This window comes from Amphiura filiformis, chromosome 7 (assembly GCF_039555335.1).
Source record: "Amphiura filiformis chromosome 7, Afil_fr2py, whole genome shotgun sequence".
NCBI lineage: Eukaryota > Metazoa > Echinodermata > Ophiuroidea > Amphilepidida > Amphiuridae > Amphiura > Amphiura filiformis.
In genome coordinates this window covers 6,967,550-7,039,638 of record NC_092634.1, presented here as the reverse complement: position 1 = coordinate 7,039,638, position 72,089 = coordinate 6,967,550, and the positions used below count along the sequence as shown (strand labels likewise).

The 72,089-nt window shown below is 35.8% G+C and overlaps 1 protein-coding gene, 1 long non-coding RNA gene and 2 other non-coding genes across 4 annotated transcripts; all 4 read right to left on the bottom strand.

The window, feature by feature from the left end:
- Positions 1-31,229: 31,229 nt before the first annotated feature.
- On the bottom strand, positions 31,230-37,632 carry LOC140156688 (uncharacterized). The gene is made up of 5 exons (XR_011859579.1): positions 37,537-37,632; positions 35,930-36,028; positions 32,153-32,251; positions 31,896-31,998; positions 31,230-31,339 (listed from the first exon to the last, which is right to left on the bottom strand). It is a non-coding gene; the product is annotated as an uncharacterized lncRNA (long non-coding RNA).
- Positions 37,633-37,750: 118 nt separating this feature from the next.
- On the bottom strand, positions 37,751-58,791 carry LOC140157593 (uncharacterized). Its single transcript, XM_072180832.1, has 19 exons — positions 58,636-58,791; positions 53,868-54,742; positions 53,359-53,430; positions 51,309-51,557; positions 43,769-43,866; positions 43,471-43,569; positions 41,220-41,318; positions 40,971-41,069; positions 40,722-40,820; positions 40,466-40,564; positions 40,232-40,312; positions 39,962-40,060; positions 39,713-39,811; positions 39,464-39,562; positions 39,215-39,313; positions 38,959-39,057; positions 38,707-38,805; positions 38,452-38,550; positions 37,751-37,888 (listed from the first exon to the last, which is right to left on the bottom strand). Exons 2-19 carry the CDS (start codon positions 54,700-54,702, stop codon positions 37,751-37,753), a joined length of 2,661 nt encoding a protein of 886 aa, XP_072036933.1. The 5' UTR covers positions 54,703-54,742; positions 58,636-58,791.
- An 11,965-nt stretch (positions 58,792-70,756) lies between these two features.
- Positions 70,757-70,830, bottom strand: Trnat-cgu (transfer RNA threonine (anticodon CGU)). Its single transcript has one exon. It is a non-coding gene; the product is annotated as a tRNA-Thr (tRNA).
- A 233-nt stretch (positions 70,831-71,063) lies between these two features.
- Positions 71,064-71,137, bottom strand: Trnat-cgu (transfer RNA threonine (anticodon CGU)). The gene has a single exon. It is a non-coding gene; the product is annotated as a tRNA-Thr (tRNA).
- Between the last annotated feature and the right edge of the window lie 952 nt (positions 71,138-72,089).

Genomic DNA, 72,089 nt, shown 5'->3' with positions numbered 1-72,089 from the left:
TGCACAATTCATGAAGCGACCACTTTCTCAAATTTGACCATTTGACACTTTTGTGCCCAGTACATTCAAAGGCCATTGTGTGAATGCGCTTTAGATATTGTGGTTAACACAATACTTTTGTTGTTTTAAAATAGGAAATCTTTCTTTCAAAAAAGCAGACTTCATACATCTTTTCCTTTGCCAAAGAGGAGTAGGATCTGTAATATATAATAATTATAATTCATGGCTCTGTACGGGGGATTTATGTTTGAATAGATGGTACATTTTTGCACTAGGCGATGAAGGCATAATTTCATCATTTGTAAGATTTACAAACATATATCAACGGAGGATATCTTCCTTAAAACCACACTTGAATCGAAGCAATTTTTCTGCATAACCGCTTTCTCCTTCATAAATAAATTCGGAAATTTAATAATAGTTTGGAAAGTCGAGAGTAATGTTTGCGGATAAGGATCAGAACGTCCTAAAAGTGTAATGATAGCTTGCACTTTCTTTGCATTTTACCTATATACCCTATCGAAGTAATGGCGAAATGGTTCAAATCACTTGTTGGTGGAATTTAAGCTGCAAATCTGAATCCCGAAAGTGTTATCTAGTTTATTTAGTCATTAAAACCAAACTGCGTAAGCCTATTTTGTTACAGACATGTAAAAAGAAGAGAGTGGTGTTTGTTCGTATTGAATAGGATATTGACTGCTTATAGTTTGCGAAAGAAATAATTCTTCGAAAATATGATATTAAAACGCCTTGCATAAATCCGGTGCTTTTGTCTGGTATACTTGTCGTTGCACTCGTGAAAAGTAGGTTTGATATACAGAGATATTAATACAGAGAGATAGGTTTGCACATCAAAGTGCTGAGAGAGGACATACTCCTTCAATATGAATGAGTTATTTAGAGTCATGCGTTTTCATGTCGTTTTGTCTTTACTTTAATTTTTATAGCAGTAAATAGCCCCTTCAGTTGCACTACTTTGCTGCAAAAATAAGTAATTGTGAAACATTATGAAGTTTATAAATTAAATATGCTAAATATATGATTCGTATGTTCGTTTGAAGATATAGATACTTGTATTGCTTCGTCGAAGAATACTAATGTAAATACAATACGAAACAGTAAGCTCTAATTCTCAATACAGATCCAATAAAGACGGTTTAGTTAGCACTTAAGTCAGGAATTCATTTCATTTGCAATAATAAACAAAAAGGTATGCACAATATTAAGTATGTAAATCTGTAGATGTAGTGTGTTTCGTCTGATGTTGAGAAAAACGCCATGTTCGATTTTGCAGTAGCAGATTCGAATCACCCCATTTATGTGGTTGCGCGTGTGTATAAGTAATGTGTGTCACTTTCGCAATTATCTACATCGTATCATAACATTCTTTGCTCCACAATCCAAAACCTAAGCGATCAAATTCAACACCATTATCATGATTATGCATAAGACGTTTGGCAAGATTACGCGTTTGCACAGCAACCACAGCGACGATCTACTCGAGAGTTTCTAACTTTACAAAGTTGCCCACTATCCAATATTGTAAACTTACTGGCTGTGTATTATTTTGTCAGTCAATGTCTGGCTATTGCCTTTCAGTTGCAATCAAAATACTTAGCTTCATTGACACTGTGTGTGGTTTGCTCTTCACAACTGAATGGGTAGATAAGAGTTTAGATGGCATAAAGGTATTGTCAACACTCGCCTGAAGGAAAATGACGTACATCGTAGAATGGATGCAGGGTGAGACCCCAAGCAACGACGCTGTTTCGTGTTGGATGCATGCTAACTAGCATGTACTTTTGCATATTTTAAGGTGATAATGGGTGGAACCGCAATCAAATACGATTATTGCACTACTAAAATAGAATTTTCCATCGGGTATTAATAAAGATGAGCTTTTCCTAATATCAGCGTGGTGAAATATGACAGCGTGGAATTAGAGTCCCTGACTGTGGTGTAGAATATCCTGGCCTTGTCTCAATTCCCGATTGGGAATTACTGCTTTCACCACACTGCATTCGAATCCAAAGCAGTTTCAGCGTACGACAAGGTCTTCGTAACCAGTTCTGATCAGGTATTACAAGTATGTACCAAATGTATATACTGTAAATATACTGTAAAAACTAGCATATATAATCAGCGATTATTTCAAATGTTCTTGGTGGTTTGGAAAAAGTTATAGAGCTTATTTATCCAGATATAAATAGAAATACAGATTGTCAAAACATTTTAAATAATGGATACTATAGCCAAAATATTAAATTCTCGATCATGAGAGCCAACTTGGGTACGCACAGTTATTTGCGTCGAGCGTACTACGCAAAGACCGTCGCTTACGGCGCAAGCACAGCTTTTGAGAATTGACCAATCACACGGTCGTTGCTAGGCAAGGTCAAGGTTCGGTCATGCAGGTCGTGCGATCGTGTTATTCTATGAAAAGTACGCTGACGCAGAAGGTACATCCTCTCATGATCGAGAATTTGTTATTTTGGCTATAACATGCATTTTCTAAATTCAGATACCCTACTGTCGATATCTTACATGTGTGCGACTTACTTGCTTTGTGTCAGGTCCTTGTCCAAAACAGAAGTGAGATATCAAGGTGTTTTTAAACGTTCTGCACGTCCGAAATGATATTAAATTCAGCAAGCTTTGGAAATAACCATTATCAAATAACAATATCCAGGGACCAGTTCAATACAAGTTGATTTTCATTTTTGTAATTCTTTTCAAGCTTTGTTTGGCCCATTAAGCGGGAAGATAAGAGCCATTCCCCACAGGGATAGGATCAAAATTGATAGTAAAGTGTTGGACTCGGGAATGGTAATTACCTGTGCAGTTGGTTTTATGAATGTTTCAATGGTTACGATTTTTTGTCATGAGTATTTTTGTTCGTGTTTAGAGACGCTGTATAAGATATTTAATCGTCCAAAATCAATCAATTTTGGCCCAAACACGGCTGATTTAAAATGATATTTTAGCAAAAGGTAAACAATAATTCTCCCACAATGCAAAATCTGGGTTAGTCGGACCTGTGTAAAATAGTGATTTTATCGTGGTCGTATCCTTCTTTGTGCACACATAAGAAATAGCTCTTGCGACTGTCAATCAGAATCCTTGCGTAAATACAATCGTAATTGGATATGTACATCTGAAATATCTGTTCTTCATGTGGAAAAGAGAATATAAACTGACCAGTAAATACCAATTGCAGTCCTACTAATTCATGGCATATTTGATGGCCGAAGAGAAAGCTAGCCCATATCCACTATCCATGCATGTCTTCAAGTTGAAATAAACCGACTCATGTTACCGTCTGGCCATGGTATGGTCTGCTGTCTGATCTCTCCCAGGGAAATGTGGTTTTCTAATTTGGGCCTTTAATATATTAACATGCCAAACCAGTGTCACCTTAAGTATGCTAAGGGTAGCATCCCCTTGTGTTCGGTCATCGTAGTTTCATCACACAGTGTTTACTATAACATTTTTGAGGCGGTTTAAAGACAACTTCACAGAAGTGTGCGGTTAATATGAAATTCTAAAATATGAAGTGCAACAATTTCTCTCTCAATGAACGTAAAGGTCATAGATGCCCTAAACTTACATAACTGTACACATTCGTTCATTTCATTTTATCGCAGTTATCTCTTTTCCGCTTTCTCGCTGAATTTTGATAGCCCTGAAGATTGTCCTGAAGAAGTCAGAGCTATATACTCCTGACGAAAGCTTGACAGTTATAATCTTGTTCAGTTTTGATTGTGTTCTAATCTTGACATCTTAACATTAAATAACTGCTTGTGAATCATAATGGATTGGGTCATTAATTCTTTAAACATTATTGTTTAGTTTTGTAAAATTTTAAAAGTATAAATAGATACATGTGTCTATATATTTTGATACTCACTGTAACGATTGCACATTATTATCAATCATTTTAAAGAAGGAATACTCAGTGTCAGTTGAAATCCTTGTTCTTGTTCTTCATTCCTGTTATTTTGATTTTTTTCTTCTTCTTACCTTTCTTCTCCTTTATTTTATTCAGTGTCAGTTGAAATTATTGTTTATGTTCTTCATTCCTGTTGTTTTGATTTGTTCTTTTTACTTTTGTTCTTTTCTATCTTCATCAAAATGATTATTGATACATGTTTCAAATACAATTATTCCTTTTTCATCCTCAGGTACATGCTACTTATGTGTACTTACCCTCATAGCAATAATCACAATGTAAATCTATCCCGGGGGGGTCACTCCCATTGTGGCCTGTACACCATCCGCGATAATCAACTTTTGAAAACCACCCTAAACAAGGATTTAACCCTTGGCTAAAACAATACCCTAAACGGGGATTTTATTCCTTGCATCAAATTTCATACCCTAAATTTCATTTCCGCGTATTAGCAATTGCAATTTTGCTACCCTTTTTCCAATATTTCATGTTTTGACACCCTAAACGCGTTACGCGCGTATCGTGCTTACCCACGAAAAACTACCCTTTTACGCGTTTTCATTATCGCGGATGGTGTACAGGCCACAATGCGAGTGACCCCCCCCGGGAAATCTATATGGCAATCAACAGAATATTTCTTTTAAAAAATAACGACAAATGAAATGAGCTTATTAAGCAAAAGCACGTTCAAAACATCCGGTGGCGGAAAGTGGAAAAAAGGTCATATTGTGTGCAAATGTCCGCTAGGTTGAGTACATGTAAATAACTAAGAACATGTACGTGCTTCTCTACTAATACTATGTGATTAAATAGATCGACCTTGCTGTCCAAAACACACACGAAGCGTATTCGTACACAATTGTTCAATCTCGACACTTTCTATTATATCTTTTGTTTCCTTAACGCTATTAGAGTAAAATAGAAGAACCGCATTCTACAGACCGCAGAGGTCCTGGGCTCAAATTCCAGCTAAGGCCCACGTAGCTTAGTAAATGGAAAGCGTTAGTTGCGATGTGTCGATATGTCTAGTGGCGTAGCGACGGGAGGCAAGGGGTGGGGAACTTGCCCTAAGCGCCACCTTAGGGGGATGCCGAATTGACCAATTCAGCATCGATTCTGCGCCCCCTACAAGCAATGAAACTCAAAATTTGTGCGCGCTTCGAGCGCATTCCAGCACAAATAGTCATTTGAAAGATCAATTTAAGGGAGAGAGGGGCACAATTTTGTATCCTTAGCCCTGGACATCACAATCCCTAGGTACGCCACGGGATATGTCGAGAGTCTAAAAGGCACCTTTGTTCTTGCTGTTTATCATGAATTGACGAGGGTGCGAGGTCAGGTGTTTTTGTCTTTCATGATGAGAAATAGAATGCCAATAATATGGTAACTGAAAGCTGCCAAGTATACGTGCATGTTTAAAGTTGACTAAATGTAATATTTAAAAATATGATTAGAATCATGCGCCTATAGAAAAAATTGACTATCATGAGAAGGTTATGGAACAGGATTGTGTTATTCAGTACTTGACAAAATTTATATTATATCTTTATGTTAAATGTTACAAAAATGCATGGGCAATATTTCACTTTTTCCTTCCAAACAAGACTGTTCGTTTTGATTCCCCAGATTCAAGAATCATGGCGTTAGTATCTATTTTGTATCCTAAGAGTGAATTACTTTACTAAATGCAACAGTATCTCTTTTATACAAACGTTTGCACCAGCCATAGATATTACAGCTTTGAGGCTGGTGCCTAAGGCATGAGATTGTACGCAAGTCCATTGTCGTATTCACCAGCTTTCTACATCAATCAAGCGATCACAGTGTTGACCGTTGTAGTTGACTTTTAAGAATGTTTCTTTTTTAGGTAAAATGAAGTTTGATGACCATGATGATAACATAATAAGGCGCAAAAATTAATGCAATTAAACGAATGTTTTTTGTACAAATCTGAATATTGTTATACGTTTGACATCTCTTTCAAATGTAAAAGGTTCTTTTTCAGATCCAATAAATTGATACTCACTCAGAAATATTTCAATTCCTGTGAGGAATCTCGTTCACTCTGGTAAACAATATATGAACAACAAATATTTCTGAGTGAGTATTAGTTTATTGGACCTGAAAAAGAGACTTTTACATTTGAATGAACTATGAAAGATCCCGATGAATCTGTTTCAAGAGTTTGACATCTCTGCTCAAACACACGAGTATGTTTCAAAGATATATTCCTATTTTCAGTTGGAATTGGCTGGTGCATTATCGTGAATTAAACTTAACGTTGTGTTAGTAAATTAACTACATGATAGATATCCATTGCGATTGTTCTTGCTTTTTTCCCCACGATTTGTTTTAAATGTCGCCGTAACATCGTTACTAAGTCAGTGCAATTTTCGATAAAAACTTGCACAAACAATATTTGTTCTCCTCGCCTTTTCTCTTTCATCTTTTAATTGTTTGGCCACAAGTGTAATAGCTGTATGGCTAATGGTGATATTGTGGGAGGCGTTAAAGGTCTCAACGGGTCGCTAAGGCTAAGCAAAGACGTATTTCATAAGAGTAGATAAATTCAGCCTCAATGTCCTCGAGTTTCTGAACTATTTTAATCGCATATATTTGGTCTTGTAATGACCATCCCAAGTCGTGGGCAACTCAGCGGTTACACATGGAGACAGTTTTTAATAAATTCGTGATTTTGTACTTCCTAAAAGTGCAAGTGTCTTCACTTTTTACTGATTTTGTCTTCTTTTTGTAAACATCAGTTGCATCAGTTTAAAAACAACATAATTATCAGTAATTACAAAAAATAACCCGTGAATTCAGTGTTATCAAAAGCTGATACACAATTATTTGTTATTAAATTGAAATAAATAAAAATAAATGGAATTAACTAATTTCCTTCAGGCAAGACACTAATGTTTAAAAAAATTCGATTTATTTCCTATCTGGTAAAGAATTTTGAAAATCAATTTCCGACGGAAACCGTTTATCTTAAATGGCAGCAGCTTAGTGAATCATTATACCTTAAGCCTTAAACATCCAGAATGGTTATCGGCGTGATCTTTCCATATCTCTTACATCGACCAAGGTTATGAGAACATGAAATGATATGACTGCCGGATATAAACATGATTAATGATGAGATTTCATGCCTTTTACATAAGCGCACTGATGAAAAGCAATTTTGGAAGCAAAAAGAAACTTGCGTGGGGTTGAAATGAATACTATTGGTCAATGAACCTTGTCAAACATGTTACTGATGATTTATAGAAGAAATCTGGAGGCAAAAACTGGAAACTTAATGCTACGTATTCAACTCAGAATATTTGTTATTTAAAAAATCTCTGCTTGAAAATGTTACGAATAATACTCGATTGACGTTGAATATTAAAGTTAGGCCAACACACTAAACCGAGATGCATGAAATCACTTTCTTCCGCATATCTTTGACCAGCTCATTAAACCCAAAACAGCGCCACCAACGTCAAGCTCTAACAGGAAGCAGACGAGAAGAATTGAGAGAATTGGTCAGAAAATTTCAGAAAGTGCTACATGTACGATGTATAACGTAACGTCATTGTAGGCATGTTTCACATCATTTTACCCAATAATCACTTGAATTTGTTTACAAGAAATGAAGCTTACTCGTGTATAGCGACCAAGCTATACAAGACGAACAAGAAGAAATTTATTATTCATACGTAAACTGCATAATTATTTTATCTTCATCCTCAAAAGTTCTCACTTTGACCATTGGACATAATTCCAGTCCGTTCTATTTTATACGCACATACCTACATCCTATGGATGGCGGAAACCTTCAAAATACGCCTAAGAATACGCCTAACCTTAGACGTCTAAGATGCAATTTTAGACGTCTAAGATGCATTCTTAGGCGTCTAAGATGCAATCTTAGGCGTCTAAGAAATTCGCGGTAGACTTAAATCAACGAATCACAGGACCAGAAATCCCAAACAACCAATCATCTTAGGCGCATTCAATTATTGACCAATGAAATCTTAGACGCCTAAGATTTTACACGCCTAAGAATTCTTACACGTCTAAGATTGATATTTTAGTGATGGACGGTATCACCAATGTGATTTTCTCTAAGGACTAGCAGCAAAATTGATTAATTGGTTTGATTTTATTTTCGTTGGTTTGGTGTGCTGTTTTGGTGTGGCTAGTAGTAGTCAGGTATTAATGTTGATGAGCATGATAACGGCGACGACGACGACGATGATATGATGATGATGATGATGATGTATTATGATGATGATGATGAAAATTAATAGGGCCTACACAAACAACAAAGAGGAACAAACATGCCTAGCATATATTTATATACCTCCATGATTCTATTTTTAACATAGAAAATTTGACCTCTTGTCTTCTTGCACTTTGCAGACTGAAATTATGCATATCTGATCTCTTCAATTATAAAAGACGATTTGGCCTTGGCCCGGGGGCCTTGGTGAAAATATTTCACACGCTGTTCGAATTATAAAGACATAGTTGGTTGACCTTATAATGTGTGTGCAGTTATAACTTGACCTCTGAACGTATTGGATATAAACGCATCATACCCTACACCGTCAGGTTAACTTTCTTGTTGAATGGAGGTATCGAGGTCTCTTAACTGTGTATTTTGGCTCAGTCATAGCATACGTGTTAAGAAAAAACATACATGAAAAGTGAGCAGGGTGACACCATAGACACGTGCTCTTTGTTTAAACATTACAAGTAACATGAGTGGCAAACATTAATGTTTCATATTGCTTGCAACACCCTCCCCCAATCAATGTTGGAGCCAATAATAGTCCATTCCTATCTCAGTATCAAAACAACATTGACTGGGTGGGTGCGGGGGGGTGAAAATTTCATACTAAATTTAATCCCTCATCACTGCCATCATCATCACTACCACGACTCTAATAATCATCTGACATCATTTGTATTATCCATCATCATCATCATCATCATCATCATCAGCCACACAAATAGAAATCTTGCATTAACTGCAAGTCATCAGAAAAACAAAATATTTAAAACAAATTAAAGTTTTATCAGTTTGCAACAACAACATCAACTGCTAGATTATGTTCAAATGAAAAAAAGCCTATTATGTAAAAATACATTGTTCCGCCTGCGTTGTCAAAAAGTGGCTGAAAAGAACAAAACAATGGGCCATTGTGCCGAAAGGTGGGAGAACATGTACCCTATCCCCCTCCCACCCCATCACCCCTTTCTCTTTGGGATTGACGCGGGTGGCTATGGAGAGAAAAGGAGTTTATTAAAAACACACCACCCAGCCATTGTTCGAAATATTCTCTAACGCACAGCGTCCGTTGTACGTTTTGATACCGTCCATCACTAGGCACGGTCAAATGGTCAATCTTAGACGTGTAAGAATTCTTAGGCGTGTAAAATCTTAGGCGTCTAAGATTTCATTGGTCAATAATTGGATACGCCTAAGATGATTGGTTGTTTGGGATTTCTAGTCCTGTGATTCGTTGATTTAAGTCTACCGCGAATTTCTTAGACGCCTAAGAATGCATCTTAGACGCCTAAGAATGCATCTTAGACGTCTAAGATTGCATCTTAGACGTCTAAGGTTAGGCGTATTCTTAGGCGTATTCTTAGGCGTATTTTGTAGGTTTCCGCCATCCATAATATCCAGTGTTTACTCAGAGGCCGTATGTCTTAATTTTGGCCCAGTGAAAATTATTTTTGGCGCACACAAATTTATAATGTTGTATTACAATTAGTCAATTTGGGGAATTACTGAGCCAAAATTGGGCCAAATTGGGAAGAAAATGTTTCATTTGGTGCACCCAATTTCCAGAGACAGTAAACACTGCCTACATCACATATCACATTTAACGTGGTGAAATGTCATAAATTATAAATGCTTGTCATTTTTTCAAGAATGTGTCAAGTAGATCCAATATTGTTGGAAGAAGCAATCGTTTCAATAAATACAAAAGATTGGTATCACTCACTTAAACGAGGATTTCGTGATCATTTTTCGGTAGATTTCTACGAAAAAAGCTTTGCGTTTGCGAGTTATGCATGATTATGTGTATTACACTGCTCCATTGGCCACTGTTGTATACCAGAACGAAATTCAAATTTGACGATATTTTTGCGAATTAATCTACAAGAAATTTTTGGCACATAAACATTATGTAGCCAGAGGTTTCTAGTGGTATAAAAATCTCAACTTTTTTGTGAAAAGTGGGGGGATGAGGCTGTGGATCACGAAATGCCCTTTCAATCCAAGAGTACATAAAAAACACAATGGGGACCAGTTATACATGTAGCTCGGTGCAACTTTCTGGAAGAGGTAACTGAATTAAATTTACATGAAAGAAGGATCAGATAAACCAACTCAAAGTGTAATTTAAACTTGACATAAAAAGATATCCTAGCCCCCAACCCAATTTGGGTTACTTTTTGAAAATATCCTTGTCATTGTTTGATATTGTTGAGTTATTACAATTTCCAATCACAAATAGAATAAGATTTTATGCATTCTGGTATTTATTTGAACTGCAATGATGTAAAACTGATACCAACTTATATCATCTTGAATCACAATACAGTTATTGTGATCAATCTTATATTTTATCAAATTTATCTCGTGATGTCAAAATACGTTGTGTAAGGAGTAGGAAACCCAAAGTAGGTAGGTATAAGACAGGGGTCATCTAGAATTGAAGCTAATTCATTCGCTCGTAAACACTCAAATTGTACCTAAGTCTGATTTACCTTATTATTGTTAAGGATAATTTGGGGTTGGCATTTACTTTAAACTTGTCGTAATAAGATTTGTATGGGTAGCCTGTGGATGCAAATAGATATTGGATTATCGATTAATCGGATCAGCTGATTGAATCCAAGCACAGCTAATCCAATGAATCCAAGGGATTACTTACACGATGACTGACACCTTCATTAAATGCCTCAAAATATGAAAGGTGCTTGGAGCTAGATACACACAGGAGGCATACAACCTTCAACTCGATATTACAGTGGCATACAATGTATAGCACATAAAATTTACCAGTCTGAATATTTAACACAAACACCTTTGAAGGTGAACGTTTTCGGGACAGAAGTGGCAAGAACTTTTGTATTTTCCTACTTGTAAATTAAAATTGAGCTCAAAATTATTTAGTAACAAATTGCTATGAAAGTAAGTTATTTAACATAGTCGCCAATCATCTGAACATTGATCCACAACACCTGTGTATTCATGTGCCGGATATATGTGACCGTACAGCACGAATGAGCCGTAAATGTCCTCAATTGTATTCTGAGTTACAGTGTAAAATGGGCATGAAGGTCGTATTCATAGGTACCTCAATTTGGTGCTACGTGTACCTCATTTAATGAGATACACGTAGCACCAAATTGAAATACCTATGAATATGACCTTCATGCCCATTTTACACTGTAACTCAGAATACAATTGAGGACATTTACGGCTCATTCGTGCTGTACGGTCACATATGTCATGCGATAAAGCAAAATGAATTGAATAACGGGAATATTGATTTTGTGATTTTGTGATATAGCCTATAATAGTATTCAACTTCCTTTGTATTTTATTGTTCCGAGCAACACTAAAAAAACTACTAAAATGGCTATATCTGTAGAACCATAATTCTAATTATGATGAGGTTTTCAGCAAAATGAAGCTCTGAAATTGGCTCATGCGATGCAGTTGAAAACAGAATTTTGATTTTTATCGACATCAGACTTATTTAGCTTGATCACATCACATATTAATTATTATTAATGTGACCAAAGAACAAGAGGTAACTACAGGAACAAATTATAACTTGTCACATTGTTTTTTAAACGATCTGGGCACGATGCAATTATGAGGGGAAATAACCTGATGACTAGGTTAGCAAACTCACGACGGTTAGAGAGGAAGAACAGACACATTATCGTATGCTTTGTGATCACATTGCAGTCACGAAATCATTACTAAAATAAAACATAATTATACGGAGTACATTTTCTTAAATAATTGCTTTGCTGCATCACTTAACACTCCTCGATATTTGAAGTCATCATTATTATTATTAAATGATGGAATGTCACACCTTTTCTTCCAAATAAACCATCAACACTCCTCCCTATTTTCGACGGTTAATAAAATACGTCATAACAGATAACTCAGTATTAAGTATTTTAATACGTCATTTTAATATCGCTATATCGAAATAACACAACGGTGAGATTAAACGCGATAAGTAGACTAGTTCATACGTCATGTCATTACGCAGGTGCGCACAAAAGATGACGTATATCACAGATGACAGTAGCCATGTCACATGGGGCAATTTCCTACCCTGTTGCTAATAATGGTACGACCATGTACCACCAGGGCTTTACCTGCCTACTTAACGTTACTCTGACAGTTTATTGGCGGCCATTTAAAGCTTAATAGTATTGCCTTTGATCACGTCTTATTTTTCATCTCTTTGCTTATTGGTCGATTGATAGAGGTCATTTCCCGGTGTCATTTCTTGATATCTTCTTCTCGTTATGTGTCTGTGTGAAAATGCTTGATTGGGATCGGTTCAACATTTTGTAGGATTGTGTAGTATACCGGTGGCGGTTGGTAATCCACACAGCATCATCCTATACATTAATACAAGAGCCTAAATTGTCTCAGATCACAAAACGACAGAGTTTCGAAATGTGTAACGTGTAATCCAGTGGGTTAGGGTTAAGGCTTTAGGGTTACAGTTTAGGGAAGGGTTAACTTTGCACAATTCGTGAAGCGACCACTTTCTCAAATTTGACCATTTTACAATTTTGTACCCAGTACATTCAAAGGGCATTGTGTAAATGCGCTTTAGATATTGTGGTTAACACGATTAAGGAACTGTTTTTAACTAGGAAACCTTTCTTTCAAAAAAGCAGAACATTTTTTGCTTTGCCAGTAGGATCGTAGATCTGTGAATAAGGTGTAATATATAATAATTGTAATTCATGGCTCTGTACGGGCGATTTATGTTTGAATAGATGGTATATTTTGGCACTAGGCGATGAAGGTATAATTTCATCATTGGTAAGATTTGCAAACATATATCAGCAGAGGATATCTTCCTTAAAACCACACTTGAGTAGAAGCAATTTTTCTGCATAACCGCTTTTTCCTTCGTAAATAAAATCGGAAATATAATAATAGTTTGGAAAGTCGAGAGTAATGTTTGCGGATAAGGTTCAGAACGTCCTAAAAGTGTAATGATAGCTTGCACTTTCTTTGCATTTTACCTATATACCCTATCGAAGTAATGGCGAAATGGTTCAAATCACTTGTTGGTGGAATTTAAGCTGCAAATCTAAATCCCGAAAGTGTTATCTAGTTTATTTAGTCACTAACACCAAACTGCGTAAGCCTATTTTGTTACAGACATGTAAAAAGAAGAGAGTGGTGTTTGTTCGTATTGAAGAGGATATTGACTGCTTATAGTTTGCAAAAGAAATAATTCAGCGAAAACATGATATTAAAACGTCTTATATAAATCCGGTGCTTTTGTCTGGTATACTTGTCGTTGCACTCGTGAAAAGTAGGTTTGATATACAGAGATATTAATATAGAGAGATAGGTTTGCACATCAAAGTGCTGAGAGAGGACATACTCCTTCAATTTGATTGAGTGATTTAGAGTCATGCGCTTTCATGTCGATATATATAGATCCAATAAAGACGGTTTAGTTAGCACTTAAGTCAGAACTCATTTGCAACAATAAACAAAAAGATATGTGCAATATTAAATATGTAAGTCTGTAGCTATAGTGCGTTTCGTCTCAAGTTGAGAGTAACGCCATGTTTGATTTTGCAGTGCCAGATTCGAATCAGTGCGTTTATGCGGTTGCGTCGCCAGTGGACGAATAAATCGCCCTTACACGTGATGTGCGCGCTCGATTCGAATCTGCCACTGCAAAATCCAACATGGCGTTACTCTCAACTTGAGATGAGACAGACTATAGTTGCAGTTACACACTATTAGTTCAATATTCATTACATTGGCCATTCGAATTATTTAAGTTGTTCAATGATAATGCTTGGGTATTTATCGTGAAGATGAATTACCATGGTATAAATACGGAACAAATAAAAATGGAAAAACTATACAACGTCTCTGAATTGCCCCTTAAGGAAAACTCTTTTCCAGTTTTATGATCAAGATGTTTATGGACATTTGATGAATACCGTTATCTCTGTATCTTCTTCGTGTTTTAGAATAGCCCAAACCTAATGAATAGAAAGAATCAACAGCTCTGATTATCTGAGGTAATATGAAGTTACAGAGAAAAAAGCATTCTTGTGAACATTATAAATACCTATGATAATATTTTAAGTAATGTGTGTCACTTTCGCAATTGTCTACCTCGTATCATAACATTCTTTGCTCTACAATTCAAAACCTAAGCGATCAAATTCAACACCATTATCATGATTAATATGCATAAGACGTTTGGCAAGATTACGCGTTTGCACAGCAACCACAGCGACGATCTACTTGAGAGTTGCTAACTTTGCAAAGTTGCCCACTATCCCAATGTAAACTTACTGGCTGTGTATTTGTTAGTCAATGTCTGGCTATTACCTTTCAGTTGCAATAAAAATACTTAGCTTCATTGACACTGTGTGTGGTTTGCACTTCACAACTGAATGGAGTAGATAAGAGTTTAGATGGCATAAAGGTATTGCCAGCACTCGCCTCAAGGAAAATGACGTACATTGCAGAATGGATGTAGGGGAGAGCCCAAGGAACGATGCTGTTTCGTGTTGGATGCATACTAACAAGCGTGTGCTTTTGCAGATTTTAAGGCGGTACTAGTTGGAACATCATTTCTAGCATTATTGTTAGTTTTATCGCAGTTATCTCTTCTGCTTTCTCGTTGAACTTAGATAAGTCTATTATTTACATTTTGCTGATTATTGCTTCTGTTGGATTTTATTGTAAAACCCTGTAACGTAACGCGGGTCGGTCTGCCTCACATTGACTGTCGGGGCACCCCTAAATAACACAAGCAAGGCAAAATCATTTCGATAGCAATTCTTAAACGTGGTAGCGTTCCGAAATCTAATATGGTAGCGCGCCAATAAAATCCAAATATTGGCCAAAAGTGGTAGCCGAAAATATCCTAAATACTTTTAAAACTCTGATAAACAAGATCCAATTTAATTACCAAGAAAACTAGAAAGACACGAAATAAAGTTCACACTGGAGTTGATTTTACATGTGAGATTGTTGTTTATCATTTCTTTTCTTATAATCAAATTTGATATACGTATACTCTTTTAGTTCGGTGTTTGATGTTCATATAAAGATTGGTAAAAAGAATTAATAAATAAATAAATAAATAAATATATCAATAATTATTTGTTGCAATGGACTCACTTTAAAAATATCCCCTGCAATTAATAAGACGCAAATTTGACAAGCAGCTTAGAGAAATGGAAACTTTGAAATATCACGAATTTGGAAGCCAAGAAACCTCAGAGCATTTTTAAGCTTTTCTAAAATTATTATAATATCCAAAATACAAAAGTCCACGACATTCAAGCTTTTGTTTACCAAAATCAGCTGTTCGCCAGCTGTTTAAATGCTTTCGTGCATATTTGATTAGGTCACGTGATTGTGACGTACCAGGCACAGCGCCATGGTAACAATGGCCGAAACTTTCACACAGGCGAAATAATCGCCATGATCGTTGAGCCGTGAAAGACGGATCTGAAAGGTCATTTATTTCATGCAATTTCGTGATTATTTATTTTGTCATATTTTGATTTATGGATTGTAAAATGAGGCTTGGGGCTTATGGAAAAATATGGTAAGTAGATGAGCTTCTCGATTTTTCAGAAAGTTACATTTTGGATTCACAAAGAGTTTGATTTGCTTCCTCGAATTTATAATACTGCGAGCCGAGCACAACTTTTAAGCTTGCAACCAAGCAAACGATTACTCTTGTGAAATTATAACAACATTTAGATGCTCCTATAATAACGGCATCATCGAGTAACAAACCATTTATGACCAAATAATCTTGCCAAAAATACTCATCTCCTTTCCAAGCGGAACCTCGGAACTAGATTTTCACCTCGGTTACCCTTCTGGCAAGCCAGCAGGACCGAGATGTCCATCTTGTTCCGAAGCTCCCCTGAGCTACACGGAACAAAAGCTGTTCTCCGTTTTACGGGAGAATTTTTCACACGTCTTGCCTCAATGAAATCTAATCAGGAACTGACAAACGTCACGCTAAATTGCATTCTTCAAAACTGTGCGTCCGCGTCGGGCGCACACAAAAGCAACGCTCTGATTGGCTGATGAGACCATGGCAACAGTGCCAACAACAATGTTTACTCATTCACTCAGAATCACATTTCCTTAACTTAAAAATTACATTATTGCTCTCAGAAATAGCTTTCTTAATCAAATAAATTATGAAGAATCTAACATCAATTTTTGTACAACATTTCATCTACACAGCATTTTGTAAAGCGAGAAAATAACGTTACTTATTTCGATATCATTTTCACTTGACCTGAATGACCTCTAACCTACTTTGACATCAAATATGGCAGCCTCCATGGATCGAACGTGACTTTTGACAACAGAAATCTAAGGAATTATTACATAAAATCTACATAAGCTAGATAAAGTATAACCAAGAATTCATGTAAAGAACATCTCAGAAATTATCTGTATCGTAAGAAACATCGCAAAACACAATATTTAAGCTTTTATAACAAATTTAGTTTGTCATGTTTTGAAACGACCGCCATGGTAAACAAACATGAAACTGACGATTTATCGGCAGAAATATTACAAATAAACACCTTTTTTAAATCTTACATAAAGTCTCTAAGCTTACTGAATTAACATGAAGACGCATGCATTCGTAACATTTATATCACAATCGTATTTAGTTAAATAGCCTAGACATTAGTTAAGCTTAACACTGGTACAAATAATTATTGGAGGGCCTATTCGACTTCCGTTACAACCCTATGTTGGGCCTCACACCACCTCTCCCCTCCTCCCACACCCACCTCTATGGTCATTTTTTATGGTCGGTCCCTCCCCCGGGTAAGGTGCTGGGGTACATGTTATCACTGAAAAAAGCGCAAAGGATGGATTGGCTTAAGTCGTTTGGGCGTAAAAACACGCATTTTATTTATGACAGATGAAAACCTTAGTGCATCCTCCCTTCGTAGTTCTAGGGTTAATGTGTTCCTACACTTTCCCAATTCATTACATATAGTTACAATCATATGAAAATAATAAAGAAATTCAACTCCTTACTATCCCATACTGGAAATGTTGACGGATCCTAGAGGAAGACGATTCGTCGTCCCGTTCGTCGTATCAAGATATTTCATGACGTTCACTATCCTCTACTAGCATCCTCATTAGCATCCTCTGAAATATATTTCTATTAATGGTGAGGATATTTTGAAGTATAATATTGTTATTTTACATAATTTTCTCACACACGCCAGTTATGAAAGTAAAGTGCTTGTTCGTTTAATTTCAAAATAAAAATAAAAAGCACTTTCAAGCAAGATAATTTTTTTTATTTATAACATTCGGCTGAAGCCAGGCTGAGCCCAATAGTGCTCAGAGGCTACTAAATTTAAGGGATGCCATCCGGATACACCGGGACAGGGATATGGGAAGAGGTCCGATTTTAGATGCAGGAGGAAAACCGGAGCACCCGGAGAAAACCTGCGAGGACGAGCATGGATCGGCAACCAAACTCACATGTGGCACCGCGGGGCAACCCCGGCCATAGCGGTGAGAAGCGAGTGAGAAGACCACTACACTAACCCGCCCTCCCAAATATTTCAAATTCGTGTAAAATATGGACGCAAAAAAGAAGATGGTTAATCAATTTTTCAAGCAAATTTATAGTTAAGTTTTTGCTTTAATGTGTATACTTGGAATCAACAGAAATACTTTTTAACTTGACCGCAACACGATTAAGAGTTTTGAGAGTACAACTTGCAGCGGTTATTATCTACTTTTCTAAGTACCTTTTATTTAACCCTGAGACCAAGTCAACTTTACATTTTTAACCCTGAGACCAACCAATAAGCGTATTATGAGTATAAGCAATCATAAATCACAGTTTCTGTAGGTTTATGTTTAAGGTATGGTATAAAGGTACCTTGAATTTTATGGTAGTCGGACAAAGATGGCGCTATTGTATTTTGATATATTATAATCTGCCTCGCATGTGAAAGAAACTATTGCTGCCAACAAAAATCTGAGTACATTCACCATTAAATCTGGAGTAATATTATGAGGGCGCGAATGCAGCAAATAAGGTATACCACTGGTGTACGTTAAGATTTCTTTAAATGCATCCGTAAACTGGCTGGCTAATCGTGCCAGTATAAAACTGCGCCCTCCTTATTTTAAGATCAACTACTAAATTTTAAAATCATTGTGTGTCGCTCTTGCACAGAAGATAAAGTTCGTAGTAGTTGTAATAATAGAGAGATTGCTATTTCCAAACGTACGTATCGAACGCCCGTGTAATCTATTCAGAATCAATCCTGTGACGAGATTTTGAATAGATTGCAACCTCTCTACTGCGGAAATTGCTTGAACAAAATAGTAAGTAACAGTAGTAGCATTAACAGCAGCAGATACCCATAAGAAAAACCCTGAATTTTATTGACAATATCTGTGGATTAAATTCACATCTCCGCTCTCAATAATTCATTTGTAATTGGATATACGAACCCCAAGAGTCAGGCCTTTGGCGTGAACGTTAAGGTGTCGGTCTCGTTGTCAGTGGCGTAACTAGGGTTGGTTGCGCCCGGGGCAAGAAACAAAATTAGTGCCCTATCCCCCCCCCCCGAAAATATTTTAGACGAGTGCGGAGCGCGCAAAATTTTGGACAAATAAGGCAGGCCTACCGTACAACTAATTTATTTTTGTTACTAGAAGTTGAATATCGGTCTTAAAATGTTCTTTAAATTGATTTTGTGCTGAAATGCCCTGTTGCCCCCCCCCCGTAGTTACGCCATCGCTCGTTGTAGAGAGTCATACCTACAGAGGTATCAATCGGAGGGCCATATGGCTAACTTTTGGCTAATATTTCTAACATGATCAAAGCCTAACGTTGGAAAATGATTGGTGAGTTGGATGAAACGAAGGTTGGGCAGTTTGGAATTTAAGGAATGCATGTTTTTGGCAAAATTTCGCACAACAACAACAACAACAAGCAGCTTTTATATAGCGCCGTAACATGAGCAAAACACGACCTCGGCGCTTTACAGAAAAAAATATCTTAAACTACACATCTTACATTACTAATTTTTAAACAAATAAACAAAGCAGCATGAAACATGGGGGAAGAAATTAGTCCGGGAATAAATGAGTTTTTGTTTGGCTCTTGAAAGACGCAACTGTGATAGAGTTTCTGATGACATTTGGTAAAGTGTTCCATAACATTGGGGCAGCATTTGTGAAAGCGCGATCATCTTGAGTAGTGAGAGTTCTGTTGACAACAAGGCGAGGTTGGTCGTGCCCGGAACGCAGGTTGACAGACGGGATGTAAATGTGAAGGAGTTCAATGAGGTAAATGGGGGCTTGATTGTGCAGGCACTTGTAAGCAAGCAGAAGGGTCTTAAAGATGATTCGCTGTTTGACTGGCAACCAGTGCAGCTCTTGAATCAGAGGAGAAGTGTTCTCACGTCTGCTTGCCCGGAAAATGAGACGTGCAGAGCGGTTCTGGATCTTTTGAAGCTTCTGTATGTCTTTGGCTGTGATGTTAATAAGCAGAGAGTTGCAGTAGTCCAATCTGGATGTTATTAGCGCTCGGACTGCTTGCTCGCAAGTGTCTTTGTCAATGACACGACGGATTCTGTTGATATTGCGGAGATGATAGTTAGTGGAGCTAGATATGGAAGCAACCTGAGCAGTCATTGACATGTCAGACTCAAACTTGACACCGAGGTTCTTAATGACAGTTGAAGGGATAATGGTGGTGTTATCCATATACAAAGTGACAGTAGAAAGGTCTTTCAGATTGTGTTTTGAAGCTAACACCATGAACTCTGTTTTACTTTCGTTTAGCTGCAGCTTGTTAGTGCTCATCCATTTCTTAAGTTCTGCAATACCAGCCTGGAGCTTAAAAGCTGCAACAGCAGCATCACCCGGAATTTTAGGGTCAAATTCAATATAAAGTTGCACATCATCCGCGTAAAGGTGGTAATTGATGTTATAACGGCGGATGATTGCTCCCTTTTTTGCAGTGTATGTGTTACTGCAGGTAACCGTTGCAACCATGATAAATTTGCAACACACCGGCAAAAATGTGTAGGTGACAGCAAAATGCTGCATATCCCTTTAATGGGTCTTAGGTGAAGGCGCTGACTTGTACCCTATAGCTATTGAAGTCACGGGTTCGAAGGTTTCATGTGAATCCGACATTCTGTTCTAAAGATATTTTTTACAGCGATGCACCGAATTTTGTTAATAATGATAGTTATGAAATAATAACGAAAAATGGTAAAATCTCACTTTTGGCCATCATAATTTATACCACAACAATCTGTTGAGGGTTCAAGAAAGTTCATCTGTGTTGGTATAAATTATGATTTTGACTTTTGATCCAAACACAAGGAATTAATTCCTACCTCGGAATTTTCAGATGGTACTCCATCTTTCATCAGCGAGTGAGTGACTGTATCAGGTCGTGATCTTTTTGACCTTTGACCTGATAACAGACTCGTAGACTCCTGAGAGTTTGAACCGGCCCCGTCTTTGTTGAGATATGATTGGTTGGCTTTGATGTGAACTGCTTCCTTGACTCCACGTTGGAACCACCTGCTGTCCCTATCGAGTATGTGAACTTTATCCAAGTCCACAAAATGTACAGGAGACTCGATGTGGATATGGTTTGAGACCTCTGATGCTGTACTGCTGGGCCTCCTATGTTCCTGAAACCGTGTTTTTAAGGAGCGTTCAGTTTCACCAATATAGGATTCTTTGCACTGTCCGGTTACAGTTTTGCCCTGGCATGGGATGTAATATACCGGACCTGTAATGTCTTTCTTTACTGTCTTGTCCTTTGGTGACACTAGGATTTGTCTTAGTGTGCGAGTTGGTTTGAAGAACACGCTGACACCGTAATTGCTAAATGTCCTTCTAATAGCTTCAGAGGTGCCTTTGATGTAGGGTAGCACTACGTGGCCTTTATTAGGGCGTTTATCGCCCACGTCACGCGTTTTGTGAGCTTTTGGTTGATTCGCTTTATCCAGTGCCCATTTGGGATATCCACATTTTGCTAGAGCATTGTTAACACGAGGTTTATCGTCCTCGCGATCCTGGTGGTTAGTGACTACAGTATCAGCCCTACGGTACAAGGTTCGGATGACTCCAAGTTTGTGATCAATAGGGTGATTCGAGGCGAAATTCAGATATTGATCCGTGTGTGTACTCTTGCGATAGATGGTTACTTTGGTGGATCTGTCTGGTTGAATAACGGTGAGCGTATCTAGAAAGGCAAGCGAGTTATTCTCTTCTCCTTCGGTGGTAAATTGAATGACCTTATCCAGCGAATTGAGATGGTCAGTGAATTCTTGAGAGTGACACTTCTTAAGTTTACAATGGGTGTCATCTACATAGCGAAACCACCACAGAGGAGGGTGGGGCGCTGCCTCAATATAGCTCTCTGTTCAAGATCTTCCATGTAAATGTCACATAGTATCGGAGAAAGTGGAAGGCCCATAGCCGCACCATGTAACTGTTCGTAATACTCTCCATTGTAGACAAAATACTGTTTAAGACAAGCTTCACAGAGTCTAACTATCTGGTCAGGTGACAATTCAGTTCTATCGCCGAGGGCGCTATCCTGTTCTAGACGGGAGCGTACAATCCGAATTGCTTTGTCAACCGGGACGGTCGTGAATAAAGCACTTACGTCATACGATCTTAGTTCTTCATCCTCCTCTACTCTTTGATCTTTAATAAGTTCGACAAATTGCTGCGAATTGGAAATGTGGTGTTTGGTTTTTCCGACAAGAGGTGATAAAATTTCCGCAACTAATTTGGAACAATTATAGGTGATGGAGCCAATGCAGCTGACTAGTGGGCGCAAATGAGTGTTCGGTTTCTGCACCTTAGGTAGACCATAAAAAATTTTCAGCAGTTGGGTACAACTTCCGATACTCGACCCTGTGGCACCTTCATTGTCAATGTCCTGCAGTACTGACACAAGATTGTTCTTGTATCTGGGGGTAGGATCCCGTTTGTATCCCCAAGCAAAGCTTCACACTTTTGGTGATATTCAGTGGTGTCCAAAATCACACACAAACGGCCTTTATCGGCAGGTAAAATACGAATAGACTGATCTTTCCTTAGGTCCTGAAGCGCTTTCCTTTCGTCTTTACTGATGTTAGAATCAATTTTCTTTGGTTTACTAACGAGATTTTACAACTTTGGAACGCAATTCATTCGCTTGAGTCTCTGGTAAATTCCGACATGCAGACTCTGTAGCGGTGATGAATTCCACTACTGGAACTTCCTCCTCAGTGACAGCGAAGTTCAAACCGCGAGCAAGAACATGTAATTCTGGATCACTCAGAATACGTTGGGAACAGTTCTCAACCCATTTCGAGATGCAATCCGCGGCAATATTGTTGTTAAATTTGCGTTTTTCCTGTTGTTCTTTCTTCTCCACGAGACGAGCAAATTTACGCTGTTGACGTTGTTTACATGTGTCGTGCTCTTTGACCTCTGATTTCGTCACACGCTCCTTAAAAAACACGGTTTCAGGAACATAGGCAGTACAGCATCAGAGGTTTCAAACCACATCCACATCGAGTCTCCTGGACATTTTGTGGACTTGGATAAAGTTCACATACTCGATGGGGACAGCAGGTGGTTCCAACGTGGAGTCAAGGAAGCAGTTCACATCAAAGCCAACCAACTATCTCTCAACAAAGACGGGGCCGGTTCAAACTCTCAGGAGTCTACGAGTCTGTTATGAGGTCAAAGGTATCACGACCTAATACAGTCACTCACTCGCTGATAAAAGATGGAGTACCATCTGAAAATTCCGAGGTAGGAATTAATTCCTTGTGTTTGGATCAAAAGTTTAAATCAAAATCAATCTGTTGAGGAAATAGATTTGAAAGATTTTGAAACTTTGATATGAAAATAAATCCCAGAGTCTGTTATGGTACAAATCTGATATTTACATATATGGTCAATTCCAGCCAAAGCGGGCCAAAATTCTCTCTGGGGGCCATTTTGAAAATGTTTTCCTTTTCAATTCTAGACTTATCAAATGAGACGATCATGTCTAGTGAATCATCAGGTGGAAGTGCCATCGGATTGAAAACTAACTTTTCTTGCTAGACCAAATAAAGTGTTAAATGCGCATATGCATGTTACCCACGAATTCAAGCATTTTTCACCTGTTGTACGCCATAAAATTTCACTTTCTTTAATATCTTTCAATATTTTATGTGTGACTCATATACACTAGAAATCGGTGAAGACTTTGAACGTAAAATAGAATTTTATTACATATATCTACAAAGAAATATTTTGGTTATTACAAATTTTAAGAAAGAACCAGGTGTACAGTTAAGATTGTGTCAATTCTTCGAACTCTTTCCAAAGTGGCTGTCATTTAACATTACTGTATTATTTCGAAAGATTAGAATAAATGCTTCATATAAATATAAAGTTAGATTTTGTATCTCGTCGCAGGATGAGGATCTCGGATGGATTCGTGGGTAACAGCGTCTGGAAAATAGCAATTCCTATTAAAAAATTTTAATAAAATAAAAAATACTTTTCCGTATGTCAATAATTCAGGCTGCAATGGCACTAAAATGAATTTTAATCAAAATACAGTCTACATGGAATATTTAGAATGGATCATTATGGCATTTTGGGTATAAAAATTTTGAGAATAATGAAGTTGCCAAATTCAAATAGACAGAGCAAACAGTTTTATATTATTATTTTAGTAAAATCATTCCATATTTTCATGCAGCAATATTCTATTAACTCGTGCTTGACAGTTCCTATGAACTAAAACACTATCAATACATTGTTAACTATAATTTAAGTAGGGATTCGTGGGTAACCAAAATGTTCGTGGGTAACACATATTTGAAGGTATGTATTGGTAAGCGGCAAAATAGAAAATATTACAGAAGGTTGGAAACCACCATGCGGTTATTCCTCCATTGTGTTTCAATGATTCCCGTTTCTCTAACCAATTGCATTTACCCAAAAAATGGTAATTTAGGATAATCAATCAAAACTTCATGATGCAGCTTCAGTATACCTTCAAGAGGACGCTATTAAACAGGACTGGTTTGGAACCTATTTCGCATGTTTTCAAAATGTTAAGATGCATAAGAAACATATAATTTACCAGTAAATCCTTGGATTCGTGGGTAACGCCGAATTCGTTGGTAAAGCTATAAGTACTATAGTACCGTTTGGGGTTTGCGTTTCTTAGGTGTATAAACTGTAAGTACTGTCAAAATTATAGCATACCCATGGCTTGAATATGTGCTGATTTAAACTTAAAATAAACAATCTCCTTATTTTTCAAGGTTAGCATCTATTCGGGATTCGTGGGTAACAAAAGTTTAAGCCGTCGTAGATTCTTTTTAAAGCGGTGAACGTATTTTTACGATTTACAATTTTAAGCGCTTGTCAAACTAAATTCAGTGTCCAAAGTCATTCAATGTTAATCTAAGTTATGGCAATTATATTTGCTGGACTCGTGGGTAACAGTTGATACGTGGGTAACATCAAGTTTGATTTTATGGAATTTTATGGGTAAAACGTATTTGCATAAATAATCACTTGGACCTCAGAATTATAGAACGAAACTTCGTTTCATGATATAGTCATTTATGGCATATTCACTTAACATTTTCAGAACGATCATTTTATTTTTGATACGCGGGTAACAAAATTATTAGCCAAATTGACTTAATGGCTTCTAGAGTCCACAAACTTTGGTGGAATTCAATCGTTTTACGTATGATGAGAGATCATGCAAACGTCTTTCTAACGGTAATAATTTCATTTTGATTGAAGGACATTCAATGACATGTATGGTGCTTTATCTTTGAATTCGTGGGTAACGCCAATTCATTTAAGCTATCATAACTTGTCCCCTGGTATGACTTGCTAGTAAAGGCCTATATGCACAAAGAGAGCACATTGGACGTGACATGACATGCTCCATCAATAACGTGATTTCCTTTATTAATGACATTTTAAAGTGGAAAGTTAACATAGAGAGAATTTTGTCCCGCTTTCGCTGGAATTGACCATATATATATCACATCATTTATTGAGCGCTATATCAAAAATTACCACAGCGCTGTACAAGAGCAAATAACATGGTTAAAAACACAATAATATAAAATTATACAGCAAAAATAATTATCACTTACATGTACAACAATAATTATTAAAAAGCAACACGATAAATCATCAATAGACCCTATTAACATGATTAAAATAGTACAATTTAAAAAAACCCAAAGCAAATATAATGATAAAATAAATGTAGGCAAATACCAAGGATGCATATAAGGAACAAAACATTATTGAGATGGAAAAAGGTGAGTTTTTAAAAATTTCTTGAAAATATTGACTGAGGGTGAAAGGCGGATATGGAGGGGAGCAAGTTCCAAAGGCGTGGGGCAGCAACATTGAAGGCGTGGTCCCTATTGACAGTCGAGTACGAGAAACTTGAAGTTGAAAATTACTACTGGAGCGCAAATTTTCCCTGCTTGGTCTGTACTGAATGAGTAATGAGGACAGGTAACCAGGTGCGAGATTGTTGATACCTTTGAAGGTCAAAAGCAGCACTTTGAAGATAACCCTCTCATTAACAGGCAACCAATGTAATTCTCTCCGCAGGGGTGCTAAGGACTGAAGTCTATTGCATCTAAAAATGACTCGAGCTGCCCTTTTTTGCAGTACTTGCAGCTTTTTTCTGTCCTTAGCTGAAATTCCAAACAACAGTGAGTTCGCATAATCCAGGCGGGATAGGATAAGCGAACGAACCAGGTGGTGGCAGCTTTCAACCGTGATATATCTCCTGATTCTATAGATGTTCCTCAAATGAAACTGTTTTAACAACAGATTTCACATGGTCCTTCATTTAGATCAGGCCTACGTTGTAATACCTTATGTATGAGTACGAAATCGTTTAAGAATAACTATCGTCAGCAAAATCTTATAGCAATGTTGTATATAAAATTTTATTGTAAAATAGTGTCCACCATATCAAAAATGGTTTACCAACTTTCAATAAATATCTTCAGTATGTACAAGGTTTTCTGAAACCGTAATGCTTTGAAGCGTTGGCCCATTCTCCGATAAAGTGTTCAAGTTTGGTCTCAGGAATGACAAAATGCCAACCACGAAGAATTCATGAAAATCATTCAGAATCTTAAACTTTAATAGTTTCAGAACACAAAACAATGCATGGGTGATTTTTCAACAAAACTTCATTTTTGAGCAATATTACTTGTAGGTATAGGCGGTAACGTATCAGTGGTAACGTATCTGTGAAGCCCTTTCCTACCTTTGTCTTAATCGTGCAAGTATAAAAACTTACTGACTTAATACCCATATTTGATCGGTCATCACCCAATATACTAGAATCTGGTATGGTATTTGGCTTCATTTATCACAGCGTTTTTTCCGAGGGGAGTAGAATTTAGGTAACGTATCTGTGACGACATGAACGTAACGTCAGGACTTTTTGCCATTAATAGACCTGATTTTTTTTACTTTGAAACCATTGTGTTATGTACCACATTATATAACATAACAATGGAGCCTGCCTGATCCGTCACATATGCGAACATTCATCTAGCCAAAATTCACAGATTGTTATCCATTAGAAATATGGTAACGTATCTGTGAACAATATTGGCGACATAGTCTCTAAGACCTGTTGGGAAAATTTAATAACCTGTGTTGTGATGTTTTATACTTTATAATTAGGGCATTATACCAGCTAATGAAAAGGACCCATAATCCATTATATGCGCGCATGTTTAGCAGGCAGAGACACATTATACGGAACGCACATTGGCTGGCGACATGGAGGAAAACAATGGATATGCATAATCATTGTTATTTATTGTTTTATACTTTCTAGGCATGTTACAACCTCTAGCCCCACATATTTTAGAAAGCAACTCCTACGTATAAGTTATATTAATAAAAGTTATTTCTTTCCTACGAAACAAGTGTGAATACGACTTAAAACTATGGGCGACACATATTTGGCATTTTGAACGCTTTATCAGAGAATGTGCCTATAGATTACCCATTCATACATTACTCTTTAATCAAAAGAGCCAAACCTCAAAAACGTACTTATTTGTTGAGTCTCATTGCACTCTGCGTACAAACTAAGTATACCTCGTATATTCTCTTCCTTAATGCATATAACACAGTAATTGCTTGATGAATTCTTGCGCAATTATATATGGTCAATTCCAGCCAAAGCGGGCCAAAATTCTCTCTGGGGCCATTTTGAAAATGTTTTCCTTTTAAATTCTGGACTTATCAAATGAGACGATCATGTCTAGTGAATCATCAGGTGGAAGTGCCATCTGATTGAAAAATAACTTTTCTTGCTAGCCCAAATAAAGTGTTAAATGCGCATATGCATGTTACCCACGAATTCAAGCATTTTTCACCTGTTGTACGCCATAACATTTCACTTTCTTTAATATCTTTCAATATTTTATGTGTGACTCATATACACTAGAAATCGGTGAAGACTTTGAACGTAAAATAGAATTTTATTACATGTATCTACAAAGAAATATTTTGGTTATTACAAATTTTAAGAAAGAACCAGGTGTACAGTTAAGGTTGTGTCAATTCTTCGAACTCTTTCCAAAGTGGCTGTCATTTAACATTACTGTATTATTTCGAAAGATTAGAATAAATGCTTCATATAAATTATAAAGTTAGATTTTGTATCTCGTCGCAGGATGAGGATCTCGGATGGATTCGTGGGTAACAGCGTCTGGAATATAGCGATTCCTATTAATTTTTTTTAATAAAAGTAAAAAATACTTTTCCGTATGTCAATAATTCAGGCTGCAATGGTACTCAAATTAATTTTAATCAAAATACAGACTACATGGAATATTTAGAATGGATCATTATGGCATTTTGGGTATAAAAATTTTGAGAATAATGAAGTTGCCAAAATCAAATAGACAGAGCAAACAGTTTTATATTATTATTTTAGAAAAATCATTCCATATTTTCATGCAGCAATATTCTATTAACTCGTGTTTGACAGTTCCTATGAACTAAAACACTATCAATACATTGTTAACTATAATTTAAGTAGGGATTCGTGGGTAACCAAAATGTTCGTGGGTAACACATATTTGAAGGTATGTATTGGTAAGCGGCAAAATAGAAAATACTACAGAAGGTTGGAAACCACCATGCGGTTATTCCTCCATTGTGTTTCAATGATTCCCGTTTCTCTAACCAATTTCAAAAACCCAAAAAATGGTAATTTAGGATAATCAATCAAAACTTCATGATGCAGCTTCAGTATACCTTCAAGAGGACGCTATTAAACAGGACTGTTTTGGAACCTATTTCGCATGTTTTCAAAATGTTAAGATGCATAAGAAACATATAATTTACGAGTAAATCCTTGGATTCGTGGGTAACGCCGAATTCGTGGGTAAAGCTATAAGTACTATAGTACCGTTTGGGGTTTGCGTTTCTTAGGTGTATAAACTGTAAGTACTGTCAAAATTATAGCATACCCATGGCTTGAATATGTGCTGATTTAAACTTAAAATAAACAATCTCCTTATTTTTCAAGGTTAGCATCTATTCGGGATTCGTGGGTAACAAAAGTTTAAACCGTCGTAGATTCTTTTTTAAAGCGGTGAACGTATTTTTACGATTTACAATTTTAACGCTTGTCAAACTAAATTCAGTGTCCAAAGTCATTAAATGTTAATTTAAGTTATGGCAATTATATTGGCTGGACTCGTGGGTAACAGTTGATACGTGGGTAACGTCAAATTTGATTTTATGGAATTTTATGGATAAAACGTATTTGCATAAAATAATCACTTGGACCTCAGAATTATAGAACGAAACTTCGTTTCATGATATAGTCATTTATGGCATATTCACTTAACATTTTTCAGAACGATCATTTTATTTTTGATATGCGGGTAACAAAATTATTAGCCAAATTGACTTAATGGCCTCTAGAGTCCACAAACTTTGGTGGAATACAATCGCTTTACATATGATGAGAGATCATGCAAACGTCTTTCTAACGGTAATAATTTCATTTTGATTGAAGGACATTCAATGACATATATGGTGCTTTATCTTTGAATTCGTGGGTAACGCCAATTCATTTAAGCTATCATAACTTGTCCCCTGGTATGACTTGCTAGTAAAGGCCTATATGCACAAAGAGAGCACATTGGACGTGACATGATATGCTCCATCAATAACGTGATTTCCTTTATTAATGACATTTTAAAGTGGAAAGTTAACATAGAGAGAATTTTGTCCAGCTTTCGCTGGAATTGACCATATATATATATACTTTGAATTTGTTTATATATATATATATATATGAATACATGAATACAAAACCCACCCAAGTCCATGGGAAGTGATTTTGAGAGAAAAACCTGTGTATCATTTTAATTCCTTTAGTTAGATTTACCTGGTCAATATGGTAAGTTTTACGTGCAAATGAGTGGATTAACCTGTATTAGGTATGACGATTAGCATTTCAGGGACTTCGTGGGGTTCATTTTAAATTCTGGACTTGGGTGGTTTTTTGAATCATATACAAAGACAACAATGTTGGAATGAGATTACCACTAGTAAGATAATACAAAATAAAGCACACAGGTATGTATAATGTTGATAAGCATTCCGCCACGTAATACAAACCACACACTTTGGTCACTCTCCAGCAATGAATGTGTTACAAGTGGACTTTTATACATACTGGATTTCAATCAATGTGTTACAAGACTCAATTCATGGAATTGGGCGGTTCTTTCATACATGCTATTTTTCACATGCTCAATAGACACAGAGGATGAATTTGAGTTGTTCTTTCATACATATGACAGGCCTATGTATAGCAACAATTTCCCATGCTTAACTCAATTTGGCCAAAGTATGGACTTGGGTGGGTTTTGTATTCATATATTCATATATATACTTCTGTCACCTCTACATCCAAGATGACGTCCATAATGATCTCCACTTTAACAAACTGCAATATTTTGGTCAGAACTTTCAATAATCAATACGTGATCATCATGACACGATTGGTATCATTGAAAAGATGATTTATCTCCCTATATTTTGATACCAAAGTTAACGGGATACAATAACTTCACAGAAAGATTGTGAGTCACAAATGTGCTTTTTTTGTTACTTTTGTTATTAAAAACACAATTTTTTACATTTATATTTTATAACATATTTCAAAAAATATTCGACATTTTTATTTTTCCAGAAAATTGACTTATATTCAAATATGTTAAACTTTCGGTGATATTATCTTGTATAAAAGTAGCGTTTTACTGTGTCAAAGATTGAAAATATGTTCGTCACAAAATACGCAGTACTTTGAATGTAACGGTCGAAAACAAACCTTTTGCTGACCTTGAAATGACCTCCTAAATTATATCAAATATATTAATTACCTTAGCATTAACTTTTGATGTTTGCAAACATTTGTGGTGGTCGACTTACATTTCTTGTAACTTATTGGTATAAAGATGTTGGTCATGTTTTGTATGACTGGAAACTACAAATTCCAATTTCAAATACAAACTCCTTTCATTTTACTGCAGCTTAAATACGAGGTTAAGGCTGCTGTATCTTCATAACTGATGAAAATGCAAATATAATTCTTTTCATTGAATACAGACATTCTCCCTGAACAATATATGCTGTATGATGGGTACATTAAATTTTATCTGGGTTTTGGTGCATTTCAGTTATAAAGTGGGACAAGTAACATTTCCTGGGGTGCAAAGCTATGGTGTTGTTTATGATATGGTTTCACTCTTGAAGGCATGCAAACAACAACAAATGTCACTATAAAAAACAAAATCTATTATCAATCGGCCCATTATAATTATGGTGCTTCAATTTTTGAAGGTTGCAGTAATGTTTAAATGCTTGTTCAATTTATTGGTAATGATGAGTAGCGTCAATTGCCGCTTGTAGTATTTGCTTCAGATAATCAATTGTGTGTTGAGGCAAAGAGCGTGAAGTATGTCCCACCACATCAATAGGCCTTTTCCCTTCCTGCAACGGAAAATACAACAGCATTATTTCTTACAGGCATTCATCTTCTACATGTATATGTGAACGATCACTTATATCAATAATGGTTACTTGTGGATGTCGACATACACCGCCATTCGTTAGCACAACCAGCCCATTTTTTTTAATCCATTCACAAATCATGTAATAAGTTAATAAAATGGGATTTATATTGGATAAAAGATACTTGCCTTGTGCAGCAGTGGGCAATAATCAGTAAGGTTATTCATAAAGAGTTTGGATTTTAAACAAAAAATAGGCTAAATAATATCATTCATTAGTGCTTAACATATTGCTTTGTACATCTGCACCAGCTTGCAGTAACACTTCACATGCTTCTTTATGTCCATTATAGGCAGCTTTATGAAGTGAGGTATTCTCAACCAATGATACCATGAAAACATACAGCTTGTAAACAAAATAACACCCACACAATATCTCATAGGGAATTTAATTGTTACTTGATCAATGTAAGCTAAATAGTATACTTTCATAGTGCATAACATATTGTATTTAGGGTTATAGGTGATATACATGCCTTGGTTTTGCTTTGTACATCTGCACCAGCTTTCAGTAACACTTCACATGCTTCTTTATGTCCATTATAGGCAGCACAGTGAAGTGGGGTACTCTCATCCTATACAATGAAAACATACAGCCTGTGAATAAACTAACACACAACACACAATAACTAATAGGGAATGTAATTATTGCTTGATGAATGTAAGCTAAATAATGTTATTACATAGTACTTAACATATTGCATTAAGGGTTATATGTGATATACGTGCCTTGGTTTTGCTTTGTACATCTGCACCAGCTTTCAGTAACACTTCACATGCTTCTTTATGTCCATTCCAGGCAGCGTTATGAAGTGGAGTGTTCTCATTCTAATTATGATACAATGAAAACATACAGCTTGTAAATAAACTAACACACAATAACTCATAGGGAATGTAATTGTTGCTTGATGAATTTAAGCTAAATAATATAATTTCATAGTTCAAAACATATTGTATTAAGGGTTATATGTGATATACATGCCTTGGTTTTGTTTTGTACATCTGCACCAGCATTCAGTAACACTTCACATGCTTCTTTATGTCCATTTTCCCAGTTAAAACATAGTGCTTGGAAATACATGCTGGTGTTCAAATTAGGCGTGAAACTGTGTCTTTTAGTGTAAGATTTTTGATTTTTAAAGATCTTAGCTTCGCCCACGAGCTTTTTTCAGAATTAATTTTTTAGCGTTTCAAACTAATATAGTTTGCTTTGTGAAGTGGGGTACTCTCATTCTATGATACAATGAAAACATACAGCTTGTAAATAAACTAACACACAACACACGATAACTCATAGGGGTTGTAATTGTTACTTGATGAATGTAAGCTAAATAATATAATTTCTTAGTGCATAACATATTGTATTAAGGGTTATAGGTTATATACATGCCTTGTTTTTGTTATGTACATCTTTCAGTAACACTTCGCATGCGTCTTTATGTTCACTATAGGCAGCGAAAACACAGTGAAAACATACCGCTTGTAAAAAAACTAACATATAATAACTCACAGGGAATGTAATTATTGCCTGATGAATGTAAGCTAAATAAGAAAGAAAGAACATGCCATGTCTTTGTCGTGTCCAATTAATTTTTAGCGTTTCAAACTAATATAGTTTGCTAAAGAAAGATATTTCCCACCTCTGTAAGGCACATCGTGTGGGTTTATATATTATTGTTTTGTCAGAATTTCCGTTTTGATTTCATCCTTTTTTACTTCATACTCGAAATAATCGATATTTCCATTGTTGTCATCCAGGTCCTTTTTGCATTGAAAGAAGGATTACTCAACCAGCGATTTGGTAGCCCAAATCTCCAATTGGGTGCTCTGGTAAAGTTAAATATTATTTACATTTCTGGGGTCAACGAAACACGTTAATTACGTAAAACTACCGCTTTGAAAAAAATAATAATAAACATCACTCACGTGATGAAAGATCCTTGCCTGACATCGTGTTTGGGTCAAGTGTCATGCCTGGGAACTTCTTTGCCATGTTGAAGTTCTGGCAACACTGTAGCTTTTCACAATCTTCTTACGGTATCCCAGGGAAATCGATTCACAATGCTACTAGCCTCGGATTTCACGCGTTGATTTAGAAAGTTGGGAAAATCCTTCATTAGCGAACTATATTACTAAAAGATTGATAAAAAAAAAGCTCGCGGGCCAAGTTGAAGCCTATAAATATCGAAAATCTTACACTAAATGATTTCACGCATAAGTTTAACACCATGATTTGAAAAAATGAAACTTATTGCTTTTCATTTGGCCGAAAAAATTAATTTTACATTGAAAAGGTGTAACTCAAAATTTTCCTCATTTCAACACGAAATTCGATTGTTTGTATTGCCTCATTAAATGACTGAGTGAGCCTTTTACAACAATAGCCATCGGTCATGTCGGTTGACCACCGTTCTGAATGAATAACTCATAGGGAATGTTATCATTGCTTGATGAATGTAAGCTAAATAATATCATTTCATAGTGCTTTAACATACAGCTTGTAAATAAATTAACACACAATAAATCATAGGTAGTGTGATTGTTGTTTGATGAATGTGAGCTAAATAATATAATACCACAGTGCTTAACATAATGTAAAGTCTGCAACTTTATGACCTTTCGTGCAAGCACTATTGACCGATGTGGTTCGAGTCCCATTGGTGGTCTTTTTTTTTTTTAAAGTATATTCAATTGTTGTTTTCTTTTTTCTTTTCTTGTTTTTTTTCTCATCGCAAAAGCGTATTTTAATATAAATAATATTCAGAAATGAGTTTTTTCAAATTTTTACATCATAATCTTTCTGATTCGCTCGGATGTGCCTATACTCAGCAAACACAAGTTTTAGAGAAAACATAAATTTTACACGTTAGGTTATATCATAAAGGATACAAAACGTTTTAATAACATTCAAAAAAACATTTTGGAAAACATGCTGCAAAACATTGTGATATTGTACGAAAAATGCATTTGTAGTGTTTTTGAGTTATGAGACAAAACTCAGTATCATACAGAAGAGGGCCATAATTACAAAACTTGTGTCATTTAGGAGGTGTTGTCAGTGACCACTCCCTAAATAAGTCAATATTTTGATCAACAATTTGATTATGATTCAAAAGCATATTATCTATTCTCTAATCGTTTGCAATATGAAGCTCATACAACATTCTACTTTTGAGTTATGGACAAAAACGACATTTTAGAGCAGTTTAGAGCCATAATTATGAAACGTGTGTAATTTAGCATATGGGGTGTTTTCAGTGACCACTCCCTAAATAAACCAAATTCTTTATCAACAATTTTATTATGATTGCAAAGCATATAATCCCCTCTCAAATCGTGTGCAATATGAAGCTCATACAACATTCTGTTTTTGAGTTATGGGCAAAAACGACATTTTAGAGCCATAATTATGAAACCTGTGTAATTTAGCATATGGGGTGTTTTCGGTGACCACTCCCTAAATAAACCAAATTCTTTATCAACAATTTTATTATGATTGCAAAAAGTATATAATCCACTCTCAAATCGTGTGCAATTTGAAGCTCATACGACATTCCGTTTTTGAGTTATGAGACAAAAACGAAATTTAGATGAAATATTTTGCAATCGTTAGAGACAATCAACGAAAAAAGTCCTTGGAACGCTTGGCACACTCTATCGAAATTCCGTGCAGAATTTCTTATGTTCATGGAAATGACCTATACTGTGTTTGGGAAGAAACATGACATCTACAACAATGATTTACCCTTCCCCTCTCCCCATCAAGCAATGTTGGAACACATTGGGGAACCGCTTAAGACATTGGCATTTCTCAACATTGCACGGGGGAAAGGGGGTGACAGTTTTCCGTTATTTACACGCAAGCGTTCCAAGACTTTTTTCGTTGATTGTCTCTACCGAATGCAAAATATTTCATCTAAATTTCGTTTTTGTCTCATAACTCAAAAACGGAATGTCGTATGAGCTTCAAATTGCACACGATTTGAGAGTGGATTATATGCTTTGTAATCATAATAAAATTGTTGATAAAGAATTTGGTTTATTTAGGGAGTGGTCATTGGAAACACCCCCTATGCTAAATTACTCACGTTTCTTAATCATGGCTCTAAAATGTCGTTTTTGTCCATAACTCAAAACCAGAATGTTGTATGAGTTTCATATTGCACCAGATTTGAGAGTAGATAATATCCTTTTGAATCATAATAAAATTGTTGAGAAAAATGTTGGGTTATTCAGGGAGTGGTCACTGAAAATACCTCCTATGCTAAATTACACAAGTTTCGTAATTATGCCCTCTACTGTTTAATCTGTAAAAGCACTACTGTGTTGTTAATATTGAACGACATTTGACGAATTGGGTATCAAAATGCGTGTAAATCAATCATCCTTCTCTCTATGTTGAAATATTGTGAAAACAATTATTAGTTCTGAATCTATATGCGTATTTATAACAGCTGAGTTACTTTTTGCGCAGACTTTATTTAGGGTTATATGTGATATACATGCCTTGTCTTTGTTATGTACATCTGCACCAGCTTTCAGTAACACATCACATGCTTCTTTATGTCCATTACAGGAGGCGTTGTGAAGTGGGGTCCTCTTATACTATGACACAATAAAAACATACAGCTTGTAAATAAACTACTGTCTGTCCAATTAGCTTAGATTCTTGTTTTTTTAAAGATATTTGAAAAAATATAAAATTGTGGTCAAAGTCATCAAATAAAAGTGTTAGCACAGCCTTAGACCCAACGTGTTTTATACTTTTCAAAGTTCCAAAGTTCAATTTGAAACCCCATTTCTTTTCAATTTTGCCTCATTTTAGGTAGTTACTTGGGTCCACCAATCGGGTTCGCAACCTTTCCACAAATCGAGTGGGACGGTCCATTCTCAACTTAGGCATAGACACTATCGAAATTAACAAACACAAATCTTCCCACAAGAGACCTATAATACAATAAAAGTTCAAAACAGGTGATAGGTATGAATGGCTCTGACACTTAGAACTGCCATTTCAATTGTTATACCGTTCCGGTTATTGGATACCTTTAGGTGATGATGGTCCACCGGTTTTTGTTGCACGAAGTTAGGTGAAGCTCCGTGAAGATGCGCGATTACGACTACGCATAGCATTATTCCGAGCATTATTTTTTCCTAAACAATGATATTAAAATTATGGATTTCGCTCTTATTTCAACTGGTTTCATCGATACAATCACGTTAAATTGAGTTTTGTTTAATATCATCATTCGATGCTTCCCAAGAATATCAGTATTCACTTGAAATTTTCAGATACAGTGACTTTACAAGAATTGTTTTAAATAATATTTTCTTGTACAAAGGTTCTTTTGTTTCCAAATACCTTTCGCATAGTTTGTATTCAACAAACATAAACGAAATAACAAATTGGAAATAAATGTGTAGTTTTACAATAGGCCTAATCAGTCAATCAATCAATCAATCAATCAATCAATCAATCAATCAATCAATCAATCAATCAATCAATCAATCAATTAATCAATCAATAATACGCAAGGAATGTATTTATATTTATATAAGCTTGGCCTATGTGCTCTGAAAATCTTAGTTCATCTTCACATTTTATAATAAGGTTGAACAATTTTCAACAGTGAGCTTTCAACACGAATTTACTGGCAATACTTCCCCGGGAATACTTCCTCATGCGGTTGGTCGATTAAATACTATCTCAGCGCATCTAATTATTATGACATCCGTCCCCTTTGCACTAAATGGATTGATTCAAAAAAGTTTATGGTACCCGACGTTCTACAGCTTTTTATAAAAAAATATCGCGGGAAAAGAGCAAAATTGAAAAAAAATGGGGTTTCAAATTGAACTTAGGAATTTGAAAAGTATAAATCACGTTGAGTCCAATGCTGTGCTAACACTTTTCTGTGATGACTTTCACCACAATTTTTTATTTTTTCAAATATATTAAAAAAACAAAAATCTAAGCTAATTGAACAGACAGTAACATACAATAACTCATAGGGAATGTAATTCATGAATTGTTACTTGCTGATTGTAAGCAAAATTATATAATTCCATAATGCTTAACATATTGCATTTAGGGTTATATATGATATACATGCCTCGTCTTTGTCGTGTACATCTGCGCCAGCTTTCAGCAACACTTCACATGCTTCTTTATGTCCATACCAGGCAGCGTCGTGAAGTGGGGGTCCTCTCATTCTATGATACAATGAAAACATACAGCTTGTAAATAAACTAACACACAATAACTCATAGGGAATGTTATTGTTGCTTGATCAATGTAAGCTAAATGATATAATTTCATAGTGCATATTAACATATTGCATTTAGGGTTATATGTGATATACATGCCTTGTCTTTGTCGTGTTCATCTGCACCAGCTTTCAGTAACATTTCACATGCTTCTTGATGTCCATTATAGGCAGCTTTGTGAAGTGGGGTCATCTCATTCTATGATACAATGAAAACATACAGCTTGTAAATAAACTAACACACAATAACTCATAGGGAATGTAATTGTTGCTTGATCAATGTAAGCTAAATAATTAGAGAATAAAGGTATTGTTTTTAGCCGCTGGAGTGCATCTATCGTCTCATATAACACGGGTGACATCATTATTTTAAGTACAACAACGAGGGGAACCCGTGTTATATGAGACGATAGATGCACGACAGCGGCTAAAAACAATACCTTTATTCTCATTCTTAAACACTTCAATTCAAATAAAAATATCATACAAATTTTAATCAAATTAAATCCTACATTTTGCAAGGAATTACCTAGGGCTTAAAATCGATCAGTCCCGTTGTTGCTGTGTGCCTCCGATTGGTCCAAATAGCGAGTACGCGTATCGCGTCGACGCACACGCGCTGACCCGTGTCATATCGTGTCATATCACACGGGTAAAGCTGGGTAAGAACCAATAACATTGCAGGAACGTTCTCAAGTGTTTAAGAATCTAATTTCATAGTGCATAACACATTGCATTTAGGGCTATATACGATATACATGCCTCGTCTTTGTTATGTACATCTGCACCAGCTTTCAGTAACACTTCACATGCTTCTTTATGTCCATTCCAGGCAGCTTTGTGAAGTGGGGTCCATTCATTCTATGATACAATGAAAACATACAGCTTGTAAATGAACTAACACAAAATAACTCATCGGGAATGTAATTGTTGCTTGGTGAATGTAAGCTAAATGATATAATTTTATAGTGCATAACATATTGCATTTAGGGTTATACATGTATGTGATATACATGCCTTGTTTTTGTCGTGTACATCTGCATCAGCTTTCAGTAACACTTCACATGCTTCTTTATGTCCATCCAAGGCAGCTTTGTGAAGTGGGGTATCACCATCCTATGATACAATGAAAACATACAGCTTGTAAATAAACTAACACACAATAACTCATAGGAAATGTAATTGTTGCTTGATCGATGTAAGCTAAATGATATAATTTCATAGTGCATATTAACATATTGCATTTAGGGATATATGTGATATACATGCCATGTCTTTGTCGTGTACATCTGCACCAGCTTTCAGTAACACTTCACATGCTTCTTGATGTCCATTAAAGGCAGCTTTGTGAAGTGCGGTATTCTCATTCTATGATACAATGAAAACATACAGCTTGTAAATAAACTAACACACAATACACAATAACTCATAGGGAATGTAATTGTTACTTGATCAATGTAAGCTAAATAATAAAATTTCATAGTGCATAACATATTGCATTTAGGATTATAAATGATATACATGCCTCATCTTTGTCGTGTACATCTGCACCAGCTTTCAGTAACACTTCACATGCTTCTTGATGTCCATTAAAGGCAGCTTTGTGAAGTGTGGTACTCTCATTCTATGATACAATGAAAACATACAGCTTGTAAATAAACTAACACACAATAACTCATAGGGAATGTAATTGTTGCTTGATCAATGTAAGCTAAATAATAAAATTTTATAGTGCATAACATATTGCATTTAGGATTATAAATGATATACATGCCTTGTCTTTGTCGTGTACATCTGCGCCAGCTTTCAGTAACAGTTCACATGCTTCTTGATGTCCATTAAAGGCAGCGTTGTGAAGTGGGGTATTCTCATTCTATGATACAATGAAAACATACAGCTTGTAAATAAACTAACACACAATAACTCATAGGGAATGTAATTGTTACTTGATCAATGTAAGCTAAATAATAAAATTTCATAGTGCATAACATATTGCATTTAGGTTTATATGTGATAAACATGCCTTGTCTTTGTCGTGTACATCTGCACCAGCTTTCAGTAACACTTCACATGCTTCTTTATGTCCATTCCAGGCAGCGTTGTGAAGTGGGGTCCTCTCATTCTACGATACAATGAAAACATACAGCTTGAAAATAAACTAACGCACAATAACTCATAGGGAACGTAATTGTTGCTTGATGAATGTAAGCTAAATAATTTAATTTCATGGTACATAACATACTGTATTTAGGGTTTTATGTGATAAACATGCCTTGTCTTTGTCGTGTACATCTGCACCAGCTTTCAGTAACACTTCACATGCTTCTTGATGTCCATTAAAGGCAGCTTTGTGAAGTGGGGTCCTCTCATCCTATGATACAATGAAAACATACAGCTTGTAAATAAACTAACACACAATAACTCATAGGAAATGTAATTGTTGCTTGATCAATGTAAGCTAAATGATATAATTTCATAGTGCATATTAACATATTGCATTTAGGGATATATGTGATATACATGCCATGTCTTTGTCGTGTACATCTGCACCAGCTTTCAGTAACACTTCACATGCTTCTTGATGTCCATTAAAGGCAGCTTTGTGAAGTGTGGTACTCTCATTCTATGATACAATGAAAACATACAGCTTGTAAATAAACTAACACACAATAACTCATAGGGAATGTAATTGTTGCTTGATCAATGTAAGCTAAATGATATAATTTCATAGTGCATATTAACATATTGCATTTAGGATTATAAATGATATACATGCCTTGTCTTTGTCGTGTACATCTGCGCCAGCTTTCAGTAACACTTCACATGCTTCTTGATGTCCATTAAAGGCAGCTTTGTGAAGTGCGGTATTCTCATTCTATGATACAATGAAAACATACAGCTTGTAAATAAACTAACACACAATACACAATAACTCATAGGGAATGTAATTGTTACTTGATCAATGTAAGCTAAATAATAAAATTTCATAGTGCATAACATATTGCATTTAGGATTATAAATGATATACATGCCTTGTCTTTGTCGTGTACATCTGCGCCAGCTTTCAGTAACAGTTCACATGCTTCTTGATGTCCATTAAAGGCAGCGTTGTGAAGTGGGGTATTCTCATTCTATGATACAATGAAAACATACAGCTTGTAAATAAACTAACACACAATAACTCATAGGGAATGTAATTGTTACTTGATCAATGTAAGCTAAATAATAAAATTTCATAGTGCATAACATATTGCATTTAGGATTATAAATGATATACATGCCTCATCTTTGTCGTGTACATCTGCACCAGCTTTCAGTAACAGTTCACATGCTTCTTGATGTCCATTAAAGGCAGCGTTGTGAAGTGGGGTATTCTCATTCTATGATACAATGAAAACATACAGCTTGAAAATAAACTAACACACAATAACTCATAGGGAACGTAATTGTTGCTTGATGAATGTAAGCTAAATAATTTAATTTCATAGTACATAACATACTGTATTTAGGTTTATATGTGATAAACATGCCTTGTCTTTGTCGTGTACATCTGCACCAGCTTTCAGTAACACTTCACATGCTTCTTTATGTCCATTCCAGGCAGCGTTGTGAAGTGGGGTCCTCTCATTCTACGATACAATGAAAACATACAGCTTGAAAATAAACTAACGCACAATAACTCATAGGAAACGTAATTGTTGCTTGATGAATGTAAGCTAAATAATTTAATTTCATGGTACATAACATACTGTATTTAGGGTTTTATGTGATAAACATGCCTTGTCTTTGTCGTGTACATCTGCACCAGCTTTCAGTAACAGTTCACATGCTTCTTGATGTCCATTAAAGGCAGCGTTGTGAAGTGGGGTATTCTCATTCTATGATACAATGAAAACATACAGCTTGTAAATAAACTAACACACAATAACTCATAGGAAATGTAATTGTTGCTTGATCAATGTAAGCTAAATGATATAATTTCATAGTGCATATTAACATATTGCATTTAGGGATATATGTGATATACATGCCATGTCTTTGTCGTGTACATCTGCACCAGCTTTCAGTAACACTTCACATGCTTCTTGATGTCCATTAAAGGCAGCTTTGTGAAGTGTGGTACTCTCATTCTATGATACAATGAAAACATACAGCTTGTAAATAAACTAACACACAATAACTCATAGGGAATGTAATTGTTACTTGATCAATGTAAGCTAAATAATAAAATTTCATAGTGCATAACATATTGCATTTAGGATTATAAATGATATACATGCCTCATCTTTGTCGTGTACATCTGCACCAGCTTTCAGTAACACTTCACATGCTTCTTGATGTCCATTAAAGGCAGCTTTGTGAAGTGTGGTACTCTCATTCTATGATACAATGAAAACATACAGCTTGTAAATAAACTAACACACAATAACTCATAGGGAATGTAATTGTTGCTTGATCAATGTAAGCTAAATAATAAAATTTTATAGTGCATAACATATTGCATTTAGGATTATAAATGATATACATGCCTTGTCTTTGTCGTGTACATCTGCGCCAGCTTTCAGTAAGAGTTCACATGCTTCTTGATGTCCATTAAAGGCAGCGTTGTGAAGTGGGGTATTCTCATTCTATGATACAATGAAAACATACAGCTTGTAAATAAACTAACACACAATAACTCATAGGGAATGTAATTGTTACTTGATCAATGTAAGCTAAATAATAAAATTTCATAGTGCATAACATATTGCATTTAGGATTATAAATGATATACATGCCTCATCTTTGTCGTGTACATCTGCGCCAGCTTTCAGTAACACTTCACATGCTTCTTTATGTCCATTATAGGCAGCGTCGTGAAGTGTGGTACTCTCATTCTATGATACAATGAAAACATACAGCTTGTAAATAAACTAACACACAATAACTCATAGGGAATGTAATTGTTGCTTGATGAATGTAAGCTAAATAATATAATTTCAAAGTGCATAACATTTTGCATTTAGGGTTATATGTGAAATACATGCCTCGTCTTTGTCGTGTACATCTGCGCCAGCTTTCAGTAACACTTCACATGCTTCTTTATGTCCCTTATCGGCAGCGTCGTGAAGTGGGGTCCTCTCATTCTATGATACAATGAAAACATACAGCTTGTACATAAACAAACACACACTAACTCATAGGGAACGTAATTGTTGCTTGATGAATGTAAGCTAAATAATGTAATTTCAAAGTGCATAATATTTTGCATTTAGGGTTATATGTGATATACATGCCTTGTCTTTGTCGTATGCATCTGCACCAGCTTTCAGTAACACTTCGCATGCTTCTTTATGTCCATTCCGGGCAGCGTCGTGAAGTGGGGTCCTCTCATCCTATGATAAAATTGAAACATACTGCTTGTAAATAAACTAACACACAATACACAATAACTCATAGGGAATGTAATTGTTGCTTGATCAATGTAAGCTAAATAGTATAATTTCATAGTGCATAACATATTGCATTTAGGGTTATATGTGATATACATGCCATGTCTTTGTCGTGTACATCTGCACCAGCTTTCAGTAACACTTCACATGCTTCTTGATGTCCATTATAGGCAGCGTCGTGAAGTGGGGTCCTCTCATTCTATGATACAATGAAAACATACAGCTTGTAAATAAACTAACACACATTAACTCATAGGGAATGTAATTGTTGCTTGATGAATGTAAGCTAAATAATTTAATTTCATAGTGCATAACATACTGTATTTAGGGTTATATGTGATATACATACCTTGTTTTTGTCGTGTACATCTGCATCAGCTTTCAGTAACACTTCACATGCTTCTTTATTTCCATCCAAGGCAGCTTTGTGAAGTGGGGTATCACCATCCTATGATACAATAAAAACATACAGCTTGTAAATAAAGTAACACGCAATATGAAAGAATGAACAGATTGCCAACCCAAAGTGTTACAATTAAACATGACAACGAATAAATACAAATCCCGACCGGCACACAACCCAACTTTAAAAAAGCATTCCCTTGCTTTTTTAAGTTGGGTTGTCTTTTTAATGATGTTCAACTAACCCTTAATGCAAAGTTGACATTTGCCTCTTGATGCAGACAATTGAGAATTTCTACAATATTTCCAGCAGTACATGCAGCGGCCAGTCTTAGCAATACATCTGAAAATTATTATTACAAAATTAGTAAAAATATGAATAACATAATCAACAATAATTAAAAAAAAATGGGAGGGAGAGAGGGAGAGGGAGAGAGAGAACAACCCTGTTTGATCATCAACTTTAATACCGTATCTAAAAGAGTGCAACTAAGGCATTTTTTTATTTATAGGCTTACTCCGGTTCCAGAAAAATACAGCACTATTTTTTCTTTTTTTGGGAGGGGATACTTAAAAAATAATAATGATGTTTTGCCAAATGAAACATTATCCTGTTTTGCCAATTTTTAATTTTTTACCATTAGCGGAAAAAGGAAAAACATGCGTATTAAAGGGATTTCCGTATGATATGACGATCAAGCTCCAATGCTTGTTTAAAATCTACTTTCTTATACTAGGCTCACTCAGTCATTTAATGAGGTAATACAAACGATCGAATTTGGTGTTGAATTGAGCAAAGTTTTGAGTTACAACTTGTCATTGTAAAACAAACTTTCTCGGCCAAATAAAAGCAATAATTTTCATTTTTTTTCAGTAAATGTCAGGAAAAAACAATGCTTAGTACTGTATATTTTTTCAAACCCTGGTGATAAACTTAGGTATGAAATGTAGGCTTCTAATGTAAGATTTTCGATTTTCACAGGCTTTAACTTGCCCCATGAGCTTTTGGGGGAGTAACAAGTAACATAATTCACTAACGAAAGATATTTCCCTACTTTCTAAAGCACATCATATAGTGCTATATGTCATAGTTTTGTCAGAATTTCGGTTTTGATTGCACCATTTATTCAATTCCGACTACCAATTTTGTCAAAATCAACACATGACTATACCCATGGATGGATGATTTTGCAAGCCACAATAGAAATATGGATTATTTCTGCTGGTTATATTAGAAATGAAGTACCGTGTTGGCAGTTTCAAGTGGAATGAGGTGAAATCAAAACGGATATTCTGACAAAACTATAATAGACCCACACGACGTGCCTTACAGAGGTGGGAAAAAGCTTTCTTTAAGGCCCGGTCACACTATGACTGACGATAACCAACGAAAGGTGACGAACGTGAAAATCACAAAATGTTGACGGCAAAGCGACGACAAAAAGAAAAAAAAACAAGATTCGGTGACGAGTGGGAACGACCTTCAGCGACAACACGACGACAAGGGACGAAAGGCTGCTGCAGGAAACGGAGACTAGCGACCAAAACCGGACGTTGTCTGGGCGGCGAGTGACGATGTCTCGACGGAGCCTCGACGGAACAAGCAACGAGGTCAGACGGGTGGCAGCGGATTTGCTTGTGGCAAGGAACGGCAGCTGACGGTGGATTGCGGCGATGATGATGCGGGCACGGTGGCGAAGCGGTACATGCTCTACCTCGCAATCGGAGTGTTGCGAGTACGAGCCCCGGCGCACAGTGGGCCAGGGCGGAATCAAAGTGTGCCAAAATTAAAATTTGGTGAATGTGGAATTTCCAAACTTTTTCAGTTGTTTGAGAAAGAAAACATTCTGAAGTATATTATTTGGCCCATAATTTATGTTTCGATGGATTTCATAAGTGTCGTTTAGTCATGAATTTGCCCCAAAAGTGTTATATTTTCTCTTAAAATGGTGAAAGTGTGAATTTTGAAAACAACTAATGTAACGTTAGTAAATGAGAAACTGTTGTCTTACCATTGTGCATATGTCATACCTAATAGTAGTCAAACCAGATCATTCAAGCAAAATATAAATAATTGTATTAATCAGGAGTAATGAGGGGCTAATTTGGTGAAATACGGTAAAAATATGCATTTTTGGGAAAAAATAGAAATTTAGTTTGGATTCCTGTCGATTCCTGTTCAAAAATAATGTTATCATTTGTAGACAAGTCTTAGAACTATGTTGATGGCAATGGTTTTGCAAATATTTGCCAGCCTGCATTCCAGGGCCCATACAATGTACCCTATTTGCTCACATTTCAGCTGATTTTGATGGACCAGTACGGCGTACGGGTTTATCATGTCATGTGCATAGCGCCCTCATATTGCTTAAATACCCTGGGGATTTTGCGGTTTTCACTACAACTCTGCTCTAAGAAATAGCATAAGGTCTCAATATTTTAAAACATCATTGATCGAGATAAAACAAAATCATGGAATCTTTATCAAAAACTTTTTATGCTGCTTATGCAGCAGGCTCACTTTCAGATATAAATTTATCATACCATGTTTGTATGGATGTTTTGCACATTCATCATAGAATGGAACTTCCAGATAACATAGCTTAACATTTTGAAAGGTATTAAAAGACAGTAAAAAGCATTCTTTATCGTTTACGTGAACGATGGAATAACTGTAGACACTATGTGGATCATTTCACACTCAAAATAAAGACTGGCTTAACCTGAAACTGACATTTGATGAAGAACTCCAATGCAGCAGCTGAACTTTCAGCTGCAGAGGTTCGTAGCACTTCTCATTCTGAAGGAACATCATCAGCACCAGCACCTCCTAGGAGGGCCGAGACGTCCATCGAATATGTGGGAGGCACTGTCGATCGTTCAAAGCAAAGGAAGGCACATGATCTTTTAGAAGAAAAAGAGCCTGATATACGCAGCATCTCAAGGCATATGCTAACTATACATTTGGATTAGTTTTAATCATGATAATGGTATATATATCATAAAACAATTTCATGAAAGTAGCTCAGTTTCACAGTTCATATGAAAAACCTAAGCTCTGTGCTGAAATTAAGGACATGTGATAAAGTTGTGGTCGTTTTGGTCGGAAAAATAATTGTTTTTAAAATTATGAATATCAGGGGATTAGAGTAGGCCTATTCTAACCTCATTAGCCTTTTGATTGAAACGTACACTCATATATTACATGCACATTCTATTCTGCTTTGAACATCCATATAAATTATAGAATTTATGAAAGAAACTCAAGACACAAGAACCCCGTGGTCTGCCAATTTTAAACGTGACATCTAGATTTGGAACTACGTCTAGGCCTACTTGAAAAAAATCTAATTGACATTCGCCTATATAGCGAACGACCAAATCACGTGTCTGTAATGGAGAATTGCAATTTGAATCAAATTATTTAGTGTCGTTTATGATGACGTTGAAGTTGTAACATCCGGGGTGGGGATCTTCCATTGACATGGTATACGTATTATGTGCTTGCCTTTTGGGGTGCTTTTTTTTTGCCAATTTTGGTAAAGCGATGGGTGGGTTTTCACCATAGACGAAAACGCCCAATATTATTGTGTATTTTGATAAACATATTGGTAAAAGCACACAATTTGAGCAAAATCGGTTGCTTTTTCAAGGAAATTGGTATAATTGATGGGTTGCAAATTAGGGCCAAAATTACGTTTAAGACAATGGCAACGTTTTGGAGTCCGGCAGGAAGAATCACCTACAAATTTTTACCCCACCCCCGGGCCCACCCCAACAATTAGTCTGGTTGGTTGTTTGTTTGCTTATATTAAACAATTACAATGTCTGCATTTTATTGATGCCATACGTATTATAGAAAATGCCGTCAGTGAATTTTGCAATCCATATAACCTTGAATATGCTATTTGATAATACTTTTCCAGGTGGAAATAGCACCAGTTTTGGAGAAAGCAGCGCAAGGAGTTAAGTTTGGAGAAAGCAACGCAAGGAGTTAAATTTGGACATTTGAATCACTGTTGTAAGAGTAATTAAACAATCACGGCTCGTTATTTTAATGACGTCATATGCCTTGGAAAATGGCTCTATTGGATTCCGCAGTCCTTAAAACCCCCGATTTGAAAATTTTATAATGCTTCTTACACAGGCATTTGAATTATTGCGGGAGGAATAATTGACCAATCATATATCAGCATATTAATGACGTCATACGCTTTCCAAAATGTCATCATTGAATTTTGCTCCCCTTGGAACCCCTATTTTGCTTTTTCAATTAACATTTTAACATGTATCATTTGAAATACTGTTGTAAAAATAATCGACCAATCACCGTTTAGCATTTTTATGACGTCATACATTTCTAAAAATGCTTCCATTGAATTCTGCAGCCTCGAAAACCCCTAGTATAGTCATTTTACCGTGTTTGTATGCGTTTGATTGTCCGTTTATAATTTTGGCACACTTTGAGGCGATTCTGGCCCACTGTGCGGCGGTGCCATCGTGTTGTGCACTTGGGCAAGGCGCTTTACCTCACTTGCCTCTCTCTACCCAGGGGTGAAATGGGGAGCTGTTAGGAATATTGTCCATTAAGCGCAGCCCAAAGGTATGAGCATTGTATGGCAGCTGACATGTTCTAATGACAGCGGAATAAATGTAAAGCGCTTTGATACATGTGAAAGGTGCTGTATAAATATCAACATTTATTTATTTTATTTTATGACGTGACTCAGCGGCCGACATCAAAGCATGCGGGTTGTATAGTCTACTTTGGTGTTCCCACTCTTCACAACGTTCTGGTCATCCAGTCAAAAATATCAACATCAATAATAATCAAAAAATTAATATTAACATCAATATCAACAATAATCAAAAATATTAAAATCAATATCAATAACAATCCAAACTATTTTAATGCATGTAGTTTAAAATATCTATATTAATAATAATCAAAAATATAGCATCAATATCAATAATAATAAAAAATTATGACACATATCAATAATAATTTTAAAAAATTAACATAAATATCAGTAATAGATCCTGTGTCATATACTGGGGTACCCAAAAAGGTGGTTTTGTTACATTTTGATGTGCAGATTGGATTTCAAAACACTGTCTCTTGAGTATTCCTTCACTTAGAAGATTCAATCAGGTCTTAAATTGAGGCTAATTTATTCTATATTACTCATGTTTTTAACCTGTTTTTAAAAAAATTTGAATATTTTCTTATGACGTTTGGCATGAAATGTGCCAAGGGTGGTTGAGGATTAGGAGGAGGAGGATTAGGAGGAGGTATTCGTATCGTAAATTTGATCTAACCCCCCCCCCCTTAAAATTTTGAATCTAGTGAAAAAATGTCTAAATGAACTCCCAGACATCTATACCAAGTAAATAAATACTTGCTAATGGTTAAATCCCACCTACTTTGTGATTGATTTTGCCCGCACTCTCTCATTTTTTAACCGATTTCCATAAAAATGGTGTCAAAATGCTCAGGAGGATGAACCACTTCAAATGAGACGTGTAGGTAAAATGTTTAAAACATTTCATAAATAGTAAAAAAAATAGTAAAATCAATATCAATAATAATTTATAAAACTATTCTTATCAATAACAATCAAATTATTAACATAAATATCAATTATTATAATCAAAGATATTAATATCAAAAAATATTACACATATCAATAATAATTAAAAAAAATTAATATAAATATCAATAATAATCAAAATATCAAAATCAATATCAGTAATAATCCAAACTATTATATCAATATCAATAATAATTATATAATATTGAATGGCTTTGAGTTTGATACAATAATATATTGCACGAGATAGAAAAATATTGCACGAGTCTAATATGAGTGCAATATGTTTCTATCGAGTGAAATATATTCTTGTATCACACGAAAATAAGCCATTCAATATTATTATTATTATTATTATTATTATTATATTATTCAATATTATTATTATTATTATTATTTATATCAGGCTTTTGCTATGCGGTAAAATGAAAATTTAAGCTTACCTAGCCACCGGGTTTAACCAATGTGTAGGCCTATCGTAATGTAAGCTTACCTTTTGACCTTCTTGTTTTCTGCTCTTTACTCTCAAAAGACAATTTCGGAATAAAGGTTTATTTGTAGATGTGGATTATATTTCCTAAGGTTATCATCATCCAGAATTGCCTCGAATTAAGTTTGTGATTTTACTTGTTTACATTACGAAATCTCCTGTGAGCCGTTACGGTGTCTGTAGTGTATTGTGCTGTTGTATAATGACGCGTTGTGCTGACATCATGATAACGCGCGACGCGTACGTGATACGCGTACAATATTTTTAAAATATTGTATTGCATCCGGGTATTTTGCAAATATTGTACAATATACAGTTTTATTGTATCGATAAAAAGCCTGATATAAATAATAATCAAATATATAAACATCAATATATCAATAATGATCAAAAATATTATCATCAATATCAATAATAATCAAAATATTAATATCAGTATCAATAATAATCAAAAATATTAACATCAATATCAATAATAATAACATATCAATATCAATAATAATCAAAAATATTATATTTTTGATTATTATTGATATTTCTTTATATATGAACTTCAAACTTGCATCGTGCCGTACAGTCTTTTGAAATCGAACTGACGTCAAAAAATGTCAAAAATCGCACAAAAAGTTTCAAATCGTGGACCATCGTTTAAAAATCGTAACCCATAGCAGACCACCGTTTCCATGGCGCAGGTACTCGCAAACGACCCGCCATCAACAGTCAACATCCATCACCCTCCGCACAAAATTCGCAAGTCACTGTCGCACCAAGATCGTTACAATTTCGTCATTTGCCGCAATGTGTCGTCAGGGTTCGAGATGTGACGTCACTTGCCGTTGTTTTTTCGTCAATGGTCGCTGACAACGACTACCAACGAAATTGTGACGACCTCAAAACGACTAAGACGGCTTCGCATGGAAACGTCAAAGAAATTAGGGTTGCGGTCTCCAACGAAATCTGAACGGAATCACAACTACTTCTTTTGCCGTCATAAAATTTTCAACATGCTGGACATTTGCCGACGAACGCGACGAATAATTTCGGCCGTCTGCGTCTGTGACCGGGCCTTTAGCGAACTATATTAGTTTCAAACGTTAAAAAGCTAATTCCAAATCAAGCTCACGGGCCAAGTTGAGGCCAATAAAAATCAATAATCTTACACGAAAAGACACAACTTCATGCCTTATTTTATCACCAGGATTTTTTTAAAAAGGTTTATCCATGTGCCATGTTTTCATCCGATATTACTGACAAAATAAAATTACTGTTTTTTATTTGATCGGGAAAATTAATTTCAAAACAAAAACGTGTATTTCGATCGACTTTTAGCACAATGGATGGCGTACTGAGTGATATGGCTAAGTAGAATTGTGTTTTACTAACTTGTGCTATATCTGCAATAGGAAGTTTGATTGTGTTAAAGATTGATGGTTTTAAGAATCTGTACATGTTGCTGATTTTTTTGGAACCAAAGTCTCAAAATGGCCACAAAATGAGTTCAGGCTTTCTGGCTCTCAACCCTAGAGTACATGTGATTCGTAAACGAAGAGCACTAATTTGTTTCATTTTCTCAAATGTTATGACCCCTTTTTTTAGTATTTCTTTATCTGAAAATACCCCCTGATTTCGCGAAATTTGCGACGAGCATGAGTATCCGCGGATACACGGAGTGCCGAACTTTTAGCCTACAAATACGTATCATACCTTCATTTGTGCTTTCATTTCCAGACACAGCCGTGTAATTCTCGCTCGGTTTTATCAACAGACATTCACCATCACAAATGTTGTAATCTAACAACGTCATGTTGTCATCAAGTCTTCGGTGTCCATGGTATAGCTGGTATTCGTGGTTCATAGCCCCGCTTGATCCTAGTAGACGGGATTTGATGGTTGCCAAAGGAGCACCATAACAAACATCAAGAGACACTTGGTGTCCTTGAGAACCAGAATCGTCTGTGAAAAAGTTATTGTTAATAACATGAAGTAGGATATTCGTGTAATATTATAGGATGATTCCTCAATACGTTCAATTTGATGCTTCCATGGGTCTACGCTCTATTCGATTAAACTAATATTTAGGTCTTTGGATTTACGGCTTTGGATTTTACAAAAAAAAACGTATATCATTGACATAATCCAACAAACCATTAGCATTGAATTACTGGACCTAAAGAAATGGCTATTTGGAATCATGACCGGGACGCAATATTTTTTCCATAGTTTTCATTTACCGGGACGACCACTTTGATGAAGTCAAAATGAGAGTGAGACAGACAGGGAATCTCGTAGGAGAGTTGATACCAGATACTCTATGCCATTATATCTCAAAAGGAAAGATTTAATCTGTGGAAAGTTTTAATCTGTGGGTTCTGCCACCTGCGACAATTCAGGTTAAATTCTTCCCTCCACCCTCTCCTCATCCACCATACACCCACCCCCCAACCACACACACATACACCCCCCCCCACACACACACACCCACACCCCTACACAAACACCCCTATTAAGACGGATTGGCACACTGGCGCAACTGATACTTTTGTCACCATAGAATGTATTTTCTGGACAATTGAATATATGAATACAAAAGCCACCTAAGTCTATACTTTGGCCAAATTGAGTTAAGCATGGGAAATTGTTGCTATACACAGGCCTGTCATATGCATGAAAGAACAACTCAAATTCATTCTCTGTGTCTATTGGGCATGTGAAAAATAGCATGTATGAAAGAATCACCCAATTCCATGATTTGAGTCTTGTAACACATTGATTGAAATCCAGTATGTATAAAAGTCCACTTGTAACCCATTCATTGCTAGAGAATGACTTTTGAACAACAAATGGGTTTAATAAAGGAAAGTGTGTGGTTTATATTACATGGCAGAATGCTAATCAACATTATACATACCTGTGTGCTTTATTTTGTATTATCTTACTAGTGGTAATCTCATTCTAACATTGTTGTCTTTGTATATAATTCAAAAAACCACCTAAGTCCAAATTTTAAAATCAACCCCACGAAGTCCCTGAAATGCTAATCGTCATACCTAATACAGGTTAATCCACTCATTTGCACGTAAAACTTACCATATTGACCAGGTAAATCTAACTGAAGGAATTAAAATGATACACGGGTTTTTCTCTCAAAATAACTTCGCATGGACTTAGGTGGCTTTTGTATTCATGTATTCAATTGTTTGATTAAATCATTCCGGAGGAGGAAGAGGGTTGAATAATTAAGCTCCTGGAGTACTAACCCTAACCCTTGTGCTGTTCTTGTGCTCCAGGACAATAACACAATTATGACTAAGCATGATAGAAAAATATAATTATGCTTAATATCAAATTATCAAATCTAGTATATTGAAATTCGTTAAGTAGAAACGAATTGTTGACACTTTTTAATAGCATATTTACGTATGGTCCATTTATCATAGCACATTACCTCTGCAGGTTGCATGCACATTGCAAAAACGCAAAAATTGTCCTTAAAATGTGTATTCAAAACGTTTTAATAACATTTAAAGGTCGGGTTATATAAAGGTCATGAATACGTTTTAAAACGTTATTGTAAAATATTTTGGGCAAACATTTGTGCAAAATATTTTGCATCAACTCATAAATAACATTATGTTCAGAATGTTTTGCATCACGTTTTCAAAAATATTTTTTGAATGTTATTAAAACGTTTGTATACCATTATAACCCGACATTTAAACGTTTTCAGTAAAACGTTGTGTGTTTGCTGGGTTACCATGTGATGTTGTAATATAAAGCTTGGTGAATGGCACATCCTTCTTCATGCTATGATTTACTTTGCACATTTCTGCAAGACAAGACCATAAAAATAAATTATTATCACTTGGTATACTGAAAAGACGAGGAGTATAAATTATTTAAATAATTATTCAGATCATATCGATATCAAAACTGCATTTGTGGTGACATTTTGGCAAATTTAAATTTCCAATAAAGGTTTAGGAATTTGGATATGTTCTTAAAATGGCTTGAATATTTTTCCTTACCATACGTCTCTGAGAGTACTAAATTGTCTACTTTTGTGTTTCATAGGAAAACATCCCTACACACACATACACGTAATACGTTATGTCCACATTGGTCGTATTGACATGGTCAATACCATGCTTGTAAGTATATACTATGTTACAGTAATAGTGTTTTTCATAGGGAAAGAATATTCCTGTTATTTTGAAATACATGCTTTTATGCGTTACTGAAATAACAATGATAGAATAGACCTACCAAAGCTTCTGTCTCTGACTTTGCAGATAACCTGAAGAACAGAGGTAATATCAGGTCGATTCCTTCTGTCTCCATTCCAGCATGCTTCAATCAATGCACGTAATTCTTGAGGACATTCTTGAGGTATGGGCATACGCTCTCCATTACATACTCTTTTCTTCACCTCCTGATATCGTACACCTTTAAATGGAATCTTCCTTGTTAGAAGTTCCCATAGTACCGTGCCAAATGCAAATATATCAGAGGATGGAGATAGATGACTTTCCTGGAATATTTCGGGAGCAGTCCAACCCCATGTTCCTTTAATTTTGGTAGTAACAGTGGCATCAGCATCCTTCGCTAGACCAAAGTCACATAACTTTATGTTCAGATTCAGGGTGATCAAAAAATTGGCCGATTTAATGTCACGATGAATAACTTGTATCTTATGGAGATATTCTATCGCCCTTGCGCCTTGGTCGCCCCAACAATACAGAAGGCATGGGTGGACTTCCTCGTCAGACAGGTTTTCAAGATAGGAATCTAACGACCCACGTTCACAGAGCTCTAGAATCAGCATAAAATCCGGAACCTTGTCAACAACACCAAGAAGTTTTACAACATGTGGATGTGCGAGTTTAGCCAGGAATTGCAGCTCTGGTGTATTGATTTTGTTTAATATTTTAGCTGCAGCTTTAATTGACTGTCTACTGCAGTGTACTAAATTATCCGAAGGTTCCTGACGTTCTTTACGGTTCCATTTGACCTTCCATACAGTACTGAATCCACCCTCGCCAATTTGATCTACGAAATCTAAATCTTCTCTGTTCACATATGTGATTTGATGGAGTGCCATTTAATTGATCAGCTCAAAATGAGTCGACAAAGTAAACAATCTTGAAAGAAATACATCAAGCATAAAATTGATTAATCATATTACTAAAAAGAGTAAAATGCGGCTTGTTAATATTCAAACTTTGGTATGGCATAGATAAAGACATTAGTTTTGTGAGTGAGAATGTACACATTTAGCATCTTCCCCCAAAGTGGTCGGCCCACATACCCGTGCACTCAGTCGATTTCGAACCGACCACCTTCGGATCTGTAGACCGACGCTTTGACTGGGTTATAGTAGCACATGCCTACTGGTCATTATCCAGGAGAGCACTATTTAATTTCCTTGAAAAATAAATGTCGTTTTTATGTGGCTAAATATCGTTTTCGTGGCAACTATAAAGAAACAAATATTTTATTATTGTTTATATCATGCATAATTGTCATTGCCAATCTTTTCATGCATATTATGCATGATATGCATACGTACGTATATATTAATACAAAATGTGGCAACTACTGTCCTACCAGCTAATTTTGATATTTTTGAAAGTATGTATCCTGACCATCACCCAGATATAGAATTGTCAAAAATTTATATCAGGGAACATTCTCAAATTACGTCATCAAAATTGCAAGTTTTAACACACTATGCTCGAAGTGACTTTGTGATGTGCCCTGAGTAATTTAATTTGATTATCTTTGTTTACAATTAAAATCTATTTCATGAGACATTTTAGGGATTCACCTCTCAGCATATTGAATGGATAGCTGGGAATTCCTCTTTTCAGTGTGTTGCACAGTTGAAAAGTCCCCTGAGATTGTAAAGTGCAAATGATGTCATGGAATTCCCCTTAAAAAGTGAAGTAATGAGAAAGGTTAATGTTATAATTAAGACTTGGGAAGTCCCAAGATCACATTTGGCTATTAAAATAATGAGATTTCCCAATGCTTGATATATATAAGAGAATGTAAACATAATTCTTCACAGTTTATAGTGTTGGTCTGGGCTAGCTAGCTAATATGCTTACAGTCCAATTCCTTCAAAAGGAAATTGCAAACCAGAAATATATTTTGTAGTTAAAGTACTACTGTACTAGTGTTGTCGGAGAAGATCTGCAATACGTCAAAGAGCGTACTTCTTCCAAGAAAGGAATATATATATTCTTCTGTCGACTTGCTGAAGTCTGGTTTATGCATAGATTATCATTCTAAATATGATCTATGGTTTTTTGATTCAACGCAACTGTCAAAATAAGTGGGGACAACTGCATCGCAGTACTGCTTCCTGAAGATATTGTGTGAAAGGTGGAAATAGCACCAATTTTAGAGAAAGCAGCACAAGGAGTTAATTTTGGAGAAAGCAGTGCAAGGAGTTAAGTTTGGAGAAAGCAGCGCAAGGATTTATGCGTTTTGAGAATGGCGCAAGGAGGTAAGAGTTTGGAGAAAGTACCCCCATTTTTTGTGAGGACTTTATTCGCAAGGCTGTTTATCAATGCAAGTGTACAAAGGACTTCGCTGATTTTCGCAGGGCAAGAGAATAAGGATATACATCAGCCGTCCAGAACATTGCAAGAACTCTTTATGATCACCAAGAAGAAGAATGCTGGCTAAGTACTAAATAGTTAAAGAGTGATTATATGTGATTATTGTGTATGTGCATTTGTTGTCATATATTGTACCAATCATAACTTAATTGCTTTCAATTAAAGACTTAGATTTTGTTAGCTTGATCAAACAGTGTATTTGTGTTGTGCATTCGTGTGAGTTCGGGTAAAGGGTGATTTTGGCCTTGAGTCAAGTACGACTCGTAACAACTTAATTTCGTCATTTTGTCAGACATTATGAGTTAACTAAGTTAATAAACATTGTTTAGAATGGCTCTAGACATAATTTTCCCTTTAAAAATGCTAGAGGGCGCTTTCAATATGACCGCCAATAATCCAATGATAACCTTTTCATGATGATTGAGATAAAACATAGCGTAAACGATTTCATTTTAAATGATATGATTTTAATATACACTGCATGTGTCTTGCATTATGAAAAGCTACGGTTCCCGACGTAAGGCTGCCACAGCATCGAGTCTTCGCTAGCGAGTAGAGTCATAGACGAGTCAATTTCGTGGTCAATTTACGCTTTCGAGCTAGACAAAAAGGCTATGAAATAATTCCTAATATCTCATACCCTCGTTTGTATGCCTTTTTTTCTAATCCTGCCTGACATGTCATTGGTGAGCAATTGTTTACCAAGTAATAAGGCTGGGCATATAGGACAAATACCAATTTGTAAGCACTCTTTTAGCAAAGTCATAGTTCATTGAATTTACAACCGTATGACTTTTTGCACAAGATTTGCAATTTAAAGAGAATTGACCATTGCTCATTCTAGTGACTTTAGTATATGGACAACATAAGTGTGCTTTTTCATTTAATGACATAAAATTTGACAATATTGTAAGGAACACTTGAGGTTTTGACTTTTAAAACCTACATTTTGGTCAAAACAGATTTACCACATTCGCCTTGCTATAACATTGAATTGCGTTATCTGTTGACCTAGTGACTAAAAGTGTTTTTAGGGGGAAGTGTTAGCTTTCTGATTGGATGAAGGGAACACTTGAGGTTTCGACAAAAACCAATCAAAGAGGCCCATTTTTCAGCTAGAAGCTCCAAAGCTCTCACATTGCTATGCACTCAACCGTGTAGTGTAATCAAAGACTGCTTGGAAGCTCTTGGAGGAAAATGTGTGCTCAGGTGTATCGAGGTGGAAACTGTGAGCATGATGGTTTATAAGAGAATCGTTTTTGTATAAAAACCTTTCCATATCCACTACAACCAATTTACTGCCAAAAGCCGGGGCCAAATAAAACAGTTCCCATTCTTGAACATGATTTAAGCAGTAACCGCTATGTTTCATAGAATTTGAATACATATATACCCAGTAATGCTTGCTTATATTTTCTATCAATAACTGGAGCCCTATATAATGACCAATTTGGGCATTTAATTCCCTCATCTCTCCCCCTGGTTTCTGAAAGTATGGGTTATCAGTAGGCATCTTAATCAAGGCTTTGTTAATTTGATAGTGACATTATATGCTTATCTTATCAAGGGCTTATAGTATAATTGAATATTATGGTGATATTTGTTTGTTCCTCATTTGCATGAAAATTAGAACAACTTACTGTACAAGCTGGATTGGTAATCAGCAGTTTTGATAGTTATTGAAAAGCCTGGTTCTTCCAGATGCAATATTGGATCCCCTTAAAATGATAAAATGACCAGACCATAAATCTATTGTATATGACTCTTAATGACATTAATCAACAAATAATATGGATCCTATATTGCATTTTGATGTGGCAGCCATGTCTATAATCACTGGAAACTGATGGGTACCAATCAGGTCCGTATGCACAAAAGAGTTAGACTGGGTCTAAAGTTAGACCTTGTCTAAGTGGAATTTAATACCAGGAGAAAGGTTCTTTTGTATTATTTTTGAACTTTGCATTTAAATCTTTAAAATTTGCTAGCTACTTTAGGAAGGAAATAAGAGTAAAGGTCCATTCCTGGTGGAACTAAATTCTGCTTAGACCAGGTCTAACTTAAGACTCGGTCTAACTCTTTTGTGCATACGGACCAAAGTGATCAAGGAAGTTGTGACTTTTTTTATATATATGTACACATTCATGTCAATACATTTGTATACTTTTTATTTCAAATATCTTAGATTTTTTAAATGATATAATGTTTTTAACAAACCCACAAAATAATACATTCCTTCTAATACTTTCAAAGAAAAACAAATAGAAAACAGCGGCAGTGCAGTTGGACCGTAGTTGTCACTTCTGCCTTCTTCAAAACTCTTACGTTCATTCTCTGTTGCCTTTATTGGCTCGACATAATACAATAATGATACTCAACAAGATACTTCGTAAAGTTAATGAACTTACCTGAAATTCAGTTTATCTAAACTGCTCAATTTTATTTGATTATTAATATCTCTAACAATATTTATGCCCAAACTCTTAGCCACGTACATGTATCAGATATCACTTCCGCATAGAGTATGATATGTACGGTTAAGTATGTACGAAATACGTACCCTATCCGTTGTGTCTAATGAATTGTGAAATACAAAATACAATCATTGTGATATCTATTGTTAAAGCTGGCAAGTCGGTGAGGTTGGAGGTCATGTACAAATTAATATAGAAATGGGAAATCCCTGTGCACGACTGTATTGTACAGGATTTGTTTAATTGAAAATTCCCTCTTCCGTTTTGATATTTTGGGACATTAGAGCACATCAGACATATCGAATTGCATTCTGAATACGAAGAATGTCATTCTGATATCAAATAATTTTGATTTTTTGAAATTCGCAATTTGATACACATTTTATGGCAAATCATTAAAAATTGATATTTTTGATATTTAACAGTACTTGAAGTAAACTTTATAAATCTGATGGTTTATACTTAAAGTGTATGTAGGTGGGATGAAAAGCCGACGATCAATTGAAAATTTTGACCTTTCGTATTGAAGATATGGAATTTTTTCCCAAAACCCAAAAAAATTTAGGTCTTTTTGGGAAAAAAATCCATATCTTCAATATGAAAGGTCAAAATTTTCAATTGACTCGTCGGCTTTTCCTCCCTGCTACATACACTTTAAGAATATATCATAAGATTTATATAATTTACTTCGAGGACTGTTATATATCAAACATTTGAAAAATATCAAATTTTTATAATTTGTCATAAAATTGGTATTATATTGTGATTTAAAAAATGTAAATTATTTGATATCAGAAAGTCATGCTTCGTATTCAGAATGCAATTCGATAGGTCTGAGGTGCTCTCATGTCCCACAAAAAATACTGTCGAAACGCAATAAACGCTCATTTTGGATCCCTTAATGTAATAATCATTTACTTTCCTAAAATAAACACTGATACAGAAACTGGGTAACTTAGGTCTGTAGTAAGTTTGCGTTCATTCAACCCATGTGGAGTTGTGTTATATAGTGGATTATATACAAAACATTGTCATATAGCGTTGTTTACCGTTCATACCAGGAATTTGTTGTACTTATAAATCTACGAGCTCTGAATACATTCATATCTGTTTGCTTGATCGTTATATTTGGATTGGCACTTTGTGTTTTATCTATACTGGAACATTGTACCTTTAGTCATATTCAATATGAAAATTGGTCCCAAACTTTACAATCATCATAGTCCAGTTTTAGAAGCAGGAAGAAACCAGAGGACCAGGAGAAAACCTACGGCATGGACTGGAAAATAAAATATATGGGGACGTCCGGGCCCGAACCCGACACCTTAGTAGTGCAAAGCGAGGATAGAACCGCTACGTTAGCCCACTTTCTACGAAACACATACATGGTTTGGCATGCTTTTGATATGGCTGTACATCACTTTCATATGGAAGGCCGTTTTTTGAATTTGTCTCACTATACCGATATTTTATATAAGGGTATCAATTTCATTCAATTTATCACAATTATACTGTTTAAATATAGCAATAATGAGTTTCTTCTGGCAAACATAATTATCATAATGTGAACAGGTGGTGATGGTAGTTCAATCTTCCTATTCTTACATCTTCTGTGTTATAATCATGGACGAAAGAGAAACAGACCGCGTACCATCAGTCAAAGTCCCCGTGTATTGTATGGTGTAAGTTCTCGCATATTCATGAGGGCCGATTGTTCGATCGTGTAGTGTCTAACAATCACGCCAGCGCTGCGTGCCTTCGCGTATCCGCGATAGAGCGTTGCTTGCTTTCGCGATTACGCGATAGACCATGAAAATACGCGGTAATTGCGTAGCAGTCTCGCCTGTCGCATTTCACAGAACAATCGGCCCTCATTATCGGATGAGGCGGAGAATAGAATATAATTTTGTAACTACAATATTGTCAAAAAACATACCAAATTGCACATTTTTGGTCTATTTCCCTCAAATTGCAAGGCACTTTATCCTTATTGCCTACGGGGGTGTGGTATGGATGTTTGTACAGTTGTTTGTTTAAAATTAACAGCTAATCAATTTCAATTCAATTCTGAGCATTCATTTCAATTCCAATTCCAATACAGTTGCAGTTTGTGTTAATTAACACACTGCAAAAACTGTGTCTAGAGATTGTTTGTCCTCGATTTGTAAACACGTGTAAAATCTAAACACAAATATCAAACTTCAAAATAAGTGTTTAATATCTAAACACAATGCATCAAAATACTAAACATGTTTAGCATTTAGACATGTTTACAAATCGAGGACAATATGGTGTCTATGACCAATACACGCCGTTGAATTTGCACACCGAGTGATCGGTGCTTAAGCAACACGGCGCCAACGGTTTTAGCTTGTATATATGTTGTTATATACTTCATTAATATATTCTTGTTCATTGATTGGTTAAAAGTGGATCACATGACCAAAAATAGTTTTACCATCAGTGCTCCTATCCGTAAATAGTACCTCTAAGCCGTAAATAGTATTTTCAATGTCCCGGATGAGCCGTAAATAGTACCTCCAAGCCGTAAATAGTACTTTTGACCATGCCTTCCGCGTGCGCGCATTCGATGCGACGGAACAGTTCGCGCACGCGAAACTGCCATAGCGTGATTTCGCGCTGCTGTAATTGGTTAGCCCGCTTTTAGCCTATTCGATTTTTTTGAAGGGCAAAAAATAGGTTGTGCTTAAATTGGTCGTGCTGTTCACTCAGGTTAGAAGCTGGAGAGTCAAAACGTCAAAAAATGTTCTTTTAACCAATCAATGAACAAAGAACATATTAATGAAGTATATAAAACAAATATATACTGCCTTTATTCGAAGTTCTGGTTAAAACTATGGTCCCTCGTTGAGATCAATTAATACTATTTTGAAAATAGTACTATTGATCTCACCTCGGGCCCATAGTTTTAACCAGAACCTCTCATGGCAGTATATATTTGTATATTATTATTAAATACTTGCTTAGTTTTAGATTGTGATTTTCGACAAAGGAAAATCCCTGAATTTGGTATTCATGCCACGCACCACCTGTTTATTCGTATTAGTATAATACTACGCCCTCCTTATTTTAAAATCAACTACTAAATCTTGAAATCATCGCATGTCGCTCTTTCACAGAAACTGATAAAGTTCATAGCAGTTGTAGGCCAATATAGTAAGGAGGAAATTGCATGAACAAAATAATAGCATTAGGTTAAAGACCACTAATAGGCTTGGGCGATACATTAAAATACGATGAGTAACTATTTGTTTTCATGGCATTCGAAAAGACTGCATTAAAATCGCTGAAATTGATCAAGTTATATAGCCAAAAAAGTACTTTTTAGAGTTTGATGCTTGAAAATGGTACATTTTCTCTCATTATATGACATTTTTGATGTAATAGTACCAAAATTCATACGCACGGCTTCGGTTTTTAGTAAATAGTCGCCCTATCATATTGTAACTTTCAGCTTCGAGGGCGCACTGTCATTTTAAGGTGTTTACGGTTCAGTGCGTTAAAACAAGAAAAGTCTCAGGTCAACCTATGTTGAATTTTTGATCATTTGGCATCTAAATCATTTAGTTTCACCTGATATTGGTGGCATTGAACTGTGAGAGTTCTGAATATGAGAACATTCCACCCGAAATTAGGCATTTTCCCATTGAAACCCGTGTAATACATAATTAGTGGTATTTAACCATTAACAGCAGCAGATACCCAAAAGAAAAAGCCTGAATTTTATTGACAAAATCTGTGTATTAAATTCACACTTCCGCTCCCAATGGTTTATTCAGTATTAGATATTAGGCGGGAATATAAAGGCGTCGGTCTCTTTTGTAGAGAGTCATACCTACAGAGGTATTAATCGAAGGGCCATATCTCTACATTGTACACTCCCATTGCACCATGCGTACAAACTAAGTACAATTTATAACATCGATCAAAGCCCAAAGTTGTAAAATGATTGGTGAGTTGGATGAAACGAAGGTTGGGCAGTTTGGAATTTGTAGGAATGCATGTTTCCACAACTTTTAGAATTGGTTGTTGGAGTGTTATATATATCAAAACAATCTGGAAAAGGTTGATTATGATTCCTTCCTGGGAGATCATTAAGGATTTCCCAGGTTTGTTTGAGATTGTGCTTGTGTTCACTGAGTAATGCAATAATACACGAATCTGACTGGCAGGAGTATTTCTATAATTTACAAGAAACCGGTTATTGGCAACTGTTTGGGGACGATTTGAATTTACGATATATCTTATCCTTACGACTAATAGATGTTAAAATAGCAGTTGTGCTCCATGATTTAAGAGGAATACGATTAGAACTAAAATTCGCACGTTTAGCCTTAATAGGAAAACAACGATTTTAATTATAATTTTTAAGACAGAGAGTTTATTAAAAAATCACTTATACGCTTGGCTAACAGATTCCTCATTAAGAACATGATTCCAATTAGTTAAGTGATTTGTAAAAGAACGAATATTCGGTGATTTGTAAAAGAACGAATATTCTGTTGAGTAAATCAACGACCATGTGTAGATCCAACAAAATAAAGAAATAGAATCAGTAGATTGAAAATATTGTAAAATGATGATCAGTGATGTCAGATACACATATAAAAGATGTAATTTTCTTATCAAAGAATTGTGACAGAATGTGACGTAATCCTGGTGAGCGATCTATAAGCGGAAAAAATAAGCCAAAAATTAAGGTACCAGTTATATTCATCCCTGTATATCCTACAAAAGGACAGATATGTCATAATTAGAACCAGCAGTTAATGGCTGCGTCTTTTAGCTCGAATTTAAGACCTCATACGTTGAAATCGTTCAAGAAATAAAGACACAACATTCAAAAACCCAGGGAAGATTCTAATTTAAAAGTTGCAGTTTGCTCCATTGCAAGCCCTATTGATTTCGACACAAAGCGTTCTCGAATAAGATAACTAGCGCTGTGCTTCCGTTTATTAGCACGTTAAAACTAGTGTAGTGCTTTCATTGATTAGAACACAAAATTGCAACTTTCGATTTCGTTTCTTCCTTAGGTTTTAGATCCTCGTTTCTTTAATTCTCAACCAATTCCAACAAATAAGGTCTTAAATCATAGCTAAGGAGTAAAGTACTGGCTGCTTGTTTTAATTTTGACACATTTGTCTTTGTTTAGGAAATACAGGGATGAACATAACTGGTACCTTAAATCTTTGGCTTACTGTATTATGTATAAATTTCGTAAGGAAATTCTGAATTTTTGAATCAGCCTCGTGCAGTAAAAGATCTCTATTAAAATTACACGAAATAAAACAATGGCAATGTTTGTTTTCATTTGTAATAACATCAAGACAACGGCTTAAATCAGAGTTAAATAAATCAACATCAGTTTTATGAGCACGATAAACATTACCAATAATAATATTCTTACACTTTGAATTCATAATTTCGATGAAAATAGACTCTGAGCATGCTGCGTGATCAATAACATTATGCTGAACTAGATCAAGCTCCTTCCTTAATTTAAAATAAAGCAAACAAGAATATACAAAGCAGCACCACCACTTTTCCTGTCTTTCCGTGGTACAATAATTAAATTATAATTGGCAATATCAATTTAATTAGATTGATCCTTAAACCAATTGAAATTGCAATTACAGAAAAGGTGCTTTTCAAATTTGATACGAAAATTTCTCTGTTGTCACGATTTGTTATTAAAACTACGAGAATTTAAATGTAAATTGTAAAAAATGTCGCTGAACGATACATATCAAGTGAATTATCAAAGTAATAGTTACAAGAGGGAACGATTTGGTTGAAGCAGATTCTTTGACATAGCATTATCAACAATATCATCATACAAGAAAGGATTTAATTTCAAACTTATAGCAGCCTGTTATATTCAATGGAGTTATTAATATAAAATAAAAAGATTACATTTGAATTCATTATCATCAAGAATGTAATTGAATGGAAATAAAGTACCGGTACAGCTAAAACACATCCAATGATCATCCTCAATATTGCCATAAACACTTTTTTTTTATGACAGAAACTATTACAATATTTATTTACAATCATGAACAATGTTCCTCAAACATTAATTACGATTTGCCATAAGGAGTCAACGTCATACAAAAACAACAAAATTGAAAACCAAAACACAAAGTTACACTAAACACTGAGTGTATGAAAAACAAATATGGGGCCGAAAAGTATGTAGGACAGAATATAATTCTCGGAAAACCACCGGTAAAGCGACGAAAAAAAGAAACCCTGTTCTTTTTTTTTTTAATGACCCAAAAATCACCAAAAATAATTTGCAATTTGAGAAAATACAAAAAAAATTTGTTCCTGAAATTTCCGAAATTTGGGTCGGTATTCATTTGTACAGGAATTTTTTCCCCCAATTTATTCAAAATCTGGGTCGGTCGGGCCCGTAGAACAGGGTTTTCTTTTTTCGTCGCCTAACTGATAAATACCATAAAAAGCTAATTATGCACAACAATGTGGACAATAGCTGGCCAGCAAAGGTCAAGGATCAGGAAGAAAAATGGTTGGTCATCTGCCAATAGACACAATGATTCAGAAAGTGTCAAAGACGGCTAAATTAAAACAAAGTGAAATAAATAATAAATAAATAAGATATTTCAAGTAAATAAATATTTACAAAATTATAGAATATAGGTATGAAATAAATAAAATATATAAAAAATGAGACAATACAAACGATCGAATTTGGTGTTGAAGTGAACAAAATTTTCAATTACACCTTTTCAATGTAAAATTGATTTATTTTCTCGGCCAAATGAAAATCAATAATTTGTGACTCCTCGCCACAACTGAGCCCGGATGTCGCCAATCATCATTTTTAGATATTCAACCAAAATATTCTGCTTGAAATTAGCTTTAAAATGATGTATATCATGTCTATAGTACTTGACATTTAAGTAGTGAAAAATCAATAAAACAGTCAATAAATCCTTTCTTTCCTATTGTTTATTGTTAAGTTCGATGGAGCATATCTCAATAGTGGCACTGGCGACATCCGGGCTCAGTTGTGGCGAGGAATCACATTTTCATTTTTTCAGTAAATGTCAGCAGAAAACTATCTACCAAAAAACGTTTCAAAACGTAAAAAGCGGCCAAAGTTTAAAAATCTTTCCTGTGTGGCTTTTCACCCTTTTTAAACTTGGTCCCATTTATGAAAGTTTTTAAAGACCCATACGAAGTCATCTATAGGCTACTTGTTGGTTTTCTTAGTTGTCAATGTTTATTTTGTAGAGCAAATGAATTAATGTTCGTGCGTAATTGAAGTTTTTTTCCGTATAGACGTTATAATGTATTTTGTAGCAAATACTCACTTTGTTAAATTCTTCATCGTCATGTGCGATTCTGCGCCTTATGTACAGATGTAGGGCCTATATGTAGCAGGTTGACACACAGTCAATTTGCTAAGTATATATAATACTCTGCTACTCTTTATGATCACGCAATATAATAAAACATAAACCTTGAAATGTTTTTGATAATACATACGGTAGCCTACGTCATATTGCACCGCTTTCGAACAGTCTTAAACCTATAAGAGTACATTGTTGCATGTAAAAATTAGGACTCATTCTTCATGTTAATACTACTTTACTAAATGGGACCAAGTTTAAAAAGGGTGAAAAGCCACACAGGAAAGATTTTTAAACTTTGGCCGCTTTTTACGTTTTGAAACGTTTTTGGTAGATATTAATTCTTTTTTGAGGTAAAAAATATTGCGCGCTAAGTGGTTCTTTGTAGCCATGCGAGGTGAACTAGTTGGATATCCATATTTCGCGGTTAATGGTGCTTTGTAGCCCTGCGGGGCAAACTAGTTGGATATCCATATTTCGGGGTGAGTGGTTTTTGAAGCTCCGAGGGCAAACTAGTTGGATATCCATATTTCGCGGTTAGCGGTTCTTTGTAGACCCTGCGGGGCAAACTAGTTGGATATCCATATTTCGCGGTTAGTGGTTTTAACGACCCGTAACCACCCCAATCAGCTGCATACCGCATCCAGCTATTTTATTTATCAAAATACTAGTTTTTAATGCTATGGGGTTAACAGAATTATTAAAAAAATTAATAGCTGAACCCAATAGTTCAGCCAAGGACTGGAAACGACATATTGATGACTTTATATAGAGTGTATTCAATAAACCCAAGGCGGAACGAGAGTTGTAAGTAATCGCTATCCGAACCATAAACACACATGCATGATCAGACAACGAGTATTCAATTTCCTCATAGCATCCCACGTTGTTCACACGTCAGTCGAATTTGGCGGTGTTGGTTTGTTAGCCCTCCAAGTTATAACATCGTTCACTTTGTGTTGAACATTGTATGTGAGCCTCGCTGTAATAACATAAAGATCAGTCTGATCAGTGTGATATCACAGAGCAGACCCTTGAGAGGGCACTTGGCTCATTTGCATGGCAGTCGGACTCTCCATTGTATTTGATCATTTGTGTATGGAGTGCAATGGCGACCCGTCATTGTATTTGTTCATGTGTGTATGGAGAGCCACTCTTGGAGCCCATGGGACTTAGGCTAGGTCCTCAGGTAGAGTCAGACGCTGTATGTACTAGAAACGCCCATTCTTGATTCTGCGTTCATTCAATGTTAGCATTAAATTTGTATTGCCCGGCGGCCCCGCGTAATGGAAAAACCTGAATTTGTTACATAAAAAGAAATTAAAATTAAAAAGGCAAGGTTCCACCTGAGTACATATTAAATGGGTGTAGAATTTTTTTTTCAAATATATATATGAATTTAGACAAACATACGGGATATAATGTACCTTTGACATGACGCCATGATGACATGATTTTATTAGTCGTTTTATATATCACCTATACCGTGTATCATAATACCAGTATTTGTAATTTTATATTATATAGAACTAATATTTTGCATCATAAATGCGCAGTTCATATGCACAGACGATTACTAATCTTCACGACTTCAAAATAACATGTTACAAAGCAGGTAATAGGTGCTGGCCTTGTCCTATTGTACTTGTTCATTTGTGTATGGAGAGCTCACTGACCTGTTAATAGAGGTCAATGGAATAGCTTCTTTATGGGGCACCTCTCCATCGGTTTCAGGGCGCAGTTCATTGAACTCAGCGGGATTCTATTGCAAGTGCTTTTATATTATTACAAAACGGATCGTGGTTATTGCCTTGACAAACCTAATAAATAATTCATACCAGGGATGAATAAATCCAGGGTGCGGACATTTCATTGGTCGCAAACCACCGGGATTCGATACAAGTTTGCGTTGTAAATGAATGCGTGAATAAGAGTGTCATCCCCTTGGCGCGATATTTGATTTCTGAATATACTCAAGTTGCCGTTGAAAATGCCTAAAAATCATCAAGATATTGCAATACTGTCTAAAGTGATGTAAAATTGTGGCAAATTTGTATGATTTATCGCACATAATTTCTGCGTAGCGTGGAGAATCATTTACAAGGATTTTGGAGAAAAAATTTGATAATTTTAGGGAAATATAGAATGGCGGAAGAAAGAAATAAAACATTTTCCTGGAATGTGTAGACCATACTCTTTCTGTTCCTATTGATTTCTATACTGAAATAATTCTTAAAATGAAGTTGTTGGATGATTTTAGTTGGCATTTCTAGAACGTAAACATGTAGGCAGATAGTAGAGGCGGCACTCTATTCACGAGATTTCTTTTCCAACGCCAAAATAGCACGAATTTTGGTGGTTTGCGAGTGAAGAGTGTCCGCACTATCGATGGACTACGTAACTGTTCAATAGGTTTTTGTAAATGAGCTAGTATTAGTGGGTAAGCTGTACATCTCTTTTGCATTGTTAAGACAACCACGCTAGGTTTTTCGATCAACGTACTATGCGTGTTTGGTCAAGCGAGGATAATTTGTAAAGCAGCAAGTAATGGTGAGGATGTTGCCCTTTTTAACTACTTCTGACTTTTGATTTAGCCCAAAATGAATCAATAAAATCGTGTATAAGATATTTGTGGGAATATTTGGGCGCTATTACAACAATTTAAATAAATGGGCACTTCTGGGTTGGATATATTATAGACTCTATAGAATTTAAGTATGATATATTTTCGATGGTAAATATATTTTCACTTTCAAAGTTTGTAGTTTTCATAATTGCAATTTCTTAATATTATATAAAAGGTGAGAATAAGACTATAAATGTAAGAGTATGGGATAAGTTTGATTGTTAATAAATGCGAAACGCCGGCGGTAGACATCAGCAATATCAGGGATTACCGCGATTCTTGCAGTAGCTTTTATGAATAGAATACAATAGTGGATACAATAGCGGATACAATAGCGGAACAATAGAGCTCTCTTAGGCTGAGTTCACATAGAAGTATACGGTATACGGTATTCGCTATATATGAAATACGCTCATTCGATCAGGCTGAGTTCATATAGGAGTATACTATGTGAACTCAGCCTGATCGAATGAGCGTATTTCGTATAGCGAACAGCGAGTATGTCAGTTTACCCATTTTCTTCGTCTTATCAAATGCTTGTAACTTTACTTCTTGAGGTCACATTGCATTCAATGAGGTGTCATAATGTGCAGAATTAGATAGTGCATCTATTAAAAAAATGAATTTACCCACATATGGTTTAGGTTTTTAAAATTTGGACGGTATACACTGCACTAAAATCGAACACGCGCGATTCCCACTATACTATACTAAACGCAGGTATACGGCCTTTTCGAATAGCTCTTATGTGACCCGGTACTATGAAATTACCTTGCTCGATTTAAGCTATACGCGTCCACCTGCAAAACGTGCATCGTATACCCGAATAGTATACTTCTATGCGATCGTAGCCTTATGTGACCCGGTACTATGAAATTGCCTTGCTCGATTTAAGCTATACGCGTGAACCTGCAAAACGTGCACCGTATACCCGAATAGTATACTTCTATGTGAACGCAGCCTTACGGGCAAATAAACCTCGTCGCGTTTTGCTAAATTTCACTTCTTCTTTTTCATGAACTAACCGTTATTTTTTTTAACTTGTGGCAAAACTTCGACCGAAGTTTTTAATAATGCTTGGTACTGTATATACTTCAACTTGTGCCACGAGCTTTCTTGGGGGCCAACTTTTTTGCTTTTCAAAGTAACATAATTCGCTAACGAAACATATTTCCCAACTTTCTAAAGCACATTATGTCAAGCTATATGCCATAGTTTTGTCAGAATTTCGGTTTTGATTGCACCATTTTTAAATTCCGAACCACAACAAAAATATCGATTATTTTTGCGGGTTGGTTATATCAGAAATGAATTACTGGTTGGACATTTTGGCAGTCGCAAGTGAAAAAAGGTGAAATCAAAACGAAAATTCTGACCAAACTGTATATAGACACACACGATGTGCCTTACAGAGGTGGGAAACATCTTTCTTTAGCAAATTATATTAGGTTTACGAGACCTATGCCTTAACCACTTGGCCACGGGAGCTTCATGATTAGGCTGGTTGAAATTCGAACCCATAAGCGGTCACTTAAACTTATCTCCTCCCCGCAAATAGCTCATAGTAGCTAGAGCCGTAAATGCGAGAAATAAATTGCATCCTCCCTGTGAGGAAATATAACACGAAAAAACAGTGGCATGATCGACGGGAATTATATAAATAAACATTAATTTTCATCAGGTTCGCCGTCACAAATAATAAAGGAGACAAGGAGAAAAAGTGATCCCGCCTGGGAATCGAACCCAGGACCTCAGGTTTACGAGACCTTTGCCTTAACCACTTGGCCACGGGAGCTTCATGATTAGGCTGGTTGAAATTCAAACCCATAAGCGGTCACTTAAACTTATCTCCTCCCCGCAAATAGCTCATAGTAGCTAGAGCCGTAAATGCGAGAAATAAATTGCCATCCTCCCTGTGAGGAAATATAACACGGAAAAACAGTGGCATGATCGACGGGAATTATATAAATAAACATTAGTTTTCATCAGGTTCGCCGTCGCAAATAATAAAGGAGACAAGGAGAAAAAGTGATCCCGCCTGGGAATCGAACCCAGGACCTCAGGTTTACGAGACCTATGCCTTAACCACTTGGCCACGGGAGCTTCATGATTAGGCTGGTTGAAATTCGAACCCATAAGCGGTCACTTAAACTTATCTCCTCCCCGCAAATAGCTCATAGTAGCTAGAGCCGTAAATGCGAGAAATAAATTGCCATCCTCCCTGTGAGGAAATATAACACGGAAAAACAGTGGCATGATCGACGGGAATTATATAAATAAACATTAATTTTCATCAGGTTCGCCGTCGCAAATAATAAAGGAGACAAGGAGAAAAGTGATCCCGCCTGGGAATCGAACCCAGGACCTCAGGTTTACGAGACCTATGCCTTAACCACTTGGCCACGGGAGCTTCATGATTAGGCTGGTTGAAATTCGAAGCCATAAGCGGTCACTTAAACTTATCTCCTCCCCGCAAATAGCTCATAGTAGCTAGAGCCGTAAATGCGAGAAATAAATTGCCATCCTCCCTGTGAGGAAATATAACACGGAAAAACAGTGGCATGATCGACGGGAATTATATAAATAAACATTAATTTTCATCAGGTTCGCCGTCGCAAATAATAAAGGAGACAAGGAGAAAAAAAAATTCAACCAGCCTAATCATGAAGCTCCCGTGGCCAAGTGGTTAAGGCATAGGTCTCGTAAACCTGAGGTCCTGGGTTCGATTCCCAGGCGGATCACTTTTTATTTATATAATTCCCGTCGATCATGCCACTGTTTTTCCGTGAAACTATATTAGTTTGAAACGCTTAAAAATTAATTCCAAAAAGAGTTCGCGGGCAAAGGCCTATAAAGTAAAAATCTTACAACTAAAAGACACAATTTCATGCCTAATTTTAACACGAGGATTTTTGTAAAAAATGTATATCCAAACACTATGTTTTTAACTGACATTTCTGAAGGGCAAAAATATTGCTTTATATTTGACCGAGAAAATTAATTTCATAGCAAAAAGTGTATCTCTGACTTTTAGCGCGACTAATGCATCACAATAGAAGCTGGTGACTAAAGTTCTGAGTGTATTTAAGGGTACACGATATATTGTTGGTCATTATTTGAATCAATATATTATTGAAAAATAACACTGGTGCTTTGCAAAACTTCATTCTACAAATCATATACTTTGAAAACGTGCTTGACTTATTGTTGTTATTGAGTTATGTGCGTTTTACAAAAGTGTTGTTGTTTCAGCCCTCTTTACAACATAACTCAAGAACCACATGACCTACAAGAATATATCTGTGTTATTTGAATGCTTCTACACACTCGCTTTGAAATGATCAATACAATTTTTGCCAAAG

Coding starts and splice junctions, on each gene's coding strand:
- LOC140157593 (XM_072180832.1), bottom strand. CDS start 54,702: ATGGCACTCCATCAAATCACATATGTGAACAGAGAAGATTTAGATTTC. Junction 41,319..43,470: donor ATGTACACGACAAAAACAAG/GTATGTATATCA, acceptor ATTGTATCGTAG/AATGAGAGGACCCCACTTCA. Junction 39,812..39,961: donor ATGTACACGACAAAGACAAG/GCATGTTTATCA, acceptor ATTGTATCGTAG/AATGAGAGGACCCCACTTCA.